This window comes from Plenodomus lingam, assembly GCF_022343315.1.
Source record: "Plenodomus lingam strain CAN1 chromosome Unknown contig_18, whole genome shotgun sequence".
NCBI classification, from domain to species: Eukaryota; Fungi; Ascomycota; class Dothideomycetes; order Pleosporales; family Leptosphaeriaceae; genus Plenodomus; species Plenodomus lingam.
In genome coordinates this window covers 1,850,454-1,920,092 of record NW_027093935.1, presented here as the reverse complement: position 1 = coordinate 1,920,092, position 69,639 = coordinate 1,850,454, and the positions used below count along the sequence as shown (strand labels likewise).

General features: G+C 44.0%; 15 protein-coding genes across 15 annotated transcripts; 6 read left to right on the top strand and 9 right to left on the bottom strand.

The window, feature by feature from the left end:
* Positions 1-29,458: 29,458 nt before the first annotated feature.
* Positions 29,459-30,907, bottom strand: IAQ61_004019 (uncharacterized protein; the record flags this gene model as incomplete). The annotated part of the gene is made up of 1 exon (XM_003837540.2): positions 29,459-30,907. One exon carries the CDS (start codon positions 30,905-30,907, stop codon positions 29,459-29,461), a length of 1,449 nt encoding a protein of 482 aa, XP_003837588.2.
* Positions 30,908-32,858: 1,951 nt separating this feature from the next.
* On the bottom strand, positions 32,859-34,033 carry IAQ61_004018 (uncharacterized protein; the record flags this gene model as incomplete). Its single annotated transcript, XM_003837539.2, has 6 exons — positions 32,859-33,025; positions 33,073-33,163; positions 33,220-33,306; positions 33,362-33,715; positions 33,765-33,953; positions 34,013-34,033. 6 exons carry the CDS (start codon positions 34,031-34,033, stop codon positions 32,859-32,861), a joined length of 909 nt encoding a protein of 302 aa, XP_003837587.2.
* A 558-nt stretch (positions 34,034-34,591) lies between these two features.
* IAQ61_004017 (uncharacterized protein) lies at positions 34,592-35,997 on the top strand (the record flags this gene model as incomplete). Its single annotated transcript, XM_003837538.2, has 2 exons — positions 34,592-35,739; positions 35,796-35,997. The coding sequence occupies 2 exons, from the start codon at positions 34,592-34,594 to the stop codon at positions 35,995-35,997; spliced, it is 1,350 nt and encodes a 449-aa protein (XP_003837586.1).
* Positions 35,998-36,056: 59 nt separating this feature from the next.
* On the bottom strand, positions 36,057-37,230 carry IAQ61_004016 (uncharacterized protein; the record flags this gene model as incomplete). The annotated part of the gene is made up of 2 exons (XM_003837537.1): positions 36,057-37,009; positions 37,080-37,230. The coding sequence occupies 2 exons, from the start codon at positions 37,228-37,230 to the stop codon at positions 36,057-36,059; spliced, it is 1,104 nt and encodes a 367-aa protein (XP_003837585.1).
* A 3,558-nt stretch (positions 37,231-40,788) lies between these two features.
* On the top strand, positions 40,789-42,387 carry IAQ61_004015 (uncharacterized protein; the record flags this gene model as incomplete). The annotated part of the gene is made up of 1 exon (XM_003837535.1): positions 40,789-42,387. One exon carries the CDS (start codon positions 40,789-40,791, stop codon positions 42,385-42,387), a length of 1,599 nt encoding a protein of 532 aa, XP_003837583.1.
* A 120-nt stretch (positions 42,388-42,507) lies between these two features.
* IAQ61_004014 (uncharacterized protein) lies at positions 42,508-42,926 on the bottom strand (the record flags this gene model as incomplete). Its single annotated transcript, XM_066096168.1, has 5 exons — positions 42,508-42,610; positions 42,664-42,681; positions 42,737-42,757; positions 42,804-42,839; positions 42,889-42,926. 5 exons carry the CDS (start codon positions 42,924-42,926, stop codon positions 42,508-42,510), a joined length of 216 nt encoding a protein of 71 aa, XP_065954044.1.
* Positions 42,927-44,210: 1,284 nt separating this feature from the next.
* IAQ61_004013 (uncharacterized protein) lies at positions 44,211-48,223 on the top strand. Its single transcript, XM_003837534.2, has 3 exons — positions 44,211-45,195; positions 45,262-45,866; positions 45,918-48,223. The coding sequence occupies exons 1-3, from the start codon at positions 44,713-44,715 to the stop codon at positions 47,797-47,799; spliced, it is 2,970 nt and encodes a 989-aa protein (XP_003837582.1). The 5' UTR covers positions 44,211-44,712; the 3' UTR covers positions 47,800-48,223.
* A 3,038-nt stretch (positions 48,224-51,261) lies between these two features.
* On the bottom strand, positions 51,262-52,987 carry IAQ61_004012 (uncharacterized protein; the record flags this gene model as incomplete). The annotated part of the gene is made up of 2 exons (XM_003837532.2): positions 51,262-51,849; positions 51,907-52,987. 2 exons carry the CDS (start codon positions 52,985-52,987, stop codon positions 51,791-51,793), a joined length of 1,140 nt encoding a protein of 379 aa, XP_003837580.1. The 3' UTR covers positions 51,262-51,790.
* A 1,270-nt stretch (positions 52,988-54,257) lies between these two features.
* IAQ61_004011 (uncharacterized protein) lies at positions 54,258-56,281 on the bottom strand (the record flags this gene model as incomplete). Its single annotated transcript, XM_066096167.1, has 2 exons — positions 54,258-55,207; positions 56,131-56,281. The coding sequence occupies 2 exons, from the start codon at positions 56,279-56,281 to the stop codon at positions 54,258-54,260; spliced, it is 1,101 nt and encodes a 366-aa protein (XP_065954043.1).
* A 688-nt stretch (positions 56,282-56,969) lies between these two features.
* Positions 56,970-58,311, bottom strand: IAQ61_004010 (uncharacterized protein; the record flags this gene model as incomplete). Its single annotated transcript, XM_066096166.1, has 2 exons — positions 56,970-57,724; positions 58,101-58,311. 2 exons carry the CDS (start codon positions 58,309-58,311, stop codon positions 56,970-56,972), a joined length of 966 nt encoding a protein of 321 aa, XP_065954042.1.
* Positions 58,312-60,174: 1,863 nt separating this feature from the next.
* On the top strand, positions 60,175-60,993 carry IAQ61_004009 (uncharacterized protein; the record flags this gene model as incomplete). Its single annotated transcript, XM_003837530.1, has 2 exons — positions 60,175-60,595; positions 60,656-60,993. The coding sequence occupies 2 exons, from the start codon at positions 60,175-60,177 to the stop codon at positions 60,991-60,993; spliced, it is 759 nt and encodes a 252-aa protein (XP_003837578.1).
* Positions 60,994-61,679: 686 nt separating this feature from the next.
* IAQ61_004008 (uncharacterized protein) lies at positions 61,680-62,482 on the top strand (the record flags this gene model as incomplete). Its single annotated transcript, XM_003837529.1, has 2 exons — positions 61,680-61,901; positions 61,961-62,482. 2 exons carry the CDS (start codon positions 61,680-61,682, stop codon positions 62,480-62,482), a joined length of 744 nt encoding a protein of 247 aa, XP_003837577.1.
* Positions 62,483-63,042: 560 nt separating this feature from the next.
* IAQ61_004007 (uncharacterized protein) lies at positions 63,043-64,420 on the bottom strand (the record flags this gene model as incomplete). Its single annotated transcript, XM_003837528.2, has 5 exons — positions 63,043-63,132; positions 63,193-63,600; positions 63,675-64,039; positions 64,208-64,227; positions 64,311-64,420. The coding sequence occupies 5 exons, from the start codon at positions 64,418-64,420 to the stop codon at positions 63,043-63,045; spliced, it is 993 nt and encodes a 330-aa protein (XP_003837576.2).
* A 91-nt stretch (positions 64,421-64,511) lies between these two features.
* Positions 64,512-66,576, top strand: IAQ61_004006 (uncharacterized protein; the record flags this gene model as incomplete). The annotated part of the gene is made up of 3 exons (XM_066096165.1): positions 64,512-64,728; positions 64,783-65,966; positions 66,039-66,576. The coding sequence occupies exons 1-3, from the start codon at positions 64,642-64,644 to the stop codon at positions 66,574-66,576; spliced, it is 1,809 nt and encodes a 602-aa protein (XP_065954041.1). The 5' UTR covers positions 64,512-64,641.
* Positions 66,577-67,221: 645 nt separating this feature from the next.
* IAQ61_004005 (uncharacterized protein) lies at positions 67,222-69,411 on the bottom strand (the record flags this gene model as incomplete). Its single annotated transcript, XM_003837526.1, has 3 exons — positions 67,222-68,308; positions 68,359-69,019; positions 69,078-69,411. 3 exons carry the CDS (start codon positions 69,409-69,411, stop codon positions 67,222-67,224), a joined length of 2,082 nt encoding a protein of 693 aa, XP_003837574.1.
* Positions 69,412-69,639: the final 228 nt, after the last annotated feature.

Below are 69,639 nucleotides of genomic sequence, written 5' to 3'. Positions count from 1 at the left end.
AGTTCTATCTCCTTACCTACCCCCTCTTCTTAGTTTACTAGGTTTTATATTAGTCTTCCTTACCTATGCTTCTAGATTAATCCTGCCCTTACTTCTTCTAAGACTTAGTCCCTTTGCTTTTCTTTCTCCCTTATAGAGGCGTAGATCCTAGGTGTATTCTTGTCTGCTAATCCTAGGATAATATATCTTAAGTCTATATAATCTAGCGTTATTACTACTAGGTCTTCCTTATTAGTTTATAGTATTTAATAGTTTAAGAACTACTTATATTCTTTTTAAGTATCTACTAGTTCTAATCCTTAATTCTAGGAAGATATTGCGTTAGCTCCTACTCTTTTTACTACTAGGTAGTCTAGTCCTTAAGTCTACCTCTACTACTAGCCTCTTAAATCTATTCTATTAAATAGTTCTAGCTTAACCTATAACGCTAGCTAGCTAAGGATATTCTTAGTAACTTTATAGTATTTACGTAACTTTTTCTTTATCTAGTAAAGAGTATAGTTCTATAGTACTAGCTTAGTAACCTGCCCTAGTCTTTTATATAATAGTCTGTAGTAAAATATCCTAGTCCTTATTTCTAGATTCTAGGAAGTGCTTACCTACCCTAGCGCTATAAGTTCTAGCTAGGGGGGGCAGTCCCTTACTAGGTAGGTTTCTAATCTATATATATTATAGGTAGGTAGTTTCTTATTATACCCCCTATAACTCTATAGCCCTAGCTAAGTAGTTGATATTTATATAGGGCCCTAGGTTCTTAGCTAGTTTATTAGTAACCCTCTAATTACTATAGTATTCTAATATATTCCTTGCTCTATTCTAGTGTTAGTTATATATAAAATAAAGTAGAGCTAGTTTACTAGGCTTTTTAGTAGTAGGCCTATTATATAATATTCCTATAGCCTATTAGCCTTAGCTAAACTTATCTTTATTTTTCCTAGTGCCCTAATTAACTAGTCTATTTCTAGGTTAACGTTTAGTAGTAGTTAGGTAGTAGCTTGCTCCTTTCTAACACCTTTTACTACCTCTATAATTTTGTCCTTTATAGACGTAGCTTTTGCTAATTCTAATATCTTATATACCTACTAAATATCTTCCTCTATTTAGCTAGCTAATATATATTTTATTCCTTCTCTTTACTAATAGATTCTTTTAACGTAGGTATAGATCTTCTCTAGCTTATAGCTTGCTACCTTATTACTATTAGGCCCTCCTAGTATACTAAGCAAGACTAGCTCTTTATCTACCTAGGGTAACCCTCTAAAGAAGAAGAATCTAACTTTGCTTTTATATAGCTATTTAGATACTAGGTAGGCATTACTATACACTATAAAATTAGTATAGTAGTCTAAGAGACCTAGAAAGTTTCTAGAGGCTTCTTATATATACGTATCTAGGAAGGTTTAGGTACCTATCCTTTAGGCTATATCCTAGTCCCTCTAGTGCTCCTTTATAGCTTCCTATAGCTCCTCCTAGTCTTGCTTCTAGTAGGGTCTAAGCTTCTTTACAAATATTCTATATATAGTATTATAGAAGTCTAGCAGAATTTTTAGCTAGTCTACTTTATCTAGCCCCCTATTTTCTACGTAGTAGTTATAGTTATCTAGGAACTCTATAACCTTCCTCCTCTAGAACTAAAAGTTAGTTTTCCTAGGCCTTATAGGGACAAGGACTCTTCTTAGGGGTCTAGAGGTTTCTATTTTAGTTAACCCTAGGGTAATATTACTTTCTCTAGGTATTATTCCTAGTAAAAAGGATAGGCTTAGTTAAGGTAGTAGGCTTCTATAAATATTAAAAGAGGTGTATAAACTAGTAATATTAATTAAAATTATTAGATAAGTTAGTATCTACTTACTTATATTACTTCCCCCCTTTCCTATCTTTTACTTTTATAGACTATCTCCTCTTCCTTAGTAGCTATATCCCTAATACCCTTCCTAAATAGTGCTAGCACTTATATTTGTTTTTAGTAGATTCTTGTTATATTAGTAACTTTAGCCTAGCCCTATTTTCCTACTAATAGCGCACACTATCCTATAGCCTTTGCTATACCTTTTCTATTAGTAGCAATATTCTAGGTGTTCTAGCACTTCTAGTATTGCTAATACTTCTTGTAGTTCTAATTATTCTAATAGTTCTAGTTATTCTAGTTCTAGTTATTCTAGTTGTTCTAGTTCTAGTTATTCTAGTTCTGGTCGTTCTAGTTCTGGTTGCTCTAGTTATTCTAGTGTTTCTAGTTAGCCTCTTAGTGTTATTACTCTGTTCCTACTAACGCGCGTTAGCCACGTCCTAATATAGGCCTACTATTTTTGCCTTAATAATATTAATTATTAACACTACCTATTTTTTAACTTTTCTCTACCCTCCTTATACTTAGAGAAATATCCTCTTAGTTGCATGCTGCTAGGCCCTCCCCTTTACTAAGATAAGATAAGTTCCCCTTAGGCTTTGCTATTTAAACTGCTAGGGAGAGTAACCTATTTAAACAAGGAGAAGTAGGAGGGGCAAGGTTTAATAGTAGGGATCCTATAGTATAGGATATAGGTTTAATACAGAAATATAAGTAAAAAGATAATATTGTAGAGTTAAAGTAAAGTCCGCTAGAGTTATGCTTTTCTATCCTCTAATCCTTTATGCCTTTATACTATTCAATCCGCCTAACTTCTTTTAGGCTAAGCCTTGTTTTTCTTCCATACATCCCTTGCTACGGCACACTACTACTACTATTAAGGAGGCTATAATTAATACTACTTATAAGAGGTATATATAGTTATATTTAGATAAGATTAAGAGGCTAAGGAAGGGGTATATCCCCCCCCCTAGCTCTTACTCCTCTAGCTCTATTGCCCGCGCTTGCTCCTCCTCTAGCTCCTGCTCCCCCTTAGACCCCGCCTAAGGCCCCTACTTCTGCTCCCTCCCCTTCTCTAGCTCCTCAGAAGACCCTAAGATCCTTCTACTATAGAGAGCCTAGTACTTAGTATACTAAATCTTGTTTAAATTGTCTACGCTCTACGCTCTTTAATAAGTCTAATAGCAAGTGCTATAATTCTTCTAGTAGGGGGACTTAGTACTAGTAGTACTCCTTTAGGTATAGCTATATCCTAATATATATAATCTATATAAGTATTTCCTTTATAACGCTTAGTAAGATTAAGATTAATACTAATAAACTATTTTAGTCCTAAGCTTGCCTAATATACTATACTATCCTTCCTAGTAAGGAAGTAGGTAGGTAAGAGCTAAGATCTTCTTAAGGATAAGAAGAGAAGGATCTTAGTGCTCCTTAAGGAGAGTAAGCCTAAATAGTAGAAGCTAGTAAAAGCTACTACTACTACTAAGCTTACGCGTAAGGCTACTCTTATAGCTAAGGGTACCTAGAGCTCCTTATTAGAAGATAAGGACTCTAGCTCCTCTAAGGTTCCCCCTATAGATCCTAGGTAAGGACAACCTAGGCAGCTCCCTATAGACTCTAAGGCACGCTACGCGCGCGTAATAGAGCTCTATAAGGAAGCTACTTAGTTAATAATAGAGAGGTAGGCTCTAGTTAGTTATTTTTATATTATTTATTAATAGATCTTATATACTACCTTACTTTAATTAACGCTCTATAATCTATACTCTACTATTATATAACTTTAGGTGCTCCCTAAACCTTATAAATTATTATATAGTTAGGTTTTTAGTAAGCCTATTAGCTAGTATATTACTAGTAGGTAGGTAGGTAATATAGAAAGATCCCTTTGTATACTCTTGTCTAAGCCACATGTTTTAAATATCTACATAGCGTAGCTTAGTAGTGATCCTTTTGTTATTGCCTACTACTAACCTAATAGTTTATTAATTATTACAATTAATTGTCTGGGTAGTATCTAAAGTAAGGTGTATTTTAGTTAAAAAGCGTTTTAACGCTATTGCTTCTTTGCTTACTTGCTTAAGCGCAAGGAGCTCTACCTTAGTAGTTAAAGTAGTAATAGTTGCTTATTAAGCTACCTTCTAAATAATAGGTCCTCTAAAGAGCGTGATTAGGTATCTATATAATAATCGCTAAGTATTAATATTATTAGCAAATGACGCATTACTATATATTATAAGCTTATTAGGATCCCTATTGCTATATTAGATTAATTAGTATTAAGTGCGGTATAGATAGACAATTACTTAATTAACCGCATTAAAGTATTAGTTAGATAGGTTAGTAAGGTATTATAAAAGCTAGGAGACTACATAGGCAATGTTAGGGCGCACTATAATTAAGGTGTAAAGGATTAGTCTAACGCGCTCCTAATAGTCCTTAATCTCCTTTTTAGTGGCTTCTCTAGTGCTCTTTTTAATGTCTTTACTTAATAGTAGTATAGTAGGGAATTTTCCTATCTCTACTAGATTAAATTTCTTTGTAATCTTGTTAATATATTTATTATAAACAAGCGTTATTGTCTATCTCTTTCTATCCTAGATTACTCTTACCCCTAGAAACTAGCTTATAGTGTGCCGTGGTATGGGATGTATAGGAGAAAAACAAGGCCTAGCCTAAAAAGTTGGGCGGATTAAATGGTATAAAGGCATGAAGGATTAGAGGATAGGATAAGCATAACTCCTAGGGACTTCACTTTAACTCTATAATACTATCTTTTTACTTATGTTTCTGCATTAAACCTATAACCTCTACTATAGGATTATTACTATTAAACCTTGCCCCTCCTACTTCTCCTTATTTAAATAGGTTACTCTCCCTATTAGTTTAAATAGCAAAGCCTAAGGGGAACTTATCTTATCTTAGTAAAGGGGAGGGCCTAGTAGCATGCAACTAAGAGGACGTTTCTCTAAGTATAAGGAGGGTAGAGAAAAGTTAAAAAATAGGTAGTGTTAATAATTAATATTATTAAGGCAAAAATAGTAGGCCTATATTAGGACGTGGCTAACGCGCGTTAGTAGGAACAGAGTAATAACACTAAGAGGCTAACTAGAAACACTAGAATAACTAGAGCAACCAGAACTAGAACGACCAGAACTAGAATAACTAGAACTAGAACAACTAGAATAACTAGAACTAGAATAACTAGAATAACTAGAACTAGAACAACTAGAATAACTAGAACTAGAATAACTAGAACTAGAATAACTAGAACTAGAATAACTAGAACTAGAATAACTAGAACTAGAATAACTAGAACTATTAGAATAATTAAAACTACAAGAAGCATTAGCAATACTAGAAGTGCTAGAACACCTAGAACATTACTACTAATAGAAAAGCTACAGCAAAGGCCACAGGATAGTGTGCGCTATTAGCAGGAAAATAGGGCTAGGCTAAAGTTACTAACGTAACAAGAATCTACTAAAAATAAATATAAGTGCTAGCACTATTTAGGAAGGGTATTAGGGACGTAGCTACTAAGGAAGAGGAGGCAGTCTATAAAAGTAAGAGATAGGAAAGGGGGGAAGTAAGATAAGTAAGTAGATACTAACTTATCTAACAATTTTAATTAATATAACTAGTTTATACACCTCCTTTAATATTTATAGAAGCCTACTACCTTAACTAAGCTTATCCTTTTTACTAGGAATAATACCTAGAGAAAGCAATATTACCCTAGGGTTAACTAAAATAGAAACCTCTAGACCCCTAAGAAGAGTCCTTGTCCCTATAAGGCCTAGGAAAACTAACTTTTAGTTCTAGGGGAGGGAGGTTATAGAGTTCCTAGATAACTATAACTACTAGGTAGAAAATAGGGGGCTAGATAAAGTAGATTAGCTAAAAATTCTACTAGACTTTTATAATACTATATACAGAATATTTATAAAAAAGCTTAGACCCTACTAGAAGCAAGACTAGAAGGAGCTATAGGAAGCTATAAAGGAGCACTAGAGGGACTAGGATATAGCCTAAAGAATAGGTACCTAAACCTTCCTAGATACGTATATATAAGAAGCCTCTAGGAACTTCCTAGGTCTCTTAGACTACTATACTAATTTTATAGTGTATAGTAATGCCTACCTAGTATCTAAATAGCTATATAAAAGTAAGGTTAGATTCTTCTTCTTTAAAGGGTTACCCTAGGTAGATAAAGAGCTAGTCTTGCTTAGTATGCTAGGAGGGCCTAATAGTAATAAGGTAGCAAGCTATAAGCTAGAGAAGATCTATACCTACGTTAAAAGAATCTATTAGTAAAGAGAAGGAATAAAACATATATTAGCTAGCTAAATAGAGGAAGATGCTTAGTAGGTATATTAGATATTAGAATTAGTAAAAGCCACGCCTATAAAGGAGGATATTATAGAGGCAGTAAAAGGCGTTAGAAAGGAGTAAGCTACTACCTAACTACTACTAAATATTAACCTAGAAATAGACTAGTTAATTAGGGCACTAGGAAAAATAAAGATAGGTTTAACTAAGGCTAATAGGCTACAGGAATACTATATAATAGGCCCGCTACTAAAAAGCCTAGTAAACTAGCTCTACTTTATTTTATATATAACTAACACTAGGATAGAGTAAGGAATGCGTTAGAATACTATAGCAATTAGGGGGTTACTAATAAACTAGCTAAGAACCTAGGGCCCTATATAAATATTAACTACTTAGCTAGGGCTATAGAGTTATAGGGGGTATAACAAGAAACCACCTACCTATAATATAAGTGGATTAGAAACCTACCTAGTAAGGGACTACCCCCCCTAGCTAGAACTTATAGCGCTAGGGTAGGTAAGCACTTCCTAGAATCTAGAAATAAGGACTAGGATATTTTACTATAGACTATTATATAAAAGACTAGGGTAGGTTACTAAGCTAGTACTATAGAACCTTACTCTTTACTAGATAAAGAAAAAGTTACGTAAATACTATAAAGTTACTAAGGATATCCTTAGCTAGCTAGTGTTATAGGTAAAGCTAGAACTATTTAATAGAATAGATTTAAGAGGCTAGTAATAGAGGCAGACTTAAGGACTAGACTATCTAGTAGTAAAAAGAGCGGGAGCTAACGTAATATCTTCCTAGAATTAAGGATTAGAACTAGGAGATACTTAAAAAGAATATAGGTAGTTCTTAAACTATTAAATACTATAAACTAGTAAGGAAGACCTAGTAGTAATAACGCTAGATTATGTAGACTTAAGATATATTATCCTAGGATTAGTAGACAAGAATACACCTAGGATCCACACCTCTATAAGGGAGAAAGAAAAGCAAAGGGACTAAGTCTTAGAAGAAGTAAGGGCAGGATTAATCTAGAAGCATAGGTAAGGAAGACTAATATAAAACCTAGTAAACTAAGAAGAGGGGGTAGGTAAGGAGATAGAACTTAAAGAGACCCTAGAGATTCTATACCTAGCTTAGGCCTATATAGACCCCTTTACAATAATCTAGCTACTAGATAATATAGGTAAAGGCTATATAAATTTAGGGCCTAACTAGGACCTGCTAGTAATAAGAAGAAAAGTATAGTTTAAAGAAGTAAAGAATAAGGAGCTTAAGGGAATAATGCGCCTAAGCCTAAACTAAATAGTAGCTACTTTTCTTAGATAGGAAGTCTAGGGAATTATAGTAGCTAACCTACTAGGGTAAGATTATCTAAGGGAACAAATTAAGATATTATTATAGGAACCCTAGACTTAAGTCCTACTAGATAATAACTTTAGCAGGGTAAATATAGTAGAGCTAGGGGGCCTAGAAAGTACACTAGTCCTAAATAGGTATCTAAAGGGTGCGCTAATTTCACCCTTTAGATATATTAACTAATTAGAGGAGCTAGAGGTAAAGGACCCTACGCTAGGTTAGTGTAATATGCGCGCGATACTAGAAGTACTTAATACCTAAGCAAGGCTCTAATTTAGATAAAACTTAGATAGGTATAGAAAAGATTTAGTTATATAAGAAGAGAAAGATAAGTCTTACACTAACTAGGAATTAAATTAGATAACTCTCTACGTAGAACTACTAACCTGCTAGACTAGTATAAGGGGGAACGTAGTAAACTACCTAATTAATATAGGGGTATAAATAAATCTCTTAAGATTAAGTACTACACAGGCGTTATAGATACCTATTAAGACACTAACCTAGACCCTAGGGTATATATAGGGGGTAGTTACAGCTAATAGTAGGATAAACCTATTTATTAGAACTACGTGGAATGTGCTAGTATGTATAGGGGAGGTAGAGACCCTAACTTATTTTAGGGTAATTATAAACCTAACCTGCTTAGCTATATTAGGAGGGCTATAGTGTACCTCTGCTAGGCTAGCTATTTAGTATAATATCTACAGGAGGGTTACCTGCTAGGTACTATCCTTAGATAGGGAAAGGAATGCAGTCTTTATAGCCTTAGATCTAAAGCTAGAAGATAGAGATAAAATAGAAGAGGAAGATAAGTTAGAAAACTAATAGTAGGACCCTTGCTTAGGAAAGAGATCCTGTAAAATTAATACCTAGGAGATAAATGCTGTATAGCAGAATATGTAGCATATTTAAAATTTCTGCAAGAGGTAGACTATATAGAGCTATAAGCAGGATTTAGTAAATATAGATAACTATTCACCTTAGAAGACAAAAAGATGCTAGAAAAATAGGTAGCACAAACTATAGGATATAGTATAGGGGCAAGCAAAGACCTATAGGCTATCTAAGAGCTAAACCTAATATTAGTAATATATAAGCTAAATTAAGGTATATAATAAAAAGTAGTGTAAATAGTTGCTAAGGTAAGCACTAAGTATAAAAAAGTTAGCAAGAAAATCTAACTAGTGGACGACCTAAAAGAGAAGGATAGGGATATAGAGTTTAGAAGGGAGGACTAGAAAAGAGTAGCTAAGGAAAACTAACTACTAAAGCTTAGTATTCGCGAAAGAGTTAACCTTGGCCCTTTTAACTATCTTTTCAAGAAAAGATATGCATTATTCCTAAGAGGGTCTAGGCTAACCGCTAAGAGGATATAAGAATAGAAATTTAGTCCAGACTTATTAGTAGTAGAAAGGACTCTTGTTGCAGGAGGGATATTAACTGGATCACGGAGCATCTTGATCCTAATCAATCCCGATCAATCCTGGTTAATACCCCTGTATGACCCACTATCTAATCGACTGCCAGCTTACTGCCAAGTGCCTAACAAAAAGCAGGAGCTCTGGTAAGGAAGGTTTACCAAATTATTTACCTTCTAGTAAGGGTAGCTAAAGCTCTATATATATAAGTCCAATCGTAGTAGATATAATCTAATAATCTATCTCCTAAATCATTCCTAACCTTAGTAATCTAAATTTCCACAGTTATAAGCCTAGTTCGCGCTTTACCTTATTAAAGATTATCCTATCTATTTAAGCGTATTGTTTAACTTGGACACTAAGCTAGCAAGCTTTACTCTTTATACTATTTCTTAAGCAAAAGCTTACTTATTACTCTTCTACTATAAGCGACCAAATCCTAAAGGGGGATATCCTACTTACTAGATTAACTAACTGGCCCACCTAGTACATTTAATTTAGATACCATGCCCTAACTAAAGGGATCTAGGTAGAAGTAGACCCTAAGGCTCTAGATACTAAAAATCACTTTAAGAATAAACCTATTAAGCCTAACATGCCAACAAATATCGCGCTATCTAACACAACAAGCGAGCAGTACAAGCTCTAAATAGCTTAGTACTAGGCCTACTTATTAGATTAGGTATTAAAGTTATTAGTAATCTAGAACCTATTTACATAGGTTAACAACACTATAGATTAAGGGATCCTTACCCTAGCCTATATAGAGCTTGTTAATTAAGGAAGAGTAACCCTCTAAGCACTTATCTAAGTGCTCTGTAATAACCTAGCGCTAACTAACTTAAGCGCTGCAATACTAGCAAGATTACAGTATAAAGCTTATCTTACTAAGGCAAAGATAAGTAGCTAAGACGCCAATTGCTAGCAAAAGGAGTAGATAATCCTATATACGCGAGCTAAGGTATACAACGTTCCTAATATTAAAGGATAGCTTATAGTATAGGATTATCTTAAAGCTCTATCTACTAGGATCTTACTAGATTAGGGTTAAACTATATTTTAAAGGATTATTAAAAAGTTAGTAATAGGAGAGCTAACTTATAACCTCCTGCAGGTTGCTAAGATCTATTTATTACTTCTCTAAGAGAACAACATAAGATTAAGCTCTAAGGGTCCTAGAGTGTTTGCAATAATAGGAGCTCCGCCTTCTAATTAACCTAAGAAGGAGTCTTTATGCCTATGCAGTAGATCCTACCTATAGAAACCTCCTAAATGCAAAAGCGTTATTAAAGCTTAGACTAATACAGGTAACAAGCTTACTACTACTTAATAATTAGAGATTAAGAAAAAGATTAATAGCAATCTAAAATTTAAAGAGTTAAGAAAAGCTCTAATTAAGTCCTATCCTATTAATTAAGATTATAGTAGTAAGACAAGCTTAATCACCTATCTAGGCAGTATCTAGGTGGCACTAATTAACCCTATATTAATAGCAGAGAAAACAAACAGGATCTATTTAACTATAGACTTTAAAGCTTACGCTCTATTAAAGAGCACTATCTTTAACAATAGGGGTGTAGTCCACCTAGTTAATAATATAAGCTACCTAGAAGAAAGCTTGTTTAGATTAGTTAGATATAAGACAGTTAAAGCAGGAACTTAAGCTTTTCTAATCTTAGGCAGAGGGACTAGAGTGATCCCTAATACTCTTAATAGACCAAGAGGTCTAAAAACAGAAGATTTAGTGCTTACTAACGTAGTGTTAGTAGAAGGTTTTTATATAAATATTATATTAGAAGCTTAATTACTTAAAGTAGGAGTTTAGTTCCTTAGGCTAGATACTACCTTATAGTTTAGATTATTAGAAAAGAGCGTTATATTAGCTAAGTTACTGCGTAAGTTTAACTTAACTTTTCTAGAATATAAGCCCTCTACTCCTTATCTAATAATCTAAAGCATAGTGCCTAAATAACTATAATAATCCTAGACAACTTACCTAAGACACGATAGTAAGGAGCTTTAGCACTAATAATTAGGCTATTTAGGACCTAAGGCGCTTAAAGCTCTAGTTAGGTTAGTAATAAATATTAGGATTAAAGGAACTCCTAGGAGCAAATACAAGCACTACGCTATTATATATACCTAACAGGTTATATTAAGATAACTAAGGGAAAGATTACTATGTCTATACTACTAGGTATTATAGGATCTATTTAATATACTAATAGGTATAGCTTATAAGCAATAGATCTTAGTATTAAAGTGCGACTACTTAGGAAAGCTTTATACCTATCTACTATAAGCTAAAAACCTTAATAAGATTATATAGGTGTTTAAAAATTTCAAGAGCTTAATACTTAACTAATATAAGCTTAGCATAGTTAAGATTATGCAAGATAACAACGTTGCAACGCTCCCTTAGCGTAGCAAATCTTGCTTTTAGATCTAGGCAGCTAATAATAGTATTAAAATTAAGAGCTTACCTGTATATACCTATAAACCTAATAGAGGAGCAGAAAGAGTAGGGCAGGAGATTATAACGAAATTAATTAAAATAAGGATTAGTGCTAACCTACTAACAAAGCTCTGGCCTAAAATTGTTAAAGCAGCAACTTAGCTCTATAATATAAGCCTGTCCTATGCTTATAATATAATATTACCTAATAAAGTGCTAGATTGTTAGTTTACTAGATACTTTAGGTAGTAGTAACTAGAGTAGATAAGGGAGGCAACTACTAATCTCTGCCCTGATTAGAGCAGAATATACGCCTATGGCTGTCAAGCTTACCCCCTTAACAGAGATCAAGTAGCTAGGCGTTATAAGAGGGTTTTTAAGGTGAACCCTTAGGGTTATATTAGATATCTAGTAGGATACAGAGCATCTAATATATATAGGATATAGATCCCCTTGCTTAATTAGATTATTATAACGCGGAATATTACCTTTAATAAGGATCTTTTCTATAAAGAGAAAGATCTAGAGTAGCTTTAATAGTTAGAGGCTTAAAAGATAGTTAATATTATTAGCAAAGATAAAATCTATAATACAGGAGAAGTATATAAAGAGCTTAATATCTTTAATTAGCTTTATATTGTAGTAGAGTAATATAAGGAGTCTAGTAAGCAAGGAGGACTAAACCTAGCGCAGGAGCTAGGGGGTAGGGTAGAGCTAGAGGAGGTAGATAATTAGGCTGGCTGGCCTAGTGATTTACAACCCCCTAAGCAGACACCTCTAGCGTGGGTACTAAGCACGGCTAGCTTAGCACAAAGGATCTATGCAAAGTCCCCTAAGCTAATAGGGCTCTAAACTCCTAAACTAACACTAGAACTAAACTTTAGTATAGGAGATAAAGGATCTATATAGGTTATAGATTAGGGTCTTACTACCTAAGATAGTAGTAATCTAACTTACTTTAACGCCACAATAGGTAGCTCCTAGGAAAGACCTAGAGGGGAGAGTGCTATTAGTGGGTCACTCTATAAGAGCACAGAGATAGGTAAGGGCACCCTATCTAGCTCTTATAGGGGTGGTAAGCAGAGCTCCTACCTACCTACTTTAGGACTAGATTCTATATCTCCTACAGATCCCTTACAAGCGGCACTTAGAGCTCCTAGAAGAAGTAGAAAACTGCAAGTTAAAGGACTGCCACTAACGCGTGTTAGTAAGCAAGCTTAGGGACAGGACCCTAATAAACTACTAGGAGGCTCTATAAATATAGGGATATATATAGTAATAGATCTATTAGATATAGATCTAATTAGAAATCCCTTGCACGATCTTTTAGTATATCCTAAACTAAATACTATAATCCACGCTGTGATTATAGTAGTAATAGGGAGCAAATCTCCTAAAAACCCTAAAAGAAATACGCACTAGGACGCCCTATAAAAAGAGCTAAAACAATAGAAGGATCTCTATAACTACTAAATAGGATAGCAATTTAGAGACGTAGTATATAAAGAAATTAATACTCTACTAAAAGCTAGTACCTAGGAGGAGATTAATAGGCTAACTATAGGAGAGCGTCTACTCCTACTTAAATAGGTGTTTATATATAAGCTTAATTAGGATAGTTACCTAATTAAGTGTAAAGCAAGGATAGTAGTAAGAGGAGATCTATAGCTTACTAACTTAATTTATTTAACCTACGTAGCTACCCTAGCAGCTTAAACCTTTAGGACTATAATAGCTATTAGAGCTAAGTTTAACCTTAAGATATATTAATATAACGTTATTAGAGCTTTCCTTAACGCCTTAAGGGATTAACACCCTATAGTTATCTGCAAGCTACCTAAAGGATATTAAATACCTAGGAAGTGCGTTAAGCTTAAATAAGCTCTATATAAACTAAAAGACTTACTATTATTATAGTATAATAAGCTCTTAACTACACTCTAAGAAAATAAGCTTATTGCTTCTAAAGAGGAGCTATGCCTATTCTTTAATAGAGATTGCAGTATCTTGTTAATATTCTATGTAGACTATATCCTATCGCTCTATCACTAAAACTACGCAAGCTAGGCTCACAAAGTTATCTAAGCTCTAAAGCAAAGATATACTATAGAAGAAAAGGACCTATAAGCTAGTTTCTAGGGGTAAGAGTAATCTAGGATAGAAAGAGACAGATAATAACGCTCGTTTATAATAAATATATTAACAAGATTGTAAAGAAATTTAATCTAGTAGAGATAGGAAAATTCCCTGCTACACTACTATTAAGTAAAGACATTAAAAAGAGTATAGGAGAAGCTACTAAAAAAGAGATTAAGGACTATTAGGAGCGCGTTAGATTAATCCTTTACACCTTAATTATAGTGCGCCCTAATATTGCCTATGTAGCCTCCTAGCTCTCCTAATACCTTACTAACCTATCTAAACAACACTTTAATACAGTTAATTAAGTAATTATCTATCTATACTAAACTTAATACTAATTAATCTAATATAGGAATAGGGATCCTAATAAGCTTATAATATATAGTAATGTATTATTTACTAATAATATTAATACTTAGCAATTATTATATAGATACCTAATCACGCTCTTTAGAGGACCTATTATTTAGAAGGCAGCTTAATAAGCAACTGTTACTATGTTAACTACTAAGGCAGAGCTCCTTACGCTTAAGCAAGTAAGTAAAGAAGTAATGGCGTTAAAACGCTTTTTAACTAAAATACACCTTACTTTAGATACTACCTAGATAATTAATTATAATAATTAATAAACTATTAGGTTAGTAGTAGGCAATAATAAAAGGATTACTACTAAGCTACGCTATATAGATATTTAAAACATATAGCTTAGATAAGAGTATACAAAGGGATCTTTCTACATTGCCTACCTACCTACTAGTAATATACTAGCTAATAGGCTTACTAAAAACCTAACTATATAATAATTTATAAGGTTTAGGGAGCACCTAAAGTTATATAATAGTAGAGTATATATTATATAATATTAATTAAAGTAAGGTAGTATATAAGATCTATTAATATATAATATAAGAATAACTAACTATAGCCTACCTCTCTATTATTAACTAGGTAGCTTCTCTAAGGAGCTCTATTACGCGCGCGAAGCATGCCTTAGAGTCTATAGGGAGCTACCTAGGTTGCCCTATCCTAGGATCTATAGGGGGAACCTTAGAGGAGCTAGAGTCCTTATCTTCTAATAAGGAGCTCTAGGCGCCCTTAGCTACTAAATCAGCCTTACGCGCAAGCTTAGCGGCAGCAGTAGTAGCTTTTACTAGCTCCTGCTGCTTAGCCTCGCTCTCCTTAAGGAGCACTAAGACCCTCTTCTTCTTATCCTTAAGAAGGTCTTAGCTCTTACCTACCTGCTTCCTTACTAGGAAGGATAGTATAGAATATTAGGCAAGCTTAGGGCTATTAGTTTATTAGTATAAGATCTTACTAAGTATTATAAAGGAAAAATTCTTATATAGATTATATATATTAGGATATAGCTATACCTAGAGAAGCACTACTAGCACTAAGTCCCCCTACTAGAAGAGTTATAGCACTTACTATTAGACTTGTTAAAGAGCGTAGAGCGTAGATAATTTAGACAAGTTTTAGTATAATAAATACTAGGCTCTCTATAGTAGGAGGATCTTAGGGTCTCCTTAGGAGCTAGAGAGGGAGCAGGAGCAGGAGCAGGGATATAGGGCGGGGTCTAGGGAAGAGCAGGAGCTAGAGTTAGAGCTAGAGTAGTAGGAGCTAGAGCAGGAGCGCCCTTCCTTAGCTTCGCGATCTTAACCACAGTAGTAGTAGCTACGCGCTTAGCTACTACACGCTCTGCAATAGCCTTACGCTTAGTAGTAGCACGCTCTTCTTTAGTAGTAGTAGCTTTAGCGACTATAGCTTTAGCTACGTAGAAGGTAATAAGGGTAGCGCAGGTAGAGTAAGTATAAGTAGTAGTTTTTAACTTTAACTAAGATATAGGTTAGTAGGGATATAGGTATAGTTTAGATCTTTAGGGTTATATAATCTTATAATTTAAGCTATAGTAAAGATTATAGTTAGGTAGATAGAGTTATAGAGCTAAGTCTAGATAATATCTACGCGTGTAAGCGCAGGCTAAATAAGGAAGGCGCGCTAGTTAGTATCTAAAGGGTAAGCTAATTTAACCCTTTAGATATACAACGCTCTAATTAGCTACACTACCTACTAACTATAAGCGCAATTACAATAATAAAAGATCCACCTATACCTAGGGGGTGTGTTGCAGGAGGGATATTAACTAGATCACAGAGTATCTTAATCCTAATTAATCCTAATTAATCCTAGTTAATACCCCTGTATAACCCACTATCTAATTAACTGCTAGCTTACTACTAAGTGCCTAATAAAAAGCAGGAGCTCTAGTAAGGAAGGTTTACTAATTATTCACCTTCTAGTAAGGGTAGCTAAAGCTCTATATATATGAGTCCAATCGTAGTAGATACAATCTAATAATCTATCTCCTAAATCATTCCTAACCTTAGTGATCCAAATTTCCACAACTCTGTTTTAAGAAATAATTCTTAATAGAGAAGCAGCTATTACCTTTAACTTTAGAGAAAGTAGACGTATTACTTAAGATGTTAGCCCGCCTTACTAAATAAAGATAATCCCGCATAAGGCATAGCAAATACGCAGTTTTCTAGTAGCTAAGGTAGTAGAAGAAGAATTTGTTTAGATATTAGAAGAGCGTCTAGATTAAGGAACACTTAAGAGGTGCAATAGTCTGTACTAGAACCTATATTTCTTAGTAGCAAAGAAAGATAGAAAGTACTATCTAGTCTAGAATGCTATCTATATAAACAAGGTTAGCTAGAGGGACGCAAACCTACCTCTAACTATAGATAAATTCTCTAAGAAATTTGCTAGGTGCAAGATATTATCCCTAATAGATATATTTTTAGGATATAACTAGATTACCCTATACCTAGATAGTAGAGACATAACTACTATACACACCCCTATTAGCCTGCTATAATCCTGCACTATAGTGCAAGGAGCAACAAACTTAGTAGTAGCCTTTTAGAGAATTATAATAAAAATACTATGTAATTATTCCCCTTATATAATGCTATTTATAGACAATATAACTATAGGGGGGCCTAAGACTAACTATAGGGGCAAAGAGGCGCTTCTTAGGGTCTAGAGATTTGTGCTTAAGCATGTGCAGCAGCTTAACTAAGTCCTAGCAGATATTAAGCAAGTAGGGGGTATAGTTTTAGGAAAGAAATATTATTAGGGTATAGCTTATCTTAGTGTTGTAGGCTATAAGGTTAGCTTTAAAGGAAGATACCCTAACTATATAAAGGTAGAAAAGATTATAAAATAGCTAGAATATAGAAATATAAAGGAAGTCTAGATATTTATTAGGATCTATGTCTACTACTAGATATAGGTTCCTAGCTTTGCTATCTAAGCAAAGCTATTGTTTATACTCCTGCGAGGCGACACTAGGTGGATATAGGAAGAACTATAGAGGGTAGCAATAAAAGAGCTTAAGCATTTTATTACTATAGCACTAGCCCTAATAACTATTAATTATAAGACTAGGGGGACTGTCTACCTTATAGTAGACGCTAGTAGGGAAGGCGCAGGAGCTTCCCTAGAACAAATAGGGCTAGATAGAAGGTAATATCTATGCTAGTTTAAAAGTACTATATAGTTAAAGTCTAAAGCAAAGTAGCACTCTACTAAGCTAGAGTGTAGAGTAGTGCTATAGGCCCTAAAAAAGTTTAGAGTTTAGCTCTATAGAACACTATTAATTATTAAGACAGACACCTAAACCTTAATTACTTAGCTTAATTAGTCCTTAAGCAAAATACTAGGAGGAGTAATAAATAGGTAGCTTGCTACTATTTTAGCGTGGGACTTTAAAATTTAACATATTCTAGGCAAGAGGAATATAGTTACAGATGCTCTATTATAATATCTAAAAGAGGATAGATAGGAACCCCTAGATAAAACTAAAGATAACGTTAAAGACTTTATTAAGTATATAATTACTAACATTAAGTTATATAATCTAATAAAGGATAAAGTACTATATTATAAATATAGCGCTAAATTAGAAGGAATTACCTAGTTTCTAGTTAGGTTTAAAATCCTAGACGTTCTATAGAAGAAGTTAAGGGCATAGAAGAAACAAGTATTAAACTTCTTTATAAGAGATAGGTTCCTCTTCTATAAGATATCTTAAAATATAGTTGTAAGACAAGTAGTTAATAATAAAGATATTAGGATTGCTACTATATAGGAAATATATCGCCTTATTAGTTATTAAGGGGTAAATACTATCTACTTAATAATAGCTTAGCGATATTAGTAGGAAAGGATATATAAGATAGTAAGGCTTACTCTACGCACATATTATAAGTATTAGAAAAGAAGTAGTAAGAAGAAGGTTAATATACTTACTAACACCTACTCCTATACACTATAGGAGATGGTAGCTATTAATATAGTCTATATGCCTTATAATTCTAGGAAATAATTCCTAGTAATAGCCTAGGACTATTTAAGCAGGTAGCCTAAAGCATAAGCATTGCTAAATAATAGATTAAAAACTATTACTAAATTTATATACAAAGACATCCTATATAGATAGAGTATAGCGCGAAGGATTGTAGTTAATAGGGGGCCTAACTTCTAAAAAGTAGTTCGTGATTTAGCCACTATCTATAGCATACGTAGGGTTTAGATCTCCGCCTATAACCCTTAGGCTAATAGAAAAATTAAAGGAGGGCATAAACTAATTATTAACGCACTTGCAAAGCTCTATAGGAGCTAGGTCTCTAATCTACTAATAGTACTCCTAGCTAACTAAATATCTATTTAAGAAAATACTAGATACTCTACATACTAGCTAGTTACTAGTTAGAACCTAGTGCTCCTAATTAAACTAGCTCTTCTAATATAGTAGACGCTTCCCTTTAGGTAGATAATAGATAGGGCTTAGCTACTAGTAGTAAGGGCCACCTAGGTTAACCTAAGAGATTAGTTTCTTAAAGATATAGTGTTAAGAATTAAGAGGCTACGCTTATAGAAGAAAGAATATTAGGATAACTATAAGGAAATTTAAAGAGAGGAAATTAGCCTTAGCTTATTAGTACTGCTGTGGGATTTGGTCTACTAGATAGATATATCTAGAGATAGGAAACTTAGTAACAAATAGCTAGGTCTATACCTAGTAGCGTAGAGCTTTTTAGAGTTAGGGATATATTAGCTAAAAGATTTAGATAGAGCTAAGTTTGTATATATAATGCTAGGCTAGAGGGTAAAGATCTTCTACTAGAGAAGCTAGGATAAGGTAAACTAGGAAGACTAAGGACTTATAAAGTTATAGGATAGGGTACTATAGGAAAATAGGTATATCTTCTAAGCGCCGCCTACATAGTTTAATAAGTTAGGTATAGAGGGAAGAGAAGAAAATAAGGAAGCTAAATTAGAGAATTAGGACTAGGAAATCCTGTAACTAGATATAGGTGGTCCTACTCTTAAGATTAGGCCTAGAACGCTCTTAGATAAAGAATAAGCAGAATACTAATATTTTAACATCTTAGATTCTAGTAAAAGTAATTAAGAGGAGGATAATTAATAATTAAGAGTTAATAGTATTAATACTTTAGTGTTAAAACTTAGGAAAAGATACGCTATAGGATAGGCGCAAGATTAGTAGGGGGAAGGTAGGAAGCGCGCTAGTCCTAAATAGGTATCTAAAGGGTGCGCTAATTTAACCCTTTAGATATACAACGCTCTAATTAGCCACACTAACTACCTACCTACGCGCAGATAAGCAATCATAATAAGGATAATAAGAAAGTAAAGGTAGAAGGATAATAAATAAGTAAAGGTAGAAGGACAATAAACAAGTAAAGGTAGAATAAAGTAAAGGTAGGAGAATAATAGGAAGGCGCAAGTATAATAGGAAGGCACGCGTGTTCCTGTATATATTCTACCTGCGCTACTACTACTATAACAAACTACACTAAAAACTTTAGATATCTAACAAAGCTATAACTATCTAATAAAGCTACTACTAGAAGATCCTAAATAAAATAACAAGCCCTAAACAGTTATTAGAAGTCTAGAAAGGAAAATAGCTAGTAGTTAAGCTAGGCTTACTAGGATCCCTAATATTAATAGGTTCCCTGCAGTCCCTAAGGTTAAGCCTATAACCTAGAGGGTTATAGCTATAGCCTATAATACCTAGAAGTTTTGCACTAGACTATTAGCATATATTATAATAGAGGAGTCTTTTAGCTATTAAAAAGTTAGACTTAGTTTAGCCTAAAGAGTTTAACGCGTAGACCTAGGCACTTTATAAAGGTATCCCTCTTCTATAGAAAGGAGGTGTAACTATAGGTAGCTAGATTAATAAGATGCGTGTAAGCACTATTACGCAATAGAGGAATATTATAGATAACTTTATAGGAGCACTAGGGGAGCACTTTAATAAAACTTTAGGATTAATAATAGTAGTAGGGAGCTTTATAGAGTCTAGCCTAGCACTTATATAGTTATATAGTAGTGTAGCTAATTTTAGGTTATAGTACCTATTTATAAAGGAGGCGCGTAATATATATAAGAAGCAACTTAATAAAATACGCTTAGTAATATAGTATATCTACGCTAATTACGCTAAGTTTAGTTAGAAATACCTAAGCTAATTTACCCTGCAAGTTAGTTAGACACACTAAGGATATATAGATGTAAGGTGCCTCCTATATTATATAGGTCTAGACTAGCTTGCTAGCTTCCTAAACTTAGAGGTATACTATAGAATATAGGGGTAAAACTAGTTAAAAGATAATTTTATTAATATTACTAACTAGCACAGGGTCTAGGTTATAATTGCTAAGCTAATAGGAAAGGTAGATACTATCTTAAAGGCTAAGGAGGAACTAGAGGACTATTTCTTATAATATATTAAGGCAATTATTTATTACTATATAATAGGCCTATATACCCTACCTAGACTAACGCTTAAAGATATAAGTAACCCTCGCAACTTTAACATACGCTATAGGGAAGAGAATAGTGCTTACGCTAAGATTTAGCGCCTAGTGCTGCAATAGTATAGGAAGTTAGAGAACTAGGTAGAGGTGCTACTTAGTATAATCCCCCTAAGCAAATAGATATAGAAAGAGGGTATAAGGTTATTAATAAACTATAGGATACTAGTGCTAAAAGAAATTAAAGATATTCTAGCTAGCTCTCTATAAGGAAGCAGAGAAGTAGCTAAAAAGAAAGTAGAGGAGGAGAGGGAGGTATAAGAGATTAAGAATCTAGGTTGTAACTAGCTACCTAGGACTATATCCTACGCTAGACGCGCCTAGACTATACTACTAGATAGGAGTGTAGTCTAGAATAGAGGACTATTAAGGGCAGGAAGTATAGTAAGGGAGTTATAGAGTTATAAGAAGAGGATAGAGGACATGCTAGATGCTGCCCTAGGAGAAATTAAATTAGCCGCCTATATCCTAGAGGATAAATCCCTAGTAGAATTGCCTATATAAAGGATAATAAGAGCTAAAGGAAGACACGCTGCCTAGCTCTTAAAAAGGATAGGAGAGAATATTTACTAGGAGTTTAGAATTATTAGTTAATATATAGTAGCAGGCCTATAACTATAGGATACTAATATAGAGGTAATAAATAAATTACGTAACTTGTTACCTAGACTACTTAAGGAACTTAATAAGACTCTAGACACTAAGATAATAATACTAGAAGAAGAGGGTGTTACTAAAGATAAGTATGCTATAGTTAAGAATAAAGCGCCCTATTAGTGTAAAAACTAATACTCTGCACTATAATTAATTGTAGCTAGGATTAGAAGTAGCGCACTTAACAACACTAAGCAAAGGAAGCTAGTTAAAGTATAGTACTACAAAGGTACTAATTATAGCACTATCTAGGACGCTAAGGGGAGGATAGTGCAGGATTTAAATTAGGTATGCTTTAGCTACTTAAAGTTTATTACTAGCAAGATAGGGCTCTACACTTAGACTCTAAATATAGAGGCAAGTAATAGATAGCTAAACGTGCTATACTATAAGCCTAGAGAATAGGGAAATTTGCAAGCTAACCTAGTTACTATAGTAGCTTTTACTAAGCTGTTTAACTAAGATTACACCTCTAAGGATTTATAAGCTCATTACTACTAGCTAAAGAAGATAGCACTAACAATTAACTAGGCCTAACTATAATAGGTAATAAGATTTAAGTAGAGTTACTAAGGCTTCTTATAGAAAGGAAGCATAACACTAGACACCTTTACCTAGATCTATAAAGACCTAGAACTAGTAAGGATAGTAGATAAGTGCTTTAAGATATATAAATAGCACTTAAGGGAGATAAAGTAGGTAGCTAATTTAGGGTAGTGCAGGACTATATACTACTCTATTATTTAATAGCTAGTGCAAGGGGATATAGGATACTAGCTCTAATACGCTATAATCTAGGAAACTATAAACCTAATCTTATACCTATACTACACTAAGTACGCCTAGGTAGGAGACTAGATATTCTTTTGTCACGTAGATGTGAACCTTTCTAAGGTAGCGCAGTTAGGGCAAGGGCTTAAGATAATCTAAGGCTTAGTTTCTTTTAATAATAAAGACTAAGATAACTACACTAAGCTTCTAATTAGATTTAAAGAAGTATAGAAGAATTAGGTAAATTAGATAGATAGAGGATTAAGGAGGAACAAGAGGGCCTATATCTAGGTATAGAAAGATAGGGTGCACTAGCCTAAAGAGCTAAGAGAGAAGTGCCCTAAGGTAAGATAGGAGAAGGAAATCTACTAAAAAGGATAGGCAAGGATTATAAGCCTAGTAATGCTATATAGATCTACTAGACCTACTACTTAAACGTAGTATATAGTTCTACTATAGTATATAAAAGTATAGGACAATATAATAATAATAGAGGTGCTAGAGATAGGGATATATACAGAGATTGCACTAGCCTACCTATAGATAAGTATAGCCCTAAAGACTCTATTAGGGCACCTAGTTAAATATAGTAGAGTCTAATAGTAATTTCCTAGGGATATCTAGGCTACCTACCTAACCTAGATCTTAAAGGCAATTATATATTAGGTTTAATAGGATAACCCTTTAGTAAAGGCAGAGATCTAGAAGTACCTAATAGGAGATTTAAATAGAGAAAAGATAGGGGCATAGATTAGGAAGAGTTAGGTTAAGATAGTAAAAGAGTTAAAGAAGAATTAGGCTATCTGTATTAAGAATAAGAAGCTTGCATTTAGCAAGGATAAGGAAGCTAGGGTACTAGACTAATCCTATTTTAGTATAAAGGGGGTACAGCCTACTAAGGCAGGAGAGTAGTAGAGGTATAATAGATAGATTAAGTAATTAGAGACTCTAGATGCAGTTAAAAAGCATCTAGGAGCCATTAAAGAGGAACGAAAGGCAGAGGGATCTAGGCGCCTAGGGCTAGGCTATCTAGGAAGCCTAGCAAGGGCTTAGAGGAGAACTATCTCGTTGAGTTTAGGTTCAAGATTAGAGACCCTAGATACCCCTACTCCCTCACCTAAAGCTTAACAAGCTAGGAACTAGGGTTATAGACTAGGAGGAGGAGAGTAAGGGCTAAGCTTAATAGGGCCAAGCTTAAAGGAGGGGGAGGTTTGTGCCGTGGTATAGGATGTATAGGAGAAAAACAAGGCCTAGCCTAAAAAGTTAGGCGGATTAAATAGTATAAAGGTATAAAGGATCAGAGGATAGGATAAGCATAACTCCTAGGGACTTTACTTTAACTCTACAATATTATCTTTTTACTTATGTTTCTGCATTGAACCCATAACCTCTACTATAGGATTATTACTATTGAACCTTGCCCCTCCCACTTCTCCTTGTTTAAATGGGTTACTCTCCCTGTCAGTTTAATAGGTCCCTTTTCTTCTATAGTATATCTTTGCTTTAGAGCTTAGATAACTTTGTAAGCTTAGCTTGCGTAGTTTTAGTAATAGAGCAATAGGATATCATGTACATAGAATATTAACAAGATACTGCAATCTCTGTTAAAGAACAGGCATAGCTCCTCTTTAGAAGTAATAAGCTTATTTTCTTAGAGTGTAGTTAAGAGCTTATTATACTATAATAATAGTAAGTCTTTTAATCTATATAGAGCTCGTTTAAGCTTAACGCACTTCCTAGGTATTTAATATCCTTTAGGTAGCTCGCAGATAACTATAGGGTGTTAATCCCTTAAGGCGTTAAGGAAAGCTCTAACAACGTTATATTAATATATCTTAAGCTTAAACTTAGCTCTAATAGCTATTGTAGTCCTAAAGGTTTAAGCTGCTAGGGTAGCTACGTAGGTTAAATGAATTAAGTTAGTAAGTTGTAGATCTCCTCTTACTACTATCCTTGCTTTGCACTTAATTAGGTAACTATCCTAATTAAGCTTATATATAAACACCTATTTAAGTAGGAGTAGATGCTCTCCTATAGTTAGCCTATTAATCTCCTCCTAGGTACTAGCTTTTAGTAGAGTATTAATTTCTTTATATACTACGTCTCTAAATTGCTATCCTATTTAGTAGTTATAGAGATCCTTCTATTGTTTTAGCTCTTTTTATAGGGCGTCCTAGTGCGTATTTCTTTTAGGGTTTTTAGGAGATTTGCTCCCTATTACTACTATAATTACAGCGTGGATTATAGTATTTAGTTTAGGATATACTAAAAGATTGTGCAAGGGATTTCTAATTAGATCTATATCTAATAGATCTATTACTATATATATCCCTATACTTGTGGAGCCTCCTAGTAGTTTATTAGGGTCCTGTCCCTAAGCTTGCTTACTAACACGCGTTAGTGGCAGTCCTTTAACTTGTAGTTTTCTGCTTCTTCTAGGAGCTCTAAGTGCCGCTTGTAAGGGATCTGTAGGAGATATAGAATCTAGTCCTAAAGTAGGTAGGTAGGAGCTCTGCTTACCACCCCTATAAGAGCTAGATAGGGTGCCCTTACCTATCTCTGTGCTCTTATAGAGTGACCCACTAATAGCACTCTCCCCTCTAGGTCTTTCCTAGGAGCTACCTATTGTGGCGTTAAAGTAAGTTAGATTACTACTATCTTAGGTAGTAAGACCCTAATCTATAACCTATATAGATCCTTTATCTCCTATACTAAAGTTTAGTTCTAGTGTTAGTTTAGGAGTTTAGAGCCCTATTAGCTTAGGGGACTTTGCATAGATCCTTTGTGCTAAGCTAGCCGTGCTTAGTACCCACGCTAGAGGTGTCTGCTTAGGGGGTTGTAAATCACTAGGCCAGCCAGCCTAATTATCTACCTCCTCTAGCTCTACCCTACCCCCTAGCTCCTGCGCTAGGTTTAGTCCTCCTTGCTTACTAGACTCCTTATATTACTCTACTACAATATAAAGCTAATTAAAGATATTAAGCTCTTTATATACTTCTCCTGTATTATAGATTTTATCTTTGCTAATAATATTAACTATCTTTTAAGCCTCTAACTATTAAAGCTACTCTAGATCTTTCTCTTTATAGAAAAGATCCTTATTAAAGGTAATATTCCGCGTTATAATAATCTAATTAAGCAAGGGGATCTATATCCTATATATATTAGATGCTCTGTATCCTACTAGATATCTAATATAACCCTAAGGGTTCACCTTAAAAACCCTCTTATAACGCCTAGCTACTTGATCTCTGTTAAGGGGGTAAGCTTGACAGCCATAGGCGTATATTCTGCTCTAATCAGGGCAGAGATTAGTAGTTGCCTCCCTTATCTACTCTAGTTACTACTACCTAAAGTATCTAGTAAACTAACAATCTAGCACTTTATTAGGTAATATTATATTATAAGCATAGGACAGGCTTATATTATAGAGCTAAGTTGCTGCTTTAACAATTTTAGGCCAGAGCTTTGTTAGTAGGTTAGCACTAATCCTTATTTTAATTAATTTCGTTATAATCTCCTGCCCTACTCTTTCTGCTCCTCTATTAGGTTTATAGGTATATACAGGTAAGCTCTTAATTTTAATACTATTATTAGCTACCTAGATCTAAAAGCAAGATTTGCTACGCTAAGGGAGCGTTGCAACGTTGTTATCTTGCATAATCTTAACTATGCTAAGCTTATATTAGTTAAGTATTAAGCTCTTGAAATTTTTAAACACCTATATAATCTTATTAAGGTTTTTAGCTTATAGTAGATAGGTATAAAGCTTTCCTAAGTAGTCGCACTTTAATACTAAGATCTATTGCTTATAAGCTATACCTATTAGTATATTAAATAGATCCTATAATACCTAGTAGTATAGACATAGTAATCTTTCCCTTAGTTATCTTAATATAACCTGTTAGGTATATATAATAGCGTAGTGCTTGTATTTGCTCCTAGGAGTTCCTTTAATCCTAATATTTATTACTAACCTAACTAGAGCTTTAAGCGCCTTAGGTCCTAAATAGCCTAATTATTAGTGCTAAAGCTCCTTACTATCGTGTCTTAGGTAAGTTGTCTAGGATTATTATAGTTATTTAGGCACTATGCTTTAGATTATTAGATAAGGAGTAGAGGGCTTATATTCTAGAAAAGTTAAGTTAAACTTACGCAGTAACTTAGCTAATATAACGCTCTTTTCTAATAATCTAAACTATAAGGTAGTATCTAGCCTAAGGAACTAAACTCCTACTTTAAGTAATTAAGCTTCTAATATAATATTTATATAAAAACCTTCTACTAACACTACGTTAGTAAGCACTAAATCTTCTGTTTTTAGACCTCTTGGTCTATTAAGAGTATTAGGGATCACTCTAGTCCCTCTGCCTAAGATTAGAAAAGCTTAAGTTCCTGCTTTAACTGTCTTATATCTAACTAATCTAAACAAGCTTTCTTCTAGGTAGCTTATATTATTAACTAGGTGGACTACACCCCTATTGTTAAAGATAGTGCTCTTTAATAGAGCGTAAGCTTTAAAGTCTATAGTTAAATAGATCCTGTTTGTTTTCTCTGCTATTAATATAGGGTTAATTAGTGCCACCTAGATACTGCCTAGATAGGTGATTAAGCTTGTCTTACTACTATAATCTTAATTAATAGGATAGGACTTAATTAGAGCTTTTCTTAACTCTTTAAATTTTAGATTGCTATTAATCTTTTTCTTAATCTCTAATTATTAAGTAGTAGTAAGCTTGTTACCTGTATTAGTCTAAGCTTTAATAACGCTTTTACATTTAGGAGGTTTCTATAGGTAGGATCTACTATATAGGTATAAAGACTCCTTCTTAGGTTAATTAGAAGGTGGAGCTCCTATTATTACAAACACTCTAGGACCCTTAGAGCTTAATCTTATGTTATTCTCTTAGAGAAGTAATAAATAGATCTTAGTAACCTATAGGAGGTTATAAGTTAGCTCTCCTATTACTAACTTTTTAATAATGCTTTAAAATATAGTTTAACCCTAATCTAGTAAGATCCTAGTAGATAGAGCTTTAAGATAGTCCTATACTATAAGCTATCCTTTAATATTAGGAACGTTGTATACCTTAGCTTGCGTATATAGGATTGTCCACTCCTTCTACTAGTAATTAGTATCTTAGCTACTTATCTTTACCCTAGCAAGATAAGCTTTATACTATAATCTTGCTAGTGTTACAGCGCTTAAATTAGTTAGCGCTAGGTTATTGCAGAGTACTTAGATAAGTACTTAGAGGGTTACTCTTTCTTAATTAACAAGCTCTATATAGGCTAGGGTAAGGATGCCTTAATCTACTATATTATTAACCTATATAAAAAGGTTCTAGATTACTAATAACTTTAATACCTAATCTAATAAGCAAGCTTAGTACTAGGCTATTTAGAGTTTATACTGCTTGCTTGTTATATTAGATAGCGCGACACCTATTAGTATACTAGGCTTAATAGGTTTATTCTTAAAGTAGTTTTTAGTATCCTAAGTATTAGGGTCTACCTCTACCTAGATCCCTTTAGTTAGGGTATAGTATCTAAATTAAATATACTAGGTAGGCTAGTTAGTTAATCTAGTAAGTAGGATATCCCCCTTTAGGATTTAGACGCTTATAGTAGAAGAGTAATAAGTAAGCTTCTGCTTAAGAAATAGTATAAAAAAGGTAAAGCTTGCTAGCTTAGTGTCTAAGTTAAATAATACGCTTAAATAGATAGGATAATCTTTAATAAGGTAAAGCGCGAACCTAGGCTTATAACTATAGAAATCTAGATTACTAAGGTTAGGAATAATTTAGGAGATAGATTATTAGATTATATCTACTATAATTGGACTTATATATATAGAGCTTTAGCTACCCTTACTAGAAGGTAAATAATTAGTAAACCTTCCTTACTAGAGCTCCTACTTTTTATTAGGCACTTAGTAGTAAGCTGGCAGTTAATTAGATAGTGGGTCATGCAGGGGTATTAATCAGGATTGATTGGATCAAGATACTCCATAATCTAGTTAATATCCCTCCTGCAATAGTATCTATATAGAAAAGGATAAGATTCCTACATCTATAGGTCTTATATAAAAAGATAGGAAGAATATACCTATTATAATATAGATAAGCTACTCTCTATATATATCTACAAGTTAGGCTATAGTTAGATAGTTATTAGGGTTAACTTGGCATGTAGTAATAGGCAAACAAGTCTACCCTATTGTTACAATTATCCCTCCTATAATAGCTACTATATAGGAGGCTAAAAAATCTTAGAATAATACCTAAAAATCTATCCTAATACCCTAATCTAGTAAGTATAAGGCTATATCTTTATACCTATATTTAAACTAGCTAAAAAAACAACGCGTAGGTAGTGCTATTAGGGATAGGGTAGTAGAGGTGCTAGTATAGGCACCTCTACTACCTACTATTTACTATAGGTAGAATATTATTCTACTAGGCTAATATAGATAGTATATAATAGCTCTACTACTATATATTACTACTCTAAACAGTCTCGCAATAATACCTACTGTGTGTGGCTTAATATCCTTATATTTGTGGTGATTAGGATGTTAGTTAGGCGTGCGCTACGCGAACACGTGCATAACGCGCGCAGCCTCAGTAGCTGGCCTTGTCTTCCGTACCAAAATAAAATGTCTTTTCACGGCGCGCATTACATACATTCTTTTTGGATTCACAATAGCCTAGTGTGGACCTGTTTTCGAACATACTTTAGAGGTATAGCAAGTAACAATTGCCTCGCTAGATCAAATCTTGTGTACTAGAGTAGGTATAACCTCTCAAATTCCTCCCATTCTAAGATCACAAACTAGACCCCTCATATCCGTCTCGTTGTCGCTGCTGTGATTATTTCCTGTAATTGATCTTCTGTCCTATTAACAATCAAAGGGTACCGTAATAACCCTAGGTATTTCCCTGCTTCTCCGATATTCGCAACTTCACCAATCTTAAGATATGAGCTACAGAGGATATGCAAAAGCGAAAGTGGACCCATTTCAAAAGAGGGCAAGTGATTGGTTTTTGACTTAGCATACCGGTCAAACTTCTAGTGAGCAAAGGTACGTAATGCATCCTGGATAATTGATACGCCCAAGCTTCATTGCCAGAGTTAGTATGAGAGCTATAGACAAGCTTTTTCGTCTTGGGCGTTGCATGCGTGATTACACGAAAGCATCGTGGTACGTGAATTACTACGATCTTGCTGGGTCTTGCGTGGGTAAGTGCTTTGGTTGAGTACGAAAAGCAGCAGTCCAAGTCACGTGAACTCGTTCTTACCTTAGAACAGTGTTTCGAATGTAACGGACCTCTAAAGGTCCCCAAGATAGGGTCTTCAAAAGTTAGGGTTGTACACGACCGCAGACTTAGAAATGAAGAAACTTTTATAAACTGTCACAAATCGATGCTTCGCTTCAAGTTCAATCCACCCTCGCTAATGCTGTGTAACGCTAAAAATCATACATGGTTTCTTCTAAGCACCCTCTGTAATGCTTTTTCTATGCTCTTAAACTTGACGTGGAATCAGTCTATGCATATGCTTCTGCAGAGCATGTGAAAGGACTCCTAACACTACCAGAGTTGTATTGAGTCATGATGTCCTCAACCGACGCATAGGTGCCACAACCTAGAACAATAATACCAATGAGGAAAGTGCATGCATTGAGGATGCTGAGTGAGATATTTCTCCAGCTAGCATTCCACTTTCCAACCTTTACAAGCTGGAACCAGAAAAGCGCGGGGAAATAGAATGTGAATCCAGAGATGAAGAGCGAAGAGATCAATCCGAGCAGTGCGTTGAAGAAGGGGATAGCCTCTGCAATGACAAAGCCGATAACTGTGATGACAGAGATTAGCACGATCCAGACGCCCCAGCCTTTTACGCCCTGAACGAAGCGGATGGGCGAGTTGGGAAACGCGCGGTCCATGATGTAGCGTCCGACAACGGTACCGTTAATGCTGCCAGAGATGAAAATGACTGGGAGAGCGATGCCGAAAGCGATCCGAGAAATGGTATCGCCAGCGGAAAGCAAAGCGGGCGACTTGACATCCTGACCAACAAAGGCGTAAATAAGCGCGCCAGTAAGAGTATAAATGAAGATCTCTATGAGACCCAGTGCCCAGATGGACTTCACATAGTCCTTAGGTGTGTGCATCTCAGACATGAACGAGAATTGGCATACAGCGAATGAGTATGCGAAGATGATGTTGGTGGCTGCCAAGAAAGCCTCGTAGAATGTCACATCGGGAGGTGGATAGGCAGTCCAGTTAACAGCACTCATTCCACCAGGTGCATTGTGTGCTTGAACACCAGTTGCGATGATGGTCACTAGAATAGCAACGATGATACTGATGAAGTCGATGTAACCCAAGATGGCAAATTCCGCGAATGTGGGAGGGAGCGCGAGAACCAGAAGGATGACCAGAGACACCACACCCCAAACAAGCGCACAAGTCTTGTAGTTGTCGACAATGTTGATAAAGGCGATAGTCCCAGTGAGTGCGTGTGATCCAACCAGCAGGATCAGAAACAGGCAAAACATGACTCCCGTCAGTTCCTTTCCAAAACGACCCCAGATGAGCTCCACGGCGTCTGAGTAGTGTGCCACTTGAGGGTGCCTGAGCTTGACCTGCCCAACGACATAACTTGTGTAGATGGCGACCAGACCGAGACCGACACACATGATGACACCAGCGATCATGCCTAGTTTTGCGAACGCACTGGGAATACTGAGCGAGCCGAGGGCAATGGCTTCAACGATCAAGCAGACAGTGAGACGTTTCCAGCCGAGTCGGTTGAACTTTTCCGATCCTTCTTGTACGGTGGCAGTCTTTTCAACCGGCATCATGAGCTCCGGATCGCTCTTCTTGCCTTCGGAAGAGAAGTCTTCACCAAAACGGTAGGTGGGTGGTGCGGCCGCATCGTGCGTGGGCGCTGGAGTATCCACGGCAGCATTGGTAAGGGGAACCTCCTGCATGTTGAAAAGGGAAATGGTGTATAGCGATGTAGATGTGGGATGAGAGAGGAGGATGCGAAAAATCTCAAGGGCGCGAGGTCGGTATTTGGGGTCCTGCTGGCGAAGACGCGCTAGTGGAATGCTCTTCCCAAAGTAGAAGATGCAGTGCAAGTCACAAGTTCTACCGTGGAACAAGTGCGGGCGCGGTTATCGAGTTGGTGACGTACCACGGAACTGAAGAGAGCTACCAAGGTTCCCGGTCCAATATGACTGCACTCGCATCTTAAATCAGAGGGCTTATCTCTCCGCATTTGGGAGTTGAGTAATAGAATGGCAAACGGGCTCATCCCCACGCGCACCATGCACCCGGTGCCCGAAGTTGACCGATCCATGCTATCTCTCAGAGGAGAGACCCTGGGCGGTTGTAGGATGGCGAGGTCCACATAGCGCAGGGCGGTTGACGTAAAGGAATGAAAATTTTGTTTGTGCGTCTGTGGTAACGGGACCGTGCATGGTGTGACACGATATCGTAAGTAATATATGAAGCCTGCAAGCATCTGAGTCGCATCAGCATACCCTACATGGGCCGTCTTCTTCGTCTCCTTCGCCGGATATAAGAGATAAGTAGATGCCATGGAGAGTTCAAAGTGAAAATGCTGAGTGGCACCTGTACGGTGCACAGTGACGAAATATTTGTACGACGGGCTGCCGTTGGATTGGCGCGCTGAGTGGGGACAAGCTTTCGATCCGCACCTTTCGAGTCCTCGGCACGCCTTGTTCGAATGAACCGAATAGCCACCGAGCTGGGCATTAGGAAGCTCTTCGCACACCACAACGTTAACTCTAGTAGCAATCGTGGCATCTGGCATTTGAACGAACGGCCATGAACTCGTACAGCTTCGGCGCTCGCAACACCAAGGGATTTGTGCACTGTTAATCATGTAGTAGTAGATTTCTAGATGGGAGAAGTTTGTTCGCTGAATCTGAACGAGCAAAAGATGCTCTGGATCTGACTTTGCCAGTGGAGCAGACCATAGACTAGTGACTAATCAATCCCGGCCGCTTTCCCCTGCTGGCCGTAGTGCCATCTGTTTCCGGTAATTCACGACACCAGCCACCCGTGCTTCAATGCTTCGTGCCTTTCCTTTCGAGGTCTTCCAAGCCGTAGGTAAGAAAGAGCCCTGGAGGTCGTGTGACAAGGCCACGGCTTGTTCACAGCTGCAGCCGCATCCTGGGGTACATAGCCGAGAATAAAGCCGTCAACATGTAAACTACATTCAGCTGCCCGTTTATTGGACCATAACACGCACATAAGAACAAACATCTGCACTCCAGTTTGACAACATGTGCCTACCGTAGCTGTACTCCGTACTCGTCGGAGTAATCATCTGCACCCCAGTTGGATCCCGCACAGATGCACACTCCAGATTCAGGTATCCATTATTGCCGGTGTGGTAAGCAATGCATTCCATTCCGTCTTCGCCCGGCTGCGAAATACACACACAATAGTAGAAGTATTCCTGGTGGCACCGAGACTGCAAACTAGACTAGTTAAGTAGCCCTGTATTCTACACAGTATCTACACTTTAGTTACAACCCAAAATTAGTCATCCAACGTGCCGGTTAGTCAAGAGTGTAATATTTCAAATCGCAATTAGGAGAGCGAGGCATTAAAAGCTTGGCGTGCCTGAAAAACTCTTCAAATGAGTGAAAATCTGCATGTAATCTATCCTGTTACAGACCTTCTAATTCTGCGTGCAGAGTTGCGCCCTGCCGGGGACACAATCACGCCCTACTGGTAGTAGTACTTCTACTGTTCTATGATAGGTGCTGGTTGGATTCAATCTAGGCTCGGCCAGTAACTCGGGATTTCAAGATACTTGTGGGGAGATCTCCTGGCGGGTTCCTGAATGGAATTCGGCCGACACTGCCAAGTCTTTTGCCACGACAAGCGCCTCGCTTTCACTGGGTGTTATATTTGTTGTTTGTCTTTGTGGACAATGGTCTCCAGCTCCTGCAAAACATGCGGATCATCTTCTGCTCCTTTTACACCTCTCCTCGTTCTACTTTCCAATATCTCGATTACATGGGCATCTTCGGCAGTCGAGCTATCTGTGAATACAAACTCTCGATGTTCGCCTACAGGGATTAGCATCCACTCATTCTGAAGTCGAGGTAATTCTCACAGTTCTTGTACGCTGTTCCAGTCATTGGATCCTCCACATCCCAATCTTCAGTCAAAAAGTGGGCGAAAGCCCCGTGAGTGACAAGAACAATCTATAGATGTTAGCCGGCCGTCGTAAGGTGAAAACTGCATGGTGCATAGTACGTACCTGCTTCTCGGGACGCTGGAAAAGGAAGTTGCGGAAGTCTGTTGCACGCTTCATAATAGCCTGCTTCTCATAGGCCCAGTAGCCACGCTGCTTTTTTGTTAGAGCGTCCTTTCGGTGGTTTTGGGGGTTGAATATGACTAACCTTGCTATTCCAACCCTTTGTCACCGCGGAGGCGTCCACTTTTTCGATATCGAACTCGACTTCACCCTCCGCAAACAGCTCAGGCAAGAACTGTTTGACATCTTCTGCGGTGTCTGCAATACCGACATCACATCCAATATTGCTAACCTCCTGTAGTACAGGCATGAGGATGAATGGAACCTCCTTTCGTGATAGTGCTGGACCCAGACTCAGTGCCGCAGTCTGGATGGTACGGCGCAGAGGGGATGCGAATACAATATCTACTTCGTTATGGTATTCAAACGCAGATCTGAGGGTGCGACACTGCTCTTTGCCTTTTGGAGTCAATACCGCATCACGTATGGCGTAGTTGCGCTGCAGAAACGTAAGTTCACGATATGGGGGTTGGGTACTTTTGGCTCACTGTCGAGTTGTGTTCTCCCTGCGCATGGCGGATAAGATGGATCTTGGGAGACATTATTAGGGTTGTTGCTGTTGTTGTTGCTGTAGCAGTAGGGTACCGTGCTCTCCTTGTCTCCTGTGGGAAAATTGTACCGTTATGGCTGGGGGGCAACTGAGTCACCGCTACGGGGTACGGCAGGTACCTAGGTACCTACTAGCGTCAGCGCTTGTGTATCTGCGATTCAAGCAAAACTGCAGTCAACTACCAACCAGCTTGACCCTCTTTTGCATTTATGCAGGATTAGACATGGCGATAATACTGAGAGTCCCAGGATAGAGACACACCACAGTATCTTCCAACTTCTCGGCCTACTTAAATCTACCCTTACTTGTCAGTGTATCCGCTACAATGAAGGAAGGTGAGCCGGATGCGCTAATGCAAATATGGGTAGCTTAGACCGCCAGACACACGTGACTCCGCCCCCGTCTCCCAGAGCCAATCCATCCTCAAGTTCTGAGCTGGAATCGCAGGTAGACCCTTCACTTTGTCCTGTTGGCTCACTAGGCCTCGCTGGTCTGACTCTGAAGACGTCTTGTCTCACTTAGCCCAAGGCTGACAAGGGAAAGTCGGGCCCTCGCCCTTCCGCATCCCGCGATCGACTGCTTCTCGGTAGGTCTCCACGATCGGATCCGCACGCTGCCCTGCGGCAGACCCCGCATTAGCTGCATATCATTTCAAATGTCATCTTACACAGTAATCTTTCTAAGAAATGTACTAATATATGGTCCCTGATCACAAACGTCGACGCGCCCGACGTTCCACAAAACCAGAGCCTACACATATTCAAGATGGCCTCTGAAGAGCCAACAGTTCTCATCATAGGCGCCGGCACGTTTGGCGCATCGACAGCATACCACCTCAGCCAAACATACCAAGACCCCTCACGCGTCACTTTGATAGACCGCTGGGACCCCAACTCCCCTTTGCAGGACAAACAGGCTGCGGCGATTGACACAAACCGAATCATCAGGACAGACTATGAATCCCACTTGTACTGCAATGTTGCCAATGAAGCCATTCATTTCTGGTTTTGGAATATTGCAGTCCAAGGACATTTCCACAAGAATGGCTGGAAGGTTTTGGATTACAAAGAAAGTGGCTTTGGTGATGCGGTGAAAAACACGTTCAAAGAGCGGGGAAGCAATATTACGAGTGATTTTAGTTGCGAAGAGCTCCAGAATTACGATGTGTTGAAAGGAATCAACAAGGAGGACTTTTCGCAGGGATATCATAATCCAGAGGCTGGGTGGTGCGATGCAGAGAAAGCGACGACAAGTTTTACCAAGACAGCACTTGAGATGGGCGTCAAGAGGGTGGTAGGGGAGGTCGGCGAGTTGCTACTGGATCAAAGCCACTCGAAATTGAAGGGGGTTCGGCTTGTGGACGGCAAGGTACTTGAGGCAGACCAAATTATTTTGGCAGCAGGCGCATGGACGAGTGCACTGTTATCTCCAGTGGAAGATGTGTTGAAACTACAAGAGAAGGACAGGATCGAACGACAAATCACAGCCGTGGGGCGCCTATCTGCTTACTACACGTTGAGTGAGCAAGAGACGCAGAGCATCATCGACGCGAAGATGCCCGTTGTAGTCCTGGGCGGACTCGCCGACGTCATTCCACCTTCACAACCCAATCGAACACTGAAGATCAACGATTTGAGAACTGAGATCGTGAATACAGTACCCACAGCATCGGGCCATCGCATCACTGTGCCGTCGCGCCGGCACCAAACCGATGTACCTCGGAAGCTGATTGAGGAGAGTACGCGAGTCATTCACGAAGCAATGCCTGCTTGGAGCAAATCGCGGACACCAAGTCGATGGCGTATATGCTATGATGCTGTCACGCCGACTGAGGACTGGTTGATGTGTCGACACCCAAATGACAAGCTTAGTAACCTATATCTTGCTGTCGGGGGGAGCTTCCATTCGTACAAGTAAGTCCATCGCCGTCGATTCTAGGGCCATTCTTTCAAGTACTAATGCATAATAGATTCTTGCCAGTTGCTGGAAGATACATGTTGAATGTGTTAAAGGGAAAGAGCAACGGCGAAGAAAAAGATCGAGCGTGGAGGTGGAAAAGCTCGCAAGAGCTAACGCAGAGATCTGGAAAGGAATTCGGTAATAGTGCGAGGAACGGTCAGAGGAGAGAACTTAAAGACTATGAAGATGCGGAGAGAAGCTCGAAGCTATAGCATTAATGAAGAGCCATTATACAAAACGCAATTGATTGTCTTCTTGGACTACGAGAAAACTACGACTTTACTCTGACAACGACCTTACCAAAATGTCCACCACTGAAGAGATACTTCAGGGCTTCATCTGCCTCTTCAAACTGGAACACTCTGTCAACAACAGGCCGGATCTTTTTCTCGTCATAAAACTTCAGCATCCGCTCCAGCTCGTCTCTTGGTCCGTTTAGGATCCCCTTCAGAGTGACATTCCTCTTCAGGCAGAGTAGATTGGTATTCGTTCGATCGCCGGCTTCGTCCTGTTTGCCACTCAAATATCCAATGCATGAGATCAGACCACCAAAGCGCACGCATTCGAAAGATTTGCGAAGCGTCTGCGCGCCGCCAACTTCGATGACAACATCTGCGCCGCGGTCATTGGTCTTTTGCAAGACTGCCTGATCCCAGTCGGGGTTGCTGCGATAGTTGATGATTTCTTTCGCACCCAATGCCTTTGCGCGCTTGAGCTTCTCGTCTGATGACGAAGTGAGGATAGGATCTGCGCCTGCTGCAGCCGCGATCTGAGCAGCGGAGATGCTCACTCCGCCAGTACCTTGACACACAACGCTTTCACCCTTGCCGATAATATCGCCGTTTCTTCGCATGCAGTTGATACTCATCCATGCTGTCAATGCAGCAATTGGCAAACAAGCAGCTTCGTCATCGGATAGGTACTCAGGGACCTTAACAACACCGTACGTTGGGAAGACACGGGACTGGGTCAACACGCCTGGCGCAGGACCCCCAAGTCCGCTTGCGACATCTTTGGCTTCAACTTGACCGGAGATATGGGTTTGCGCAAATGTGCTTATCACTCGATCGCCGCTCTGGAGACGGAACATTGGGTTCTTGAAGCGGTCGGATGTATTGTTAGACGACGGACCAACTGCAACGACAACGCCGCACATGTCGCTGCATGGAACAAGTGCAGATGGATGTTCCACGGATTTGTGGTGGTTATAAAGCCCCATGCATACTGCATGAATGGTCAGCATACTCCGAAGAGCCCGCTCAGTAGTTGCATCATGTGGCATTCACAAGCGTACCCTCTGTATCTCTGTAGTTCAAGCTCACAGAGTGTATCTCAACGAGTACCTCATCTTCACCGGGAGTCGGACAATCAGTCTGTCCCATTCTGAGTTTGTCCAGTCCGTCTTGGCCTGTTAACCATTGCTGCACTTTTTGTGGAGGCGTCATCTCTCGAAATTGTGGAAGTCGAGTTAAAAGCCTTTGGCATACCAAATCTCAACTGAGCGCCTAAGCTACTTTTATCTTTACTCTTTCGCTGTGAGAATAATCCAGAAATCTCACTGAGCCAATCGCGGCGATCTTGAGAAAATGGTGGAGTGGGCATCTCGGGCAACTACGTCTGGTTTGTGCATTCACCAAGTGTTGGTAAGTCAGTTGTGGATCGCGATAGTGGGACGGTCTCGCCGAAACGTTTAAACGGATTGCGGGATGCTATATGAGCATTGGATCATCGTGATGACGAGTGGCGGGGACTTGTGGTGTCCATCATGGTGTAGGTGTCCAACGTCTCTGGCCGGTTTCGTCCGGCTGGGCCGAGGTGCAAATTGGGATTCTACTACTAGAAAGCATTGCCTCCTCTGCCGATGGAACGCGGGGCCATGCAGATCGGAGATGACGTTAAGTTACCTATCATCAGGGTTCTCGCTCGGCTCGGCAACTCAATGCCGAAGATCAACTAAAGGCCGATATACTGTACATCCAGCCCTAACACATGTGAATGGTTTTACAGGCTGTAGGCACCACTACAGTACAAAACCGGTTTACAGTAGCCATATTTATCTAAAGTAGACTAAGAAGTAGTTTAGGTAGAAGAAGTAAACCTAAATAGGGTTTATTATACTATGTATTCTATAAAAGTAAACTACTTTTATTTCTACTTCTATTAATCTACTAGTACTAGTAATAACTAGTTTCCTAGTAACTATCTAAGTATTTTACCCCTCCTTTCTTTAATCTTCTTCACCACCTCTGTCACCACCTCCACCACCTCCACCACCTCTATTATCACCACCACCACCACTACCTCCACCACCACCACCTCTATCACTACCTCTATCACCACCTCCTATTAGTAAAAATATTATAACTTATTATTATGTTATATATGCGTATAGCGTAAAGCTAATCTTCTCTACCCCTTTTAGTCTTAGTTAGGTATTATAGCGTATAATAGATATAAAACTACTTTTTATACTTAATTTAAACCCCTACTATAAAAGTAAACTACCACTTTAAACCTATTTGCGGGTATACACGAGGGTAGTTTACACCTATATAGTAAACCCCTAGCGTACCATTCTACAGTAAACAATTTTTTACCGTAGTGCATCACACACACACATCACTCTTTGTTGTACCTTGAGCTACTAACAAATGGATATAACCCTTCTCACACAAAGTCTGATGGAGTATTGTGTGAAATGGTTGTAGCAGCATAAGAAGAAAACTTATTCATTGACATTTGTTGTATCAAAGAGAGACACCCACAGCACAAGAAGACTACGCAGGTATTGACAAACTTTAATTTCGTGCTAACTAAACTTAGAATTGTACAATAGCTAATAATTGGAACTTATTCAGCATGGGGCCTTCGTCACACCTGCCTCCCAAATAACAGTCCTGCTGTCTACCTGATCAAACAACTCTTTTACGTTGTGGTACGCAGAAAGCCCTGAAAAAGTGACGACTTCATTGCTGATTTAATCGTAATTCTATTCATAGAACCTCACACGGCAACCGAGCTTGTCCGTAAGTAATTGCTTATTAGAGTACACATTGCATTAGGTATGTCAAATGTCAAAGCACATCAATTCAGCAAACTCGGTGGTCTGTAAACTAAGGTGTACTTACTTTCAGCATAGAATGGGCAAATTGCAAGGCATAGATATGTGCTTTGCAGGCAATCGGTCTAGAAGAATGCGTCTAAGTTCGCCTACATTGAAATAATTACATCTGTAGATAGCTGAAGATGTAAATTCACAGAGTTGAAATAATGGCGAAGATTTAGTGCAGCAATCTGCCTGCTGGCCGTATCTAGTTCCTGGGCTGTTTAGACTTGGAAGATAAAGGTCATAAGGTACTTGGGGAGACGCGTCCCGAGTTCGCCAAGCTGCATAGTTCCTAGGATGTTGAGACGTGAGACATGACCGTCATGAGGTTACAGTATAAGGGAGACGCGTCTGGGACTTGCCCAGTTCCTCGACCGTGTTCAGCAGAAGTGATCTCGAGTGTGGATCTGTACGCCCAGCGGCTAGGGCGAACACACATTGGGTATACTACTACCACAGTCCGTATCCTACCCATGTGAATGGGCTTCTGATGTCTGAACACTGCCTCATTGCGGAATATCCTATGAAAACATACAGTCAACATTATGCATTTAAGAACGGCGTATCGCTCTTCTTCAATCGAACCAAGTCCCACCTGCGTCTTTGACTACAACCTGCTTCTTTTTCAAGCATATCAAGCCCAACCTCCTTGCACCAAGACTATTCTATAGTTTTCAAAATGATTTTCTCCAAAACTCTCTTGAGCTGTTTGGCCCTAGCTGTCGGTATTGCACAGGCCCTTCTGAGAAATAGGGATTGCGCTAATTGTGGTTTAATGCGGGTAAGTCATAGCATGAATCAGCACTTTCGTGAAGGTCTAACTGTTTTCTTTGGATGCCGTCCTGGTCACTGTGTAGCTGTTCGGCGAGCGACGAATTCCTCTGGGTATTCTGAGCCACAGCTTTGCATCAATTATTAGTCTACCTCGGCATGCCTATAGGTCTCACGGTTCCTAAAGGCCTTGTGTTTCGTTTTTCGATCATTTTATACATACATAGTAACATAACCGTCAAGCTCAGCCAGGGATTGGCCAATGATCAGTCCTGTTTACAGGTATTGACACACGAAGGGGCCCATGTGTGGCTTAAGACCAAGACTGCTTATATGAAAAATATTACATCTCATTTCTCCGCAACATGAGTTCTTTACTCTTCTATTATCTCCTGTTATCAGGCTATCCATCAATCCATCGAGCCACAAGTCAACATCGCTATGCAGGCTCAGTAGCCATCAAATTGGCTCTCCTGGAATTCTGTTCATTGTAGAGACTTCCTAGGCTGTGAAATATGTTTCCTGTTCCAGGTAACGACAGCACCGCTTTATCTGCATTTAACAGGACAGACCTTTCTCGTTTTGAGTTCAAAGTGTCTCTTCATCATGCGGAATTATTGTGCAAACCAAGGTGCTAGTGGTAAATGCAATCACTGAATTTTTGACCATGTCATAGACAAAAGATAGTAGGCAAAACTCGAGCCTTTGTGCAACAGCACAATGTCTCTATAGACATAAAATCGTAAGGGGAGACGTTATGTGTGCTCGAGGGTTGTCATACCAAGTTTGCTCACATGAACATCTTCATTCATTGTCGTCCAACTTCTTTGTTGCATGGTACATGGCCAGCTTAGTGCTAACAATGCTACTGTTTCTTCTTTTTTTTTCTTGGCGGTGATGTCCTTTAATTCCAGTGACGCTAGACGACATCTCTAGTATAGTATTGACATTGTGAGAATGTTTCTGACCATGGAAGCAGTCCATGTACTTTAACAAGTGGCGCAACACAGTGAGATTCCCATCCTACATAATCCTCTGAATACCTGGTCTTCTTCAAGTCATTACAACTGTAATCATAGTTACTACAATCACTCGAACCAAGAAAAAACATCAAAAGTACCTCATCATGTCCAAACGTACTGCACAGTCACCCCTTGTCAAGGACGAGTCGTCCAAGAAGCTGAAGGTGGACACCTGTGTTCAATTACAACATTTCACCGCCGCATCGGAAGCTTCATCTCCTAAATCACCCTTGAGCAATGTTGCAATTACACGAGAAGGTTTTGCATCACCGCTGATAACTAATATTTCTAGAAACAGCTTAGTTAAGAAGTCGCCTACGAAGAAGACTCCCGCTAAGCAGGCTGCTCCTAAGAAGTCTGCTACTGGGGCTGCTCCAATTGCCGACGTCTTTGAAGCCTGGACCCCTCCGCAGCCTGAGATTCCCGATCCCAGCCCACACTGGGGCGTCGTACCTACCATGCGACGACTGAACAATGACGAAAACTCTCGTCTTGTTCCTGATCCGCTACCCCACCCAGACCAGCCTTCTGCACGTACAAGTAACGGTGCGACGAACCCGCCCATGTGGGAAGACCTGGGTGCCCGTTTCCAGCGCGGCTCCCGATACATCAAGTACACCAGCGTGACTGTACCCGACAATGCGGATGACTTGCCCGAGACGATTGACCAGGAAGAACTTCTCCAAATCCGGCTGATTGACATGCGCCCCAAGAGCACCGTGGACCGCAATCCGCGACGTGTGCCCATGACCTATCACTATGGAGATGGCCAGAAGGATGAGACTGGTGAAAAAGGTAAGCTTGGACGTAAGCCCAAGGACTGGGGCAACAAGCAAGCTATCAAGTGTTTGAATGACCGTCGTACTCAAGCAATCGGTCGCATCACAATGGACAATGCCTGGACATGTCAGGAGCGTGAGTACCTCGCTGAACTCTTTGAGGAGTTTCCCAACGCATCCATCTGGGAGATTACCGCTCGCCATAATAGTCGCTTCCTGGGCGAGTTCATGGGCGGTACAGGTGGTCTCAACTATAGTTACCTCTCTTCTGGACGTACAGTCGAGAGCGTGCGCAACCAATACATGACATACAAGCCTGCCTATGACCGTGGAAAGGCACCGACTGGTATTCGTCCTTCCCACAACCACTCCTTGGAGGCCAAAGAAGCGGCTCAGAAGTGGAAAGGCAAAGTTGCAAAGAAGTTTGGATCACCGGACAAGAAACTCGAGGAGGCGTTTGACGCAGCCGAGGAGACAAAGCCCAGTAAGCAAGAGGCGGAAACTCATCAGGAGATTGTTAAGCAAACTGGTGATGAGCTTCTTGAATTGGCTGGGTACGAAGACTGGTACCATAGCCATCAGCCTACTGTCCATACACCTTCTCAGACTTCCACTCCACCCACATGGGATTCCCCGCAGCCTACGGCCACGAACCAGGTAGCCGTCATTGAGACAAAGGTCAAGACCGAGCACCAAGTTATCGAGGAAGCTGTGGCCGAGGATCAAAGGTTCGAGCACGTTACCACTCAAACTGTTGTCGAGACTGTGACGGAGGCTGTTGAGTCTGAGCAAGCTGCTCCCATGGTTGAGCCTGAGAGGAAGCGAACTGCGTCAGAGGTGTATATTGAGAAGATGCAGGCCATCTCCGATGATTACGATGCCGATGATGATTATTATGACGCGGAAGAGGAAGAGGAGCTGTAAAAGTCGTGAGAATGGAAAGGAAAGTGAGCCCGTGACAGTACGGGATATGTGATTGAGAGGATTTGTGTTTGATATCCTTTGGGTAGGAAATAGGTTGTATGTGTATCAGCCATGGAGTCGTCATGACTTTTGTATTTTGCATATTTTTCGTGCATTGAATTTTTCATGGACGCTTGGTGTTTGCCAGTGATTTCCGCAAACCGTTGTAGACAGCCATGCAAACCTAACGTCTCAAGTTCAACGCCTACCGGTACTCTAAACCTTACTCATGCTTACCCGATTAGGAAAGTAGCCCTCCCATTATCAACCTTAACCATGACGCATGCCAAATGAGGGAAGTGAAGCTTACATTGCCAAAACCTCAAAGTCCCTGTTCCAGATCAGGAAAGTGACTCTGGTAAATGAAATGCTGCAACTGGACAGCGTGGATGCAAGTGAGCGAAACGTAGATCCTACGTACAACGATCAGCAGAGCCCGCAACACATCAATCGCCACGTTACCGCTGCACAAGATAGTTTTTTAATGGACGAGAAAACATTTATTCTTTAGAACTAATGGTGTCGTTTTTTTGGGGGGGGGGGGGCAAGAAACTTGGTGAATGGTGGGTGGAGAGTTTGGATGTTCGGCGTTGTCGAGGTTGTTTGCTGCAAGATGGGGCGACGAAAACTGTTTGGCTGGTTTCAGTCGACTGAGAAGAGTCGAGAAGACGACGAGTGCCGTAGAGTAGGATGTGTATGTTCTTTGTTTGTCCCCCTTTGAGACACGGCGAGAGCATAATGGACCCAGAATAGGAGCTTTTGATAGAAGCTGGAGGCATTGTTCAGGGTAGTGTGCAGGTGTGTCGTCTACTAGCCATGTCGTCATCAATAGCTTTCCTCTGTACTTCTAGGAGGTAGAGTATGCACTGCCCATCATGCCGCTACTTGCTGTTAGCTCACAGAGTCAAGCGAGGGCCAACACTTTGCTGCACGCTGCACGATGTGTCGCTCGAGTGCATGGTTCGCCGCAATCGGCGATGCAGGCAAGAAAACCTCGAGATGCGGTCAAGGCAGCATTGCCAGGTTCCTGCATCTTATCCGATTCATAAACCAGTAGAATCTTCAACAGCAGCCAGGCTCGCTCATGCACTTGGTGGTGTGAACGGCCGGTCATGTGGGGAACATGCAACCGCCCCCCCTTCCGGCCTAGCCCCCCTCTTCACCGCCCTTCTTCCCGCGCCGCGGCCAGCGGGTGTTTGTCATGTTTGCCCTCAATTGCCGTCACGTGAAACCCTCGTGCCCTCCAGCCACCCCACACGCGGCGCGTCTTCAGAGTGCTTTTGCTGGGCGAGAGGAACAGTTTTTTTTTTTTTTTCCTTTTCTTTTTTTTTTCCTTTTCTTTTTTTTCCTTTTCTTTTTTTTTCTTTTTCTTTACGTCTGTCAGCATTGTGGATCGTGAAATTGTATACTCTTGCAGTGCAGAATGCATACAGCCTTATGGCGTGGAATGGATAGTAACTTTCTGTCGTAGGATAGTCTATCTACATGATGCATGTGCCTACAACTTTGTGGCGAGACTCTTAGTTAGTTCCTCACCAACGTTGAGAAGAAAGTGTTGACCCGTATGCAATATCAGTCCTTGTTAGGAGGATAGATTTGAGTTGTGATTCTCGAAAGAAGAAGACTGTCCCTTCACGACGACGAACAACGAACGGGTAAGAGTAAGACACGCGATCAACGCGAAAGGCAGCCAGGGGCATGCATGACATAATCCCGTGTTCGCAGTGGAAAGCGGTTTGCCGATTGGTCAGAGCGTGGACAATACCATTCAGCCAAGGCGAGCCGGTGGACCCTGATGAGCCCTTGGACTAAACTGGTACTAGAGTACATGGGCCCTCCTTATGCTCCCTTTTGACCTTGCTCCCAGCCCGCAAACCAAAGCGACTCTTTTGCGGATCCCCTCTCTGCTCTTCGCCGTCTCAAGTTCGTATTACTTTGCGTGAGTGCGAGTGAATTTCTGCTCTGTCGCTCACTCATTCTTCGCATTGCCTTATTATCCGACCTAGTGCTTAGCCGACTTGAGAAGCATACCGATTCTTTGATGGGGCACGCCTAATTTCCCACGACACGGTCGACGAGCAGGTTACAAGAGACGTGAAACACCACCGACACCAGCCGCGGTTTGTGCGACACGGGACCCCACCAGCACCGTCGCTGAATGGAAGAGTGTCCACCGCTCACCACCGTCCAAATCACAACAACGTCATTGCGCGTGGTGGATAGGAGCTTGCTCCTTGTTCTTGCGACGCGAGTTGCCAGCCTACCCTATTGACCAACATCATCACCATGGCAGACGAGACGAAAGGTGCCAGCGCCATCAAGCTGGACACCGCCGACCTCACGCCACTCAAACCACAAGAGGAAGAGCAGACGAGCTCCCGGTCACCAAGGACACATGTGCCCACAGACTCCATGGTCACAGTGCCACTATCAGAGACGGACGGAGGGAGCAATGAAGACGAGCAAGGAGTGAGGGAGTCAATGATGCAGCCCGAGATCGTGGTAGGGGACCAGCTCAGGACCTCCTGCCGAACCAATTCGAGCGAGATACGGAGGGCCTTTGGAAGAAGGCGCAGCGATACGAGTATCGAGGCTGGTACCGTCGATAGCCCGACCGTCTCTGCTGAAGACACCAATGTCCCCCTATCACCCACGTTGGAGCCGAGGGGTCGGAGCAACAGCGATGGCTCTGGCTCGGGGAACAGCGAGCAGGTGGACTGGGCAGAACTGGAAAAGAAGGAAGAGCAGGAGCCTGCTAGTGAGGAGGAGGTAGGATCCATCATCGCTCCACCACCGCCGTTGTTATCGGCAGATTGCGGATGCTAATGACCACAGGCTATGGCACTACTGCTTGCACGCCTCGAGCAGGAGAATGATGCCATCATGTCCAACTCCAAAGCCGGCATGAAAATCAGTCGCGCCCGCAGCCAGTCCCGCCCACCGTCCTTCAATCAGCTCAAGCGACTGGTACAAGATGAAGCCTCGGCCTCACAAGTACGCTTCTCCCAGCTCCCCTCGCCCCCACCCATGACTGAACTCGAGTTCTGGGCTGTCTTGGTTCGCGACTATCCTCAGACTGTCCAGCGGCTGCCAACGCTCTGCATAAACAAGATTCGAGGAGGGATACCAGCGCCTCTGCGAGGAGTCGTGTGGCAAAGCGCATCCGGCGCGAGGGATAAGCTCATCGAGGATCAGTATGATGCGCTGTGTGGCGAGTCGAGTCCCTATGAAAATCTCATCAACAAGGACCTTGGGCGAAGCTTTCCAGGCGTGGAGATGTTCAAGGATCCCGAGGGTGAGGGGCAAAAGATGCTGGGCCGCGTGCTAAAGTGCTTCAGTCTGTACGATCATAAGATTGGGTACTGCCAGGGCTTGGGTTTCCTCGTGGGCCCCCTGTTGATGCAGATGGGTGACAAGGAAGCCTTCTGCGTTCTCGTTAGGTACGCTTTCATCTTTCCAGCGCAACGCCACCTCTACTGACCACATCCCAGACTCATGGAAGACTACGATCTCCGTTCCTGCTTCCTGCCTGACCTCTCTGGTCTCCATCTCCGCATCTTCCAATTCCAAAAACTCCTCGAGCAACACATGCCACAATTGGCTCGTCACCTCGACGACCTCGGCATCGAGTCTGCATACCTATCCCAATGGTTCCTCTCCTTCTTCGCCGTCACATGTCCACTACCCATGCTTTTCCGCATCTACGACGTACTCTTCGCCGAAGGTGCCTCGGAAACCATAATGCGTGTCGCACTCGCTCTCATGAAGCGGAACGAAGCGAAGCTCATCTCTCTCACCGAGATGGAAGATGTAATGCAACTGTTGCTGGGCCGACAGATGTGGGACCCTTACGGCCGGAATGCGGGATCTGCTGATGAACTGGTGCACGACTTTGTCAGCTTCACCAATGATGTCACGCGCGAACGACTTCAGGGACTCGAGCAGCAGTACAAGGAGGCACAGGAAAAGGAATCGACGAAGCAAGAAGTACAGAAGAGCGCTACCTCGTTCCTCGGCCGGTTATGGGGCCCCACGAGCTCGTCGACAAAATCGATGAGCTTAAGCCCTGGGTTATCGGCGCCTTCACGGCCTGTCAGCTTCCTTCGACGATCAGCAAGCAAACAAAGTCTGGCTTCGACGCTCAACTCTACAGCGGAGTCGGATGCCTCGACTGGTACCCAAAGTACAGCCATGACGGACCCGTCAAGAGGATCAAGTGCAGACGCCATGTCGCTCAAGTCCGGCCACGGATCTGTTGCCATGGGCCACTCGGCACGCGATCGTGATCTACATTATCAAATCGAACAACTCTTAATGTCGGTGAGCCAACTCCAACGCCAAAACAGTGAACTCGAAGCCGCGCTCCAGAAACAGCGCGAAGACCGACACGAAGACCACCACATGGTGCGCTCCGTCATTGACAAGATGCGCAACAAATCTTCGTCTCTCGCCCCTTTGGCTTCACGCCAATCCCGCCGCCGCACCACAATCACCTCTGCCTCTTCCACCCCTACAGAAATCTCGGATTCTCCAACTTCCCTCTCGGAAGAAACGCTTGAACTTGTCGATACGCTTGAGTCCCGTTTCCCGGTAGAGCAATATGCAGACCACCGCACATCGAGCATGTTCGAAACGAAACAGATGCTCCGCGAAAACCTGGCGCGTGCAAAGGAGCAGCTGAGCAGTGAGACCATGCGTGCCACGGCCCTCGCTCGCGACCTCAACGAACGCGATGCCGAGTTACAGAGTGCACGAGACGCACTCAAGGAAACGAGACAGCGACTAGCAGAGAGTTACAACGCGAACCAACGACAAGAAAAGACGATACAGGAACTCCGTCGTGATGCACGAAAAATGAGCGCAGCGGCCAGTTGGACAGCTGGCGACTCCTCGCCCGACACACCACCGAGTCTATCGCGCAGTACAACCAGCGACAGCATATCTGGCAACGGCCTCCGCGAATTCCGCCTCGGACGCACACCCTCGCAGAAGTCCATCCCGCCACCCCGCGAACGAGAGCAGCGAGAGCAAAGACATTCGTCGACCTCAACCTCCATCTTCGGCAAGAGAAGCAGCAGTCTTGCCACCCAGACCATCCTCGCAACTGAGAACCATGCACCCGCCGACAATGAATCGCTGCTCATGGAGTTGGTGAATGCCAAGACGGCGGAAGCGGTGGCGAGACAAGAACTCGAGGAGTTGAAGGCTAGATTCGAGGGGATGAAGAGAGTGATGAGTGGCGGCAGTCCTGTGGCGACGCCCGGTGTTACACCGAGTGCTACGCCTGCAGCTATGCCAAAGGAGGGTACACAGCAAGGATGGGGATGGGGCGGTTGGAAGAGAACGGTTAGCAGTGGTAATATTCTGGGGTAGTGCGTGGTTGTTGCCAGGATGGAGAGAAACGTGTGAAGGAGTGGTGCGGTGTATATCCAACATGTGACGAAATTTGTCTCAGGGGTCTTTTCCTTTTTCATCTCAAAGATTCTTTTTGGAATGTACATGGATCAGGATCATTGTCTTTTTTCTTTCACAGCGTCTGAGACTATAGTTACGAATTTTTTTTTATATCCGACAGATACACAACAGATATTGGTTTCTGCATCTCGTGTCTGGAATTCTTCTCCGTCACATTAGGGGGCAGGGAATGAGAATCCATTCAATGCAACATCCGCATGGGTATCGTTCTGTCTCTGTTTTCTCTTCGCTCCTCCTACCTACATCGCCTCTTTCGCGCAACCAATTCTCTCTCCTTTAGCAACGACACGATTTCTTCGGTATTGCAAAAGCATGGTAATCCTTGCGTCTAAAATTATTTTGCAGCTCTGCTCTTGAGAAACATCCAAGTACACCAAGTAGTGGCTATTTTCTCTAGCAGTTTCACTCTCCTGGGTATTTCCAAAAACAACCTGCATGGCGTCCGATGAGCGCTGTCAAAGATAGTGTCCAGTCTCTGCATTTAGCTATCGTTCGAAACTTCCCTGTCTCATCGCGAATGTGAGACAGTGTGCTACTATGTCTGCGCCCAACTGCGTGAACAGGTATCTAGAAGCATTCCATCGACCCTAAAACCCATGTATGCTTGCCTTTGTAAACAACAAGCGTGCTTCTGATGAGAGCTTTCAAAACAGATATGTATACTGATCCATGTGATTTCCTGTTCGACCCCTGACATCTGAAATCCGCACATATAAACCTTGCACAACGCTCCACTTCCTCCTCTTACTATCTTTTCGCGTCGCAAATCCGGAAGTGGTCAAAACCTAACCTTAATGGCCGGGCTCGGCGCGGTTGGGGGGTGGATAGAAAGACCTGCGTTTTTCTTGGACGATACTCGTTATTCCTCCAAGTGAAAGGATGGACCTTGAAAACTGTACAGTCCAAGTCATGCGTTGGCCTTTGTGTCTGCTTGCAGATTAGAAAACAGGCCATACCAGGGTTGTAACTCCTGTGTTCAAAAAGGGAACGTATGCTCGCTCATTTTTGCCGCGTGTGTTTGCGACTGTGTATGAAATCTTGTCTTTCGCGGGGTTTGACGTGAAGAGGAAAAAACACAGGTACGGCTCATGAGTCTTCCTGCCGGTTGTAGAAAATCGTCCGGTTAATATACTGTTGTCATACTTTACAAGAATAAAATAAAGTCGAGTGAATTGTATGGGCGACTTGCTGCGTGTTTGGTGTGCAACACAAATCCGAAATGAACCAATGTCTCGGCGCCTCCTCTGAGCTGAATGGATGCTGCGCGGATTCATGGAAGCCTGCAGACCCAAGTATTTTCTACATTGCATCTCTCCGTCGTTGGACTCTCCGTTTTTTGTTATCACATTGGCGTATTGCAAACTTCATGTTTGCAGAAGCCTGCAGTTTTCTGCTGTGTGAAATCATCAAAGCAGCAGAGAATTCAAGACATGTCACCGTCCTCTTGTGTATCAAAACAGGGACCGAAAACCAGATCATTAACCTAGGATCATATCTAAGTTTTGCAATACAAAATTTGCGATTCTATATATAAGGTGGGCGTCCCCAGCTATTAAAAAGATGGCTTTCATTTTCCATGATTGTTGATAACGGCCTGTCATACACACCAACATCGTTCCTTCCAAAACATATGCCGCAGTTTTCTATGAAGGCTTTGTACTGGAATCATCTCCAAACAATTTACTCATGTTATCATGCCATTTTGGCTCAGTTGTCTGAAAATATACCAGTTACGATAGCATGTGTAGTTTTTCCATCATTTGGGAATAGGTATATAAACGTGCCCTCTACGTCGCTCAACACCCATTACCTTCAAATTGAACTTTAGTGTCCTCAAAAGCGTATCATCGACTTGGCATGGCGTGATGCCACCTTGCGGATATCAAGAAGATGATATTGCTGTTCTCGCAAATCCCCCGGTCTTGAGATGGATGCATACCGCATCGCCAGTATCTTGGAAAGGAGTCTGGCCCTTTCCTTCAACTACGACAAGACTTCATGGTGGCAAACCTCAGGGGCCGCGGCAATTGTGGAGAAAACAAAACGCAAGCAATGCGATGGAGACGCAAGGGCTAAAATAAATTAACAGACAAGGAGAAATAGAAGCAAATTTCAAGTCTACAAAGGGCGTTCAGAAAGTACATGTCTGGCCGACCAAACAGGCAATGGAAAATCTCAGGTCATTTCCTTCCACTTTGAAACATCTTCATGGCAGAGTACATCCATATTCCCAGTCGACATGTCAATAGCGACAATCTAATTCTCTACACACAAACTACAATGCCACTATGAAATCTCTAAACAAGACACCCAAGTCATGTGCGGTTGTTATCAACGTTTCCAATCTAGTAAGCGCATGTTATGAATAGGCATGATGAACATTGCGCGTCTTGATCATATTTTCATGTTTCGTTGCGACAAGTCAAACTGCGATGGATTGCGGAGTGGGAAGAATCAGCAACTAGGATATAGATTCCTTGTACGGCTACGATCTGCCATGAGACACCTCCGCGCTATAGATTGATTATGGAAGGCGACGAGAGTTACTTTCATGCGTCTTTTCTGCCAGAATCGTACAAGTCTTCTCTTTTTCGGTATTTTTGTGAGCCTTTAACATCTTTCCAGTAGCGACACCTCTTCGGATTCATCCCAACGTCTTGAAAATAGTTTTGGCGCCAGGGAATGAAGAGTTCACATGGTTTCAAGCAAGGTCTTTTCCATGAAGATGGCTACAACGACTTCAACCATGCAGCATTGTTATCGAGGTTTCGTTTCCTTATGAATGACTGTCTGTGATGAACTTGAGTTATGGCTGCGATGATGAGAAGGTTAATATACTCGTCGGTGATATATCGCGCATAAGCAACGTACCAGACGAGCCGTCCATGTTCCACATGTCGGGAGCTTTTCAATCACATGAGCTGATACATCATACTTTTGATTTATTTGCAATGCTTGAATGGAGGCACGGCATATAAGGTGGCCATGATGTTCACTCAATAATGGGATTTAAATATAAAGTATTCGACACGGGCGAGGATCACGTGTAATGTCGCGTTTGAGAATGCAGTGGCCTTTTACCGGTACTCGTATTGACAATCAATCGTGAAAATTCTGAATACTTTCAGAGAGAACATGACAGCATGATAATAACTCTCTTCGCTTCAATCGACCCAAGAGCCACTCCATAAACTCCCTTGACCTTCTTTTCTTCACACTCATGGGTACTTATAAAGGGCCTAGTTCATTTCCATCTTAACAAAAACCCCAATTCCAAGACGTCAAATGCAACTATCATGAAGATTCAAATCCATGATATGTAACACAGTCTCACCTACAATTCACACATCCCTCCCTCTCACCCAATGCACATCTTCAGCAACACAAGCACATCCATTATAAAAACATCCCCTCTCACACGCATCCTTCCATTCTTCTTCAAGGAACATAGACAAAGTAGGTTCAGACATAACAAGCGTCCTCGCTCCTCGGGTATTTGCATTCCATAATCTGTCTTTTGCATTCATACAGTGGTTTCATCCATCCATCCATGCCATTCGTCATTAGCAAGCCCTCCTACATCTCGAGGCTGCAGAATCCATCCATCGCTCATATCCCATTCGCATTCGCATTCGCATTTGCATACTGCAGACTCTGAAACCCCCAAAAACGCCATGGTTACGCTTCGAGATGACCTCGATGGCACGCTGAGAAAACACGTGGTAACCGCCCGAGCCGTGCGTGTGGATTACGCTTTATGTAGATATACCATGAGCAAGGAAACGAAAAAAAAACAAGAATTTGTACAAGGCGTCGTGAAGAAAACAGTCTTCGTAGCCGGGAAAACAATCATTGCAAACAAGTGAAAAGGCGGGGAGACAAAGATTTCTCATCGACGCGAGGAATGTTGTGTCCGTCTTGTTCTCCGATCTGACGAGCTTGCGGAACCTATTTCATGGGTTAGCTAGAGAAGGTAAAAGGGAGTAAAGGAAGCAAAACACATACTGGAGCTGGTGTAGTCACTGTAGTAGGCACTCGAGCCTGTAATCGTCGTACTCTTATCATCGTGCCTCTGATCATGCTTCCTCTTCATACCCAGTGCGAGCGCCAAGCCACCCAGCATGGCCGCCATACTAAGTCCCTTCTTGCCACCGGCGTGCTTTTCGCTGCCGACTCGCGCAGGACGGGCGGGACGACCGCCGTACCAGCGACCGCCGCCGACGGCACCGCCAGAGTGGTGATGTTCTTCAATGTAGGTTTCCTCGTGCGTGTGCTTCCTCTTCCTTCCGATGCCAAAGATGGCGAGGATGGTGTCGAATAGGGCGCGGGCGCAGCAGAAGAGACAGAGCAAGAAGAGCAGCAAGATACCGAGGATGACGCCAATGACGATGCCAGCAATGGCGCCGCCACTGAGGCCACCGCCGGCGTCCGTTTCGGTGAGGCCGCCACCGGCTGCGCCCGTGGGAATGGGCGAGGAAAAGGGCTGGGTGGCGGTCGGGGTGCCCGTGTAGGTGACTATGACAAATCCTGAGCTGGTTGGACGCAAGGGGGCGGAGGGGTTCAACGGACCAGTTGGGGCAATTCCACCACTGCTTCCGCCGTTGATGAGGGCGCAAGTATTGCTGCTGGTGAGGCAGTAGTAGCCCGAGTCGCAGCACTTGCCGCCGCAGGGGGACTGGCTGTCTTTGCATGTCGCCGTGGCCGTGGCGGGCACCCAGGTGCTGTAGACGGAAGTGAGGGTGACGAGGTCAACAGTCTGCACCCACGTCGTCGTGTGCATGACCCAAGTGCCAGCCCCAGCGCCAGGATTCTGGCCAGTGCCAGCGCCAGACGTGTCGCATTGGGCCTGGTTGTTGGCGTCGGTGTAGCATTTGGAGCCCGAGGGACAGCAGAGCCAGCCATCGTAGCCACAAGCAATCCCGCTCGCGCAGCCACCTTGGCGCGGCTGCAGTTGCGATGCGTTGTGGAGTTCCAGCACGGCTTCAAGCTGGACGTTGGGAGGATAGGGCTTTGCGAGGGCCGTGGTGGTGAGCGTGCTGATAGCGGCAAGGCCGACGAGGGCAAAACGAGGGTTGATGTGCCACATGGTGGTTGTGGTGGTTGTGGTGGTTGTGGTGGTGGTTGTGGTGGTCTATCCAGCTATCCAGTTGGACTGCACGACGGCAGCAGCGACGACCAACGGCGATCGCTCACGTTTTGTTCGCTGGCCAACCTGTGCCTGGAGCCCGGAATCCTTGGAGACTAGAGAGAGAGAGAGAGAGAGAGAGAGAGAGGGCGCAGAGTCGAAAACCAACTCGGCGGGAGAGCGGTGAATAGGTGAATGGGGTGAATGGGGTGGTGTTGCAGATGGCGGGGTCGATCTTGCTTTGGCGCTGCAGTAGTCCAAGTACCGGTAGAGAGAAAGTCAGCGATTGTGGTCTCTTTTCTGTGTCGCAAAGAATGACAGACACACACACACACACAAAAAAAAAGTGTTGTGTAATTGTGCAGGAATGCAGATGCAGTCAAGCAGGTACAGAGAAGAGATGGAGGGGGAAGAAGAAAACGGGTAGACTTAGATTTTTGGCGTGAGGTTGGGGAAATGGCGGTTGGGTGGCTGGGGTTGGCTGCGAGGTGGTTGGGGAAGTGCGCCCAATGGGAAAAGAAAGCCCTGGAACGTCCACAAGTCTCCCCACTAAACTCCGGTGCCGGATGATGGAGGCTGTGTGTGATGAGAATAGGAACAGTAATGGATTGACTTTGCGGTCTGCAGACTGTGGAGGGACGCGGTGACGAAGAGGTTGGCTGGCCATCCTGCTCGAACCGCGGGTTGTTCGTTTAGGTAGACTACCTATGACACGGCGGCTGCCACCCCGTTCACCCAGCAACCAGGCCAGTAGTACCATATCGCCCATTCACTCCGACTCTCCTTCTACGGTATCCTCTTGCCGTCATCTCATTTCCGAAACAGCATGTGATGCCGTGCTGTGCCTGGACTCCATCTACTCTACCTACCGTAGCTAGCTAGGCCGTGGATCCAATCACACGCCCCTGTCCTGTCCACCTCACAACGCACAACACACACACCCACACCCACACTCACACACCCACACACACACTCACACACACACTCACACACTCACACACTCACTCACTCACTTGGTTATCCGATTTTCTAGGCGGTTGGGCCTCGGGAGTCGGGACAGCGGACAGCGGACAGCGGACAGCGGACATGGAGGCTCGAGACACGCGGACAGTGTAGTACCGGTAACTACTACTAGTCTGCCAACTTACTATCTGTGGGTCCCGCCTCGTGTACGCTTACTTACACCGTCTGTCTCGCGACACGTGACATACCCACACTCTCTCCTCCAAAACTATCCGTCCAGACCATACTCGCCCACCAACTTGTCCGCTGCAATCCACCCGATCAAATACGCCGTCGCTTGTGTATGATTGTTCGGCGTCAACGGCGCAACACTCAAGTCCACCACCCTCAGCCCCTCGACCCCCCTCACCCTAAACCCCGTGTCCACACAGGCGCCCCCATCCTCCTCCCTCCCCATCTTGACCGTCCCATTCGCATGCCACACCGTCCCTGCATTCTCCCGCGCAAACCCATCCACGTCCTCGTCCGACAGAGAGGCAGGTCCACAGATCGTGCGCACGACCGACGGCGCGATGCCCGGGTTGAGCACCAGTTTCTGCCACGTTGAGCGAATGGCTTCGCGGAAGATGCGTGCGTCGTAAGGATGCTCGAGGTAATGGAGTCGGATGACGGGCTTGTCGCTTGGGTGCGAGGACCGCAGTGTGACGGAGCCTTCGGATTGGGGGTTCATGAGGAAGGTGATGAAGGTCATGTAGGAATTCCCCTCTTCAATCTTCGACCCCGGCGGCCACAGCAGACAGTTGCTGATGAATTCATAGGACGGGACCGTGTCTCTTGTCAGAAACGCTTGCTTCTTCTTTGGCAGAGCCTGGAACTCGGCCATGTTTTGCAAATCAGGCAGTTTGAAGAAGCCTCCCCAGAGACACGAGTGGGAGAGCGCAAAAGCCCCCGACTTGTCCTTTTTCCACGCTGCTTCTGCTTCGGCCACACGTCCTTGGTCACTCTCAAAGGCATAGCGGTCGTTGGCAGAGCCGTCGACTTCCACGCTCATAAAAGCTAGGACGTGGTCTTGGAGATGTTTGCCAACGCCCGGAAGGTCCCTCTTGACCTCGATACCGAGTGCCTCGAGCTCCTCTTTTGGGCCTATGCCGTTGACAAGTAACAGCCTTGGCGTATCAATCGCACCACCACAGAGGATCACTTCCTTCTTCGCACTCGCTACGCCTCAGTTAGCCCAGGCACTCCCACACACTTTCAACCCACCCACCTCGTCGTCCATCTGCCAAACCCACACCCACCACCCTTCCCCCCTCCCACACCAACCTCTCCACCATCGCATCCGTCCAAACCTCCAGATTCCCCGGCGCACCCTCCAAAAACGCGCCTGCACTTGTACTCCTCCCCTCCCGACTATAACTAAACGGAAACACGCTCAACCCCACGGGATCCCCATTGTTCGGATCCAGATTCCCCTTGTCCCCCGCCGCAATCACAGCCTCCATCTGCGCCGCAACACCCACCTCCAACACAGCCGGCAACCCAACCTTCAATCTCCCATCTACCCCATGCCCATTTCCCCTCGGGTCCGCAAGATGCGCATAACCCCCAACCTTGACCCCTTCCCCATCGTACGCCTCCATCTCCGCATAACACCGCCTCACATTCTCCCACCTCCACACCTCGTCCCCCACCTCCTCCGCCCACGTCTCGTAATCCCCCCGACTGCCATACAAATACACGCCGAAATTCAAAATCGAACTCCCGCCCAGCCCTTTGCCCCGCGTATACACAATCTGCCGGCCGTTGAGCGCGGACTCGGGCTCGGAAACATAGCCGTGGTCGAGATCTGGGCGCAGGGCGGCGGGGTGGTAGCGGTGGTAGGGTGCATCGAGGAAGTCGCCCGTGGGCTTGCCGCCGGCTTCGAGGAGGAGAATGCGTGGTGCGGTGCGGGTGCTGGCGAGACGGTGGGCTAGCAGACAGCCTGCTGTTCCGGCTGAAGGAGGGGAAACGTCAGCGAGATGGCAGGAGGCGAGGAAAAGAAAAGACGTAAGATGTGATGGGACCATGTTTCAACCGAAACAAAGCAAGCAAAAAACCATTTCCCCGAGACGAAAAGAAAAAGCGCCACGCGCACTCCTTACCTCCCACCACAATAAAATCATAACCACGCCCTGAATCCATATCATCCAAGTCAGCCCAGTCGATTACCTCGATCCTTCCCAATGCAATCCTAACAATCTTTTCCTGGCCCACACAATCAATCGAAGAACAAAACTTTTGACCTGCGCGCATGTCCACGCTTATACAGAGTCTACACACCCCGCCTCCGCCCTCCCCATTCCCACACCTTCAAGCATAGCCGAGACCTTGTTGATCCTTTGGGGGCCATGCATGCGCGTCCTAGGGTACGACTAGGGTAGCCGTAGTTTGGACCCCGAGTTGCGTGCCGTGCGGGGTAGGTGGGTTAGCTTCGGATGGGGGGGAGTCGGGTACCTTGGTAGTTGGCTCTAATGAGCTTCAGATTCAGCTCCAGTGCTCGCTTCAACGCAAACGCACTCTCGTCTACATACATGATACATATCCATGCCACGCTCCAATCAACATACCATATGCATAACACCCACTGATCGCCTGGTCCGAATCAGGTCAGAACGTACCGACACGGCGTATGCCATGTATCATGTATGTAGGTGCTAGAGTCTCTACGAGGCTAGACTCGAATTGGTCATCTCTGCTGCACGTCATGCTGACTCCGCATCGGTAAGCGGTTGCCGGGTCTTGAGGAGGTATGGACGGATAGATGTTGCGGTGCGTTATATGAGGGATGAACTGTTGGGTTTCACCTGGTGCTTTGTAATGTCTGCATGGGGTGATGAGTTCACCATGGGTTCAGCAGACCCATCGTGTCGTGTAAACACAACCATCTCCCATGACTTTATCACCTACCGGTACTGGTGGAGAGACGTGCATGTTGAATGGCTTACGAACCTGCTCTCCCTGAGTCTTCCACTCTCTGATTTGGCTGCCTCATGTCTCCACTGACAAACCGTGTCAGCTCTGTTCGCGTGCGCGTCACTCTGGTCGACATCAAACTAGCTGGAATACTGTGCCTCAGCCAGTCCGGCTTCCGCAACGCCCTTCTCGTCTTGGACCTTCCCATTGCATCTCCCGAATCTCCCGTCGTGCGATCCCCGCTCACTCCGGCTTCGACATCGCCATGGCGAACCCCAGGTCTTGCACGGTCGACAGCAGTAACAACACTCCGATGACACAGCGGCGAGAAACTAGAAAACTTCCTGGCAATCAACGCACGCACATCAGGAAGCGAAGCCGCAATGATAGCAAACGACAGCTGAATAGCAACGAGCATGTTGACGGCGCTACCAAAATACTGCATGTTGCGCTCGCGACGCTGGATAAACGGCAGCTGCAACAGTGCAACCACGCACACGATGAAGCCCAGTCCAAAGACCAGGATGAGACCGAGACGCTGACGGAGCCGGATTTGCGACAGTTTCCAGACATAGGGCAGCGGCAGCGTGAAGATGAGGCTGTCGACGATGCTGTCGCCAATGGCGGCCGAGTAGCTGTACACGGCCGAGCTGAAGCATTGGGAGCCGGAGAAGTCGAGCCAGTCGGCCGTCCATAGCTGGCCGATGTCTTTGCAGAAGATGGACAGGACTGTGAGCACTTCTATAAAGTGAACTAGTGTCAGGAGCATGAGAAGATAAGTGCCTCGCCGTAGTGATGATAGTCCGGGGGGGAAGATGCGCAAGTCTGCAGAACGTAGTCGGTCAGCCACTTTCCCACGGACGAAGCAGTGAGTCATCTTACAATATGACAAGATGGAAAACCGCGTAAGTGTTACGGCGATGATGTATGCGATTCGGCGCTCGAAAATATGCTGAAATTCATCAGAGGAGCAGCAGGAATTGCTCTGACCTCCTTACCTGATAGAATGGAATTTCCGACACTCGGTCTGGCCTGCCACGGAGTCAACCAGAGCCATACTATAGCACACAGACTGTACACTTGCCCTTTTTTGTCGTAGCCTCCGTCGTCGGCTGCGCTCATGCAAGAAATGACTGTGCGTGTGATTGCTGCAGCCTACGAGTCGTTAGCTCAACTCTCTCCAGGACAAGGTGTAAACTTACCGTGGCCAGGATGATGAGGACATCGTCAGTAGCCAGCTTTCTTTTGATTGCGAGCCGTGAATAGATCCTCAGACCCACGGTACTCAGTGCGAGTATCATCAGTGGAACCTCCACTGCGATGGCTGTTCGTAGCTCTGCCGCGGCATCATCTGGGATTGATGTGATCATGGACGTATGCATATGCGCCGAATGAAAAGGTATGGGTTAAATTGCCTCGACAAGTCACAAAACGACGTTGAAGTAGAGTGTCATCAGCATGAAAGGATTTCGAGACGATCCATTTTCGACATTTAGTCGGCCACGCTGGAATTGGTGTCCAATGTAATTGGCCAAGTGCCAAGTATGTTCTCCTCATGCTTACTGAGCATTCTGCACAAACCCCAATGCCAATAGGGCAGAAACTTGGATTGCCCAGAAGTCATTGTGACTGAGGGTAGGATGATGGTACAGGCAGGTTGACTACTATGGCAAACGGGACTAGAGGGTGGTTATAGTGTGCAACGGTGGCATCGGGAGAGGAGCAGGCGGTGACGAATGGCTCTGTTGGCTGTAGGGTAGACGGCAAGGCAGTAGCGAAGGTCCGAATTTATCGTGGAGAAACGAGTAACTTAGTGGACAGAGTACAACAAAGTGAAATGACGTGAGATGAAGTGCAAGCAAGTTATCAGCATGTCGAGTCTAGGAGTCAGAATACTGAGGCTTACCATGTGCTATCAATAGCGGATAGAGTGGAGGGGATTTGTAGACTAGTGGGGGGGCACTAGCTTGTTTACGGCATGGTAGCCGTTTGTGGATAGTTCTTCTCCCCCCAGACTCCAGCTACTCTCCATGCGGGGTCAAGCAGCGGAAGCCAGGTTTGAGGGCACGATCCCGACGGGTTGCTTCGGCCAAGCAAAGCGGGAGAATCGAATTAGTAGAACCGACTTGGGTACTGCCGTGGTCTTCAGACGATTCATCGGAGAATTCGAGCCGGCCAATCTGTGCTAGGTACCCTCCCCCCGTCTGGTAGGTAACGATGATGAGCGAGCATGTACCGGTAGGTAGGTGTGAATGCAGAGGAGGGAAGGTCAAGGTCGAGCCACTACCGGTACTGCGACTGATGTCAACAGTTCCCGCTGATCGATCGAACACGGGTAGCGGTGGTGATGGGATGGAGAATGGAGAGTCAAGGACAAGGAGTCTACCCAGAGCATACAGAGTCCCTTGTGGTGGGCCAGAAGGCGTTGGCAGAGGCAGGTACCCCGACGGCCAAACCTCGGGATGAAGTGCGACAGGGTTGTGCACGGGCCGGCAGGGGTAAGCAAGTAAGCAAGTCCTAGTTGTAAACTCATGCGGTCGGGTGGTTTGAGTATCATGTGATTTGCCACTGCTACATCCTGGCTAGTTTGATGACACAAGACAAGTAACGTGATCCTCAAACTAGCCGAGACAACTAGCTTACTCTAGAGTAGAAGTGCTTGTGGGTTGGTGTGGTGCCATCCCCACATTCCTTTGTATTGGTGTTGTAACGCTTTGCTTCTGTCCAAGGTGACGACATGGAGACTAGACGAAGGCTCGCAGTCTCGCATTGTCTGATGGCGCATCCATTCATTGTTCACACTCGAGACAGTCCTCCCACTCCATACCCATCTTCTCGCACACTTCGCACAGTTGGCGCGCCGAAAGGTCACGCGTGCACGTCGTTTGCTGTGCCTGCCAGCCCTTGAACGTGCCATCAATGAACCCGTGACAAGCTGCCCGCTAAAGCCGGAGCACACCCCCAGAACTGCTTGTCACACCAGTTGTTGCTGGACTGCACAACTGCACAATCCACACAGCCACTTGGCTACCTACCGAGTTCTTCCACTCCCTCAGACACACAAAAGAATATTCGCCTCGCCGGCCATTTGACCATTGCTTTCCTACACCCCATCGCAAAGACTGCAAACGAGAAGACTATACGGCAACACTGCAACATCGACGCACGGGTACCTACAATTCACCTGCGCATCACACGATCCCACCTACACGACCCGTCTCGGAGCCGCCATCATGCCTTCGCAGCGCCGCACGAGGGTTTACAGCATCTTCCTTGTCATCGCCATCTTCGTCCTCTTCTACATGACCAGAGGCGCCCGCCAGACACGTGAATCCGACTTCTACACCAAGACACAGCAAGCGCTCCAGGAAAAAGACTTTGCCCAAGCCGCCCGACAGCGCGATGCTGACAGCGTCGGCTCACGGCTAAAGGCCGCCGAAGAACAAGCCAAGAAGTTCGCCGACGAAAAGGACAAGGCCATTCATGGCGACGAAAAGAGTGTTGCCGGTCGAGTCAAGATGGATGGGGACAAGGTGCCTGGTGTCGCTGCGCAAGGTGGCCGACCCCGCGATCAGGCTGCGGCAAAGGAGCACGAGACGCCAGAGGACCACGAGGTCGAGATGGAATTGAACGCCATCCTCAAGAAGAGTCCGAGTAAGTCTTGCCCTTTTGTGAATATTTGCCGACCCGACCGATCGCTCATCCATGCTCCAGTCATCATCTTCTCCAAGACCTACTGCCCACACTCGCGAGACGCAAAACACGTCCTACTCGAAAAGTACAAGATCGTGCCCGAACCGTATGTCGTCGAACTCGATATCAACCCCCTCGGCCAGCAGTTGCAGGCCTTGTTGGGCAAGTCTACCGGTAGGAGAACGGTACCCAACGTCTTGTTGATGGGCAAGAGCATAGGAGGCGGCGACGACATAGTACATCTCGACGAGACTGATCAGCTCATTACCAAGATCAAGGAACTTGGCGGTTCCCGCATCACCGAGGCACAACGCCGTAGTGCACGGCCAGAGGTTCGAAGGGCGCGGGAAAAGGCGTAGTCGGATCCAAAAAGTTACGATACTTCACTCTGCCAAGCTCGAGTTGTAGTCCACGGCTTTGGACACATCTCCCACTTACCACTTCAGTGCACATGATTCCTTTGTTTGGGATGGTTTGTTAGGATACCCCCCCTTGGACACGGACTGTAGCTGTCCTTGCTTCCTGGTAGATTATACCGTGATGGCGCTGCCATTGTTCATTTCATCATTTCCAAAGTACTCTCGTGCCCCTGCATCTCACCTCCATGAGTGACTACTGGTAGATGAGGCAAACAGTCGACGCTGTGACCTATTGTCCCCCGTTTCTTAGTGGACTGCGTCACGACAGGCACTCTTCTCGTATCGCTCCTGCCCATTCTCTGATTTCATCGGCCGACGGCTTCACTGCGCTTTCCTAGCCTGCCATGGTGAACTAGATTCGCACCTTCACTTGCAGGAATATCGCGTCCCAGTTTCTACCAACCTTCACACAACTACGAGTCTCACTCACATGCTCTTCAAGTGTTACACATATGCGCTCCTTGAATCTCACAATTTACACTCTCTCTTCATCCCCACAATCACAAAACTCTTTGAACCTCACGTTCACACACTCCTTTGAGCCTCATCATCTAATTCCTTTCAGTCCTCACCGCATTTCCTCACATCACCCTTTCTCCTTCCCGAGACCACTCAACCCTACCACAATGTGTCGTTATTGGAAGAAACTCCACACATGCGGTGACATCAGCGACCGTCCTTATATCGAAATGTGCAACAGTGGCGTCTTCTCCAATGCCGTTTGTCCCGACATCAGCGACGATCCCAAGCTCCGCAACTCACACTTTCCATGCTACTCGTGCATCAAAAACGAGGCGAGGGCAGAGCTTGAGCACAAATTCAAGATGATGGAGGACGCAGAGGCCAAGGTACGTCATTTTATTGCCAATCTCTCATCATAGAATTTACACTGATGGTGCGCCATTAGGCATTTGAAGCACGGCAGCTCGCAGCCAAGGAGAAACAAAACTACGAACAGCGCCTCAAGGAAGAACGTGTGCGCCGCGAAGCCCGCGAGAAAGCCGCCCGCGAGCGCGAGGAAGAGATGCGGCTCAAGAAGGCCAAGGAGGAGGAAGAACGCAAGGCGAAGAAAGAAGGCGGCATGTGGATTGAGACTGGCAGTGGCAAGAAAAGCAGGGCCAGAAAAAGTGGTGGTGGCGCTGTTGGGAATCCGCTATCGCCTGTCTCAAATATGTCGGGCTCGGGTGGTGGATTGCGGGAGAATAGGCCTCCTGTTGGCGGTGATGGAGACAAGAATCTGGGGAAAACGAGTGCTGATGCTGGTGGTAGGGCTGGTACTTGGGGTCCTAAGAAGATTCTGAGTCGCAAAGAGAATGGTGGTGGTGCACATGGGTTTGGCGTTGGCGTCCACGGCAATGGCAACGTCAACGGCAATGGGAATGGCAACAGCACCAGCACCATCGCTGGTAATACAGGCCTGAAGAAGTAAGCATCCCGAGTATTGTGATAGGCTGTGGGATGAGGACAAGTCCCATGGTATCCTTGAGCGGACATCTCTGGCTTTTACTAAGGTATACATGAAATTCAATCGGCAATCAACCATCACACTGCCTCCCAATCTACAATCAAGAATCCTTTCCACATGTAGCCCTCGACCGTCTCCACGTCTTCTTGTAGTACAGATCCCAAACACCCAACCACTTCTAAAAAGAAAAACCCCTCCAGTTCTTGTCTTGCGCGGCAAGTTACCGGCTACAAAAACAAGGCTAGCGAGAGGATGCTCGTATTCTCTGTGGTGGCTACACGTAGGTAAATATGGAGAACTGGACTATAAATGGGCGAGCGGTTCGGACGAGCTTTGAAAAAAAATCAGGATATGATTTTTGGGGTTAAGAAGTCATGGGAGTGTAGCTTGTAGGACGGGTTGACAGAGAATTTACATTGTTACAGTGAAACATACGTTATCATCCGAACTTGGCATACTGCTAGCTGTCACCAGTCGATTGTTTAGAGCACGGAAAAGTATCAACCAAACCGCAAATGTTGGTCTCAGCGCCTGGCTGGCGAGTAGAGCGTGACCTGGCCCATGAAAAAGAGTCCAACTGCAGTCACAGCAACAATACTGTAAACGATTGCAACCTGGTGATTCAAGGTTAGTCACATGGCAAAGAAAACACGTTCGGGCCAAAAAGCACATACCTTGGTATTATCATCCCAAATCTCTGGATGTTTCAAGTGCGTCGTCGCACTCCAGACATGCAAAAACATGCCGACAATCATGCAGATCGCCGCAGTCGTCAAGAACATGACCGGCATCTGCCAAGTCATGATTTGCAGCATACTAGGCACCCGACGTCCCGTCTTGGTCGAATGACCTCGCTCGCCATTTCTCTTGGACAGCAACTTTCGAATCTTGTCCAGGCCATCACGGTGCGAGGAGAGCCGGTGCAATCGGACGGTTTGGTCGGCGGCGGTGAGGATGCTGAATAGGGAGAGGATGATGCCGCAGTACCAGGACGTACGGACAGGCCATGGGGAGGATTTTCCATTGGGAAGTATGTTGGGCCAGGATCCAGTGGAAGTGAGAACACCGGCCAAGAGTGCAGACTATGATGTTTCAGTCAATGATGCCGTCGACCGTGAGAAAGCATGGCGAGAGAACGGAACCGGAGCACACATACCACAACACCCACAAAGCTCAACTCGCTCAATTTGTTATCTCTCCACTTGACCGTCAAATCGTCCCGCTCTTGCTCATCTTCGGTATTCAGCAATATCTCAAGAGGATCATATGTCGAGGAATCCGGTGCATAAATGCCACCGCCAAAGAATCGCATCACCGACCAGAGCTTTGATGTATCATCTCCTGATGCCTCACGCGAGCGTCTCTGATGAGATGAACTTCCGCGCAACGTTGCAGAGCTGCCCAACATTGGCGTTCGCTCGCCTGTGGTACCTCCATCTTCTACATCTGGCTCATACGTCATCGCTTCACGAGTGTCTTGGCAAGATCTTGAAGCAAAGGAGGTGCGGGTGAGACGGCGGACTGAGATGCAACAAAGTGCTGTTCTGCAGGAGAGATGCAAAAGTATGGGGCAAGGTGGTCTCTTGTAGTAGTATGCTCATATAGAGTAGAGTAGTAGTACTCCATGTGTACTTGGCAGGCTTCTACCGGGCCTGCACAACTGGGTGATGGCGCTGAGGCTGGTCCCACCTGTGAAGACGCAGCGTGACCTATGACGCGCTGCAGCGTCAGACAGGGAACACCCCATGATGAAGTCGGTAAAGCTTGGTTGGAGATGCAGAAATACACATACCATCTAGGAGTACACAGTAATTCAGAGTCGATGTGCAGATTGAACACCCGTGTTATGATGTGGTATGGGCATGCTGGGTCAGTCAGGTGGAAGTGCGGAAGCGACTCCATTCACAGTTAGTCCGTGTTGCCCCCCACGACTGTCTGTCCACGTATGAAACCTGTGGGGTCCCACTACAAGCGGTTCTCAAGGGGGGGGGGAATGACGTGGGGTACAAGGTGTGAACGAGTGAGGCTGGAAAATTCCAATTTCGAGCTTGATCAAATCACTACCTACCGGTACTCTACCTTCTCTCCCAGACACCAGTTTTACAAAGTGAAGTTTGTTGAAAATGTCAATCGCTACTTCAAAGCAGGGGAAGGACCTTTGTGTCGGCACCGACAAGCATCGATGGTGGAAAGAATCCATCGTATATCAAGTCTGTTATCTGGACTTGCTTTCCACGACGGAACCACGTTGATAACCATGACAGATCTACCCAGCATCCTTTCTCGACACCAACGCCGATGGCTGGGGTGACATCCCTGGCATCATTCAGAAAATCGACTATCTCAAAGACCTCGGCGTGGACGTAGTCTGGCTCTCACCAATCTACAAGTCGCCCCAAGCCGACATGGGCTACGACATTGCCGACTACAAAGACATCGACCCCAGCTATGGTACTCTTGCAGATGTCGACAATCTAATTTCCGAACTCAGGAAGCGTGACATGAAACTCGTCATGGACCTGGTTGTAAACCACACCTCGGAAGAACATGCCTGGTTTCTCGAATCCCGCTCGTCCAAGGACAACCCAAAGCGCGATTGGTACATTTGGAAACCCGCAAAGTATGACGAAAATGGTAATCGCCACCCCCCCAACAACTGGGCGCAGATTCTCGGCGAAGCAAACTCAGCATGGACGTGGGAGGAGAAGACGCAGGAGTACTATCTCTCTCTATTCACGCCTGAACAGCCGGACCTCAACTGGGAGAACCCCGCTGTACGAGCTGCTGTCCATGACGTCCTCCGGTTCTGGCTCGATCGCGGCGTCAGCGGATTCCGTATGGATGTCATCAACCTCATCTCCAAAGTCCAATCTTTCCCCGACGCAGACGTGGTAGTGGAGAACCACGAGTATCAGCCAGGCGCTGCCCACTACGCCAACGGCCCACGTCTCCACGAATGGCTCAAAGACCTGCGCCGCGAAGTGCTGGACAAATACGACACCCTTACTGTCGGCGAGATGCCCTTTGTCCGCGACGAAGACGAGGTGATTCGCGTCGTTGGCGCCGACTCGGGAGAGCTAAACATGATTTTCAACTTTGATCTCGTCGACATTGACAACGTGCCCGGCGACTTCAAGTACACCTTGCACCCCTGGAACGCGGTCGATGTCAAGAAAATCATAAACAGACTCCAACGCTTGATGCTGGAGCGGGATGGCTGGAACACGCTGTACGTGGAGAACCACGACCAGCCACGCAGCATAAGCCGGTACACCGACGACAGCGACGAATGGCGCGAGTACGGCGCAAAACTGCTCTGTCTGATGCAGACCACGCTCGCCGGCACCCTGTACATCTACCAGGGTGAAGAAATCGGCATGCGCAACATCCCCGCCACCTGGGCACCCGAAGAATACAAAGACATTGAATCCATCAACCTTTTCAAAAAGTCTGCTCCTCCCCCCATGCTACATCTGCCCTCCATCTCATCTACAGCACTAACATCACTCCCAACCCACAGATACCGCACTCTCTACCCAGGAGACCCGGCAAAGCAAAAAGAAGCAGCACACATCATGCAACGCAAAGCCCGCGACTCGGCACGCACACCCGTACAATGGTCCTCTGCACCCCATGCCGGCTTCACCGCTCCAACCGCTACACCCTGGATGCGCGTCAACGACGACTACCACGCCGTAAACATCGCCGCCCAACTGGCCAACCCCACACCCACACCCGGCACCCTATCCGTCCACGCCTTCTGGCGCCGCGCATTGGCGCACAGGAAGCAGCACAAGCAAGTCTTTGTATACGGGGATTTCGAGATGTTGGATCTGCAGCATGAAAAGGTGGTTGCGTTTCGGCGGTGGGGTGGCGACGAGGGGTTTGTCACGGTTTTGAATGTTAGTGGCGAGGAGGTGGGGTGGGGTGGGTTGGGGCATGTCAGGGTGAGGAAGTGGGTTGCGGGGAATTATGAGGAGAGGGAGTTGGAGCAGAGGGCGAGGAGTGGGGAGTTGGTGTTGAGGCCTTGGGAGGGCTTGTTGGGGATGTTGGCATAGCGTGTAGATTGACGCCTCTGGTATGCCAATGTCCTGCAACGAAAAACCCCCTCCGTTCAAAATACACGCATCTGGCATTTCATCGAGTCGGCCGGGAAGATGGGAAAACGAAGATTTCTTGGCCAACTATCCAATCACCATTTCTGGCAAAATATATCGCAGTGTAGGTATCGGACATGGAGGATTCAATTTAGATTTGAGTCGGGATGGGATTGATCATTTATTGGAACAAAGGATACCATCTACTACATCGCTTGTACTTTATACCTTAGCCTTGTCTTAACATCCAACACCTCCCTATCCGAATACCATATCCATACCCATGCCTACACCCATATCCCCCATCCCTCTTCCACAGCGCCTGGAAACATTTTCTTCTCCTTCACTTATCTTTGCATTCCCCCCCCTCTCTCCCCCTCTCCTCCAAAGTTAGGTAGAAGAAACTGTCAATGGCATGACATCAGTAATCTTGACATCTTCATAACAACATCAACACCAGGAAACCCCCACAACCTCAATCGCATTCAACATGCAAAACACAGTCATGCGTCAATCATCAAGCACCAAGTGTACAGTAAAATACCAAGTGAAAAACCAAAACATCTCACGTCTATATCCATACCTCAGTCCTCAACTCGAATCAAGCTAGACCATCTCCTTGCTACCCCCGACGACGCGGACTTCGAGTGATTCAGCACTGCCCTCGTTTCTACCTGCCAATCGAGATGTAAACACTGCATCTTCTAGACTCTTGTACACGTACACGACCCGCTTGCTCGGCGCATGCGCAGCCGGATTCGCCTCTGCAATACGCGCACCACCACTACTACCACCATCACCATCGACATCGTACACCGTCCACCCGCCCCTTGAAAACCTCTCCCGGACCCGCGCACCCAGGCCCACAAACAGCACCCTAACCCCGCGCCCCCCAAACGCCTCCACATCCGCCAGCAAATCCGCCATTGCCACTAACCCCGTCGTATCGATATTCCACACGCCCGCAAAATCCAACACGACGGTGCGAATCTGTACCGGCTCGTCCAGCACGCCTGCCTTGGCGCGGAGACGGCGGGCGCGCGTGTGGCCGGCCATGCTCCAGTTGCGGGAGGCGTGTGCGGCCTCGAGGGTGGCGGCGTCGCCGGAGTGGAAGGTTTGAATGTGCTCGAGACATTGGTTTTTGATGCGGTAGGCATTGTAGAAGAGCATGGACTGGTGGATGCGCAGGACTTGGGTGTCCGGTGGAATGGCGTGGGAGCCTGCGGGCAGGCGGGTAGTGGGAAGAATGGAAAGGCAAGTGATGCGGCGGACGCGGTGGAAGGCCATGAAGAGGAGGTGGTAGAGGATGTTGAAGCCTACTGCGGTGCCGATGCCGACTTCAGAGGAAACGAAGAGGGTGAGCCAAAAGGCGAGCATGGCGGTGGTGAAGTCGACGAGCGAGGTGCGCCAGTAGCCGTAGAAGACTTTGGGGGGGATGACAATGTGCCATACGGCGGTGACGATGATGGCGGCTAGAGTGGCTTTGGGGATCCAGTACAGGGCGGGGCTGAGCTTGAAGATGGAGAGGATGACGACGGAGCCTGCGATGATACCGTACGCGGGGGACTTGACGCCAGATTCGGAGTTGACGGCTGTGCGCGACATGGCACCCCCGACGGACATGGAGGAGAAGAAGGCGTTGAAGAAGTTGGTGAAGCCTAGGTAGACGAGCTCTTGTGCTGGATCGGTCACACTGTCGTTGGGTCAGTATGTGTGTTCTTTACGATGAGTCGTCCGCCTTACTAGTCATTTTTACGACCAAACGCTTTGGCAATGGCAAGATGCTCGAGGGCTGCAGCAATGAAGGGTGCAATTGCACGTGGGAATACTTTACCGATCAGTGTCGAGTCAGGCATGCGTGGCGTGGCAATGCCATCAGACTTGACCTTGCTGAGCGCGAAGACCGGATCATCGTCACGACCCTTGTTCACAGCATAGGAGATGCCGGTGAACAGCACGAGGACTACGGCACTACGACCTAGAGCAAGCAGCCAGACGACTTTGTTCTTTTTGCCCCATTGTTGCCCCATTTTCTGCATTAGGTAAAGCATCAAGATGCCTCCAAGGCCAACACCCGTGGTCGGGCCGTCGTACTGGGGGATCTTTGCGAATAGATCGTGAATAATCTTCGCAGTTCCCGTGGGTACGGTGATGCCGAACAGGGATGGGATCTGCCCAAGCATGATGACAATAGCGGCCGCAGAGATGAAGCCGCTCAGGACAGGGACGGAGATGAACTCGAGTAAGAAGCCCAGCTTCAAGAGACCTATTGCCATGGAATATATGCCCACCGACATGGCTACTGCCGAGGCAATGGCTTGTGGGGTGTAGCCGTCCTTGGACACGTCGCGGATGATTTCAGCTGTAAGTAAACCCATGAGGGATGTGGGGCCAGTGGAAAGATCTATACGGTGTGTCAGTCTATGTTCTCAGTTTCCATGTACAGTCTTGTGTTTCCTTACCCTTGGAAGTACCCATGATGAAGTAGAGAAAGTTTGGCAGCCAGCTCGACATGAGGCCAAACTCTCCAGGTATTGTGGCGATTTTTGCATATGCCAGGGATTGGGGTATCAGCAACACGCCAACGGTAATGCCAGCAAGGGCATCGTTCAAGATCCATCGCGGCTTATAGCTGGGCAACCACTGAATGACGGGCGCCTTCTCCATCAGATATTGGCCAGCAACAGAGGGAGCGGCCAGAAGGGCGTTGCGACCATATCGAACGGTGCGTTGGAGAGTGGTATCGGTGGCTATGGCCTCGCGGGTACTCCTACCCACATTCGTGAGATAGTCCATGGCGGGCAAGAATGGCCAGGTATCGATCACGTAGGACTGAGCCAGGTGATGGAGGTAGTAGAGCGAGAAGTACGACTGTAATTATAGCATGACAGCAGGCCATGCAGCGCTCCTGCCCGAAATAGTCTCAACATGGTATGGAGATGGAGGGGTGGGTGGTGACCAGGGCCTGCAAAGTGAGACGGTGCCGATCGAGCCGGGGTCCTAGGAACGTTGATGGGGTGGTGA

Bases quoted from the DNA above. Each gene is read 5' to 3' on its own strand.
- IAQ61_004013 (XM_003837534.2), top strand. From the start codon at position 44,713: ATGGCAGACGAGACGAAAGGTGCCAGCGCCATCAAGCTGGACACCGCC. The intron at 45,196-45,261 runs GTAGGATCCATC...TAATGACCACAG, and splicing joins AGCCTGCTAGTGAGGAGGAG to GCTATGGCACTACTGCTTGC. The intron at 45,867-45,917 runs GTACGCTTTCAT...ACCACATCCCAG, and splicing joins GCCTTCTGCGTTCTCGTTAG to ACTCATGGAAGACTACGATC.